General features: G+C 45.4%; 6 protein-coding genes and 1 pseudogene across 6 annotated transcripts; all 7 read right to left on the bottom strand.

Moving 5' to 3' along the window:
- Nucleotides 1-5388: 5388 nt before the first annotated feature.
- On the bottom strand, nucleotides 5389-6342 carry LOC130022265 (olfactory receptor-like protein OLF4). Its single transcript, XM_056113015.1, has one exon. It carries the CDS (start codon nucleotides 6340-6342, stop codon nucleotides 5389-5391), a length of 954 nt encoding a protein of 317 aa, XP_055968990.1.
- Nucleotides 6343-14364: 8022 nt separating this feature from the next.
- LOC130022264 (olfactory receptor-like protein OLF4) lies at nucleotides 14365-15318 on the bottom strand. The gene has a single exon (XM_056113014.1). The coding sequence runs from the start codon at nucleotides 15316-15318 to the stop codon at nucleotides 14365-14367; it is 954 nt and encodes a 317-aa protein (XP_055968989.1).
- Nucleotides 15319-26998: 11680 nt separating this feature from the next.
- On the bottom strand, nucleotides 26999-27952 carry LOC130022263 (olfactory receptor 7A10-like). The gene has a single exon (XM_056113013.1). It carries the CDS (start codon nucleotides 27950-27952, stop codon nucleotides 26999-27001), a length of 954 nt encoding a protein of 317 aa, XP_055968988.1.
- Nucleotides 27953-40189: 12237 nt separating this feature from the next.
- LOC130022262 (olfactory receptor 7A10-like) lies at nucleotides 40190-41128 on the bottom strand. Its single transcript, XM_056113012.1, has one exon. The coding sequence runs from the start codon at nucleotides 41126-41128 to the stop codon at nucleotides 40190-40192; it is 939 nt and encodes a 312-aa protein (XP_055968987.1).
- Nucleotides 41129-47733: 6605 nt separating this feature from the next.
- LOC130022261 (olfactory receptor 7A10-like) lies at nucleotides 47734-48680 on the bottom strand (annotated as a pseudogene).
- Nucleotides 48681-55085: 6405 nt separating this feature from the next.
- Nucleotides 55086-56027, bottom strand: LOC130022260 (olfactory receptor 7A10-like). The gene has a single exon (XM_056113010.1). It carries the CDS (start codon nucleotides 56025-56027, stop codon nucleotides 55086-55088), a length of 942 nt encoding a protein of 313 aa, XP_055968985.1.
- A 10720-nt stretch (nucleotides 56028-66747) lies between these two features.
- LOC130022259 (olfactory receptor-like protein OLF4) lies at nucleotides 66748-67701 on the bottom strand. Its single transcript, XM_056113009.1, has one exon. It carries the CDS (start codon nucleotides 67699-67701, stop codon nucleotides 66748-66750), a length of 954 nt encoding a protein of 317 aa, XP_055968984.1.
- Nucleotides 67702-71471: the final 3770 nt, after the last annotated feature.

Here is a 71471-nt window from a genome sequence, read left to right as displayed (position 1 = left end):
TTTTATTAAATGGTTTTAATTTCCTTGTTTCCATAAGTTAAAATCATAGAGCAATCACAAATTGGATTCTACTGGTTTACTTTCTGATCATTCTATTTGCAAATTCTTTCGTCTCATTGGAGCAAACAGTATAAAGTAAATGTATCAGGTGCCTACAGGGAAAGGTTGGGGTTAGGGGAGAAACTGGGGACATTGGTGGAGGGAAGATCACACTTGTGTTATTGGAACACTTGACTGAAACTAGTGTATTATAAAAAAATATAAATCTTGTTTAAACAAAAATAACTTTATTTTTTGGATGAACATGAACAGTATCCTGCTGAGTGAAATGAATCAGAAGGAATGAACAGACATACAATGACTGTATTTGTTTGGAATATATATATATATATATATATATATATATATATATAGTCACAATCACGATCATCCTGTTATTCGCCGATTGCCTCCAGCAGGTCCCAGTAACATCTCCTTTGTCCTAGCCCTGAGACTTTAAAAAGTGCCATATTCAAGTCTCTTTCAGGGTTAGAACAATGAGACCCATCATTGTTACTGGTATTTGGCATATTGGGTACACCACGGGGAGTTTGCCAGACTCTGCCGTGTGGGCAGGTTACATTCGGTAGCCTGCCACATTGTCCAAAGTAAAAATCAGATTATAAGATGTCGCACTATATATAGTAGAAGAAGAATATCCATTGCCAGGGAAAACAGGGGTTAGGAGGACTGGTCATTGGTTAAAACTATCCATGAGTGTATGTGGGGCTGAGAGCAGATAAGATAGAGAAGAGACCAGCATGAATATAACAACTGGGAATGATCACACTGGACAAAAGCTAAGGGTTAAAAGTAGGTAAGGGATATTCTTGGTAACCTTTAAGTATCACTATTGCAAACCGCAGTGCCCAAAAGGAAGGAGCAAGATAGAGAGAGACAGAGACAGAGAGAGACAGAAAGAGACAGAGAGACAGAAAGAGACAGAAACACAGAGGGGGTGGGGAGAAGGGGAGGGAGGGAGTAGAAAAGAGGCAGGCAGGGGGTGGGAGGTGGGGGGTGATGGGAGGGAACCGGGGGACACTGGTGCTGGGAAATGTACACTGGTGGAGGGATGGGTGTTGGAATACTGTTTGACTATAATCCAATCATGAGCAGCTTTATAAGGGTCTATCTCATGCTGATTCAATAATAAAGTTAAAAAATGAAATAAAATAAAAAATGGAAATATTTAAAATAAATAAATAAAAATAAATTTATTTTTTAAAAGGATTTCCCCAAACTCTAGTGCTGAGGGTCCTGGCTACTGGATTAGGTTCCACGTGTCTGAAAAATAAAGACTCAGTGCTGGAGAGATAGTTCATCAGGTGGGTGCTTCACTTGCATGCAACTGCCCTGACTTCCATCCCTGGGTCGGCTTCAGGAGCTGAGAGTATCTGCCCATCAGGACCCGCTGGCCTATGGCGATGAAATGAAGTTCTTCTAATCTTCCCTTGGCGCTCCATGACTCTCAATCGGCTCTCAATGATCTAACAGTGAATTTTACACTGGAACAAATAAGGTTCCGAGGTCATCTGTCTATTCTGGCTAAGGCAGGGCTGCCGATTTAATTTCCTTTCATAGGGGAAGAACAAGTCATGACTATTGTCCTGGGAAAGCAAATGAAAATTTCATTTTGTACCTTTTTTTTTTTTTGGCTTTTTGGGTCACACCCGGCAATGCACAAAGGTCACTCCTGGCTCTGCACTCAGGAGTTACTCCTGGTGGTGCTCAGGGGACTATATGGGATGCTGGGGATCAAACCCTGGTCGGCCTTGTGCAAGGCAAACGCCCTACCTACTGTCCTATTGCTCCAGCCCCTGCACCTTATTTTTTTTTAATTTTTTTTATTTTTTTATTAGTGAAACATCATGAGGTACAGTTATAGACTTGCAAATTTTTGTGCTTGGGTTTCAGTTATACAATGATCAAGTACCCATCCCTCCCCTTATATTTTAAGAAGAAATAGAAGGCCGATAGAAGGCCAGAGCTATAGGAGAGCAAGGAGGGCGTTTTCCTTGCGTGCAGTCCCCCGGGGCCCACCAGGAGTGATTGCTGAGTACAGCCAAGAGTGACCCCTGAGCATCACCAGTTGTGGCCCCAAAACAAAACAAAAGCTGAATTTGGTCCCTTAAATAAATGAACTTTGTTTAATCCAGTGAGTCTGATGATACAGAGAAATTTCCCAAATTTTCCCATAGAAAATTTCCCAAATTTTCCCATAGGAAATAAAAATAGAATGGAGCTGGTGCTGGAGCATAAGGACAGCAAGGTGGGCACTTGCTTTGCATGCAGCTGACCGGGTCCTGTCTCCAAATAGCTAGAAATTATTACTCTGGACAGGAACTGAGGGTTGCAAGTAGGTTGCAAGTAGGTAAAGGGATGATAACCTTTATTATCTGTATTGCAAAGCATAATGCCCAAAAGGAGGGTGTGTGTGTGTGTGTGTGTGTGTGTGTGTGAGAGAGAGAGAGAGAGAGAGAGACGGAGGGACAGAGAGACAAACAGGCAGAGAAAGAGAGAGGAAAAGTGCCTGTAGTAGAGGCAGGCGGAACTGGATGGGTGAAGGAGGCGAGAGGGAAACTGGGGACATTGGTGGTGGGAAATTACACTGGTGAAGAAAGGTGCTGGACTCATTTGTGGAGCATAAAACAACGTAACAGGAGGCTGACACCTAAGGACAGTAGATACACAGGACAGTAGATTGCTCCATAGCTGGAAGCCTGCCTCATGAGCAAAGGGGAGAAGGCAGCTGGAATAGAGAAGGGATCACTAAGAAAACGATGGCTGGAAGAACCGGTCGCGATAGGAGATGTGTGCAGAAAGTAGATAAAGAACTGAACATGATGGCTTTTCAGTAGCTACATGGCAAAACAGTGCCCAAAAGTAGAGAGAGTGTGGGGAAAATTGTCTGCCAGTGCTGGAACACTGTTTGACTGAAATTCAGTCATGAACAACCCTGTAACTGTGTATCTCACTGTGATTCAATTAAAAATTTAAAAAAAAGTAACTGCCTCCAAATGTGACCTGGACAAGTCGCATCAGGGGTGAATTCTGCTGGATGGTTTTTGTTAACTCTCAACGGTAGGGGCCAGAACGAGAGGACAGCAGGGAGGGTGTTTGCCTTCATGCAGCACACCTGGGTTCGAGCCCTGGCATACCTTAGAGTACCTTGAGCACCGCCAGGAGTGATTCCTGAGTGCAGAGCCAGGAGGAACCCCTGAGTATCACCAGGGGTGACCAAGAAATAAAACAAATGAAAGATCCAACGCAAACAACAGTTTTCAAACTCTCCAATGCATTTCATGAGAACAGAATATTCTTGAGCTCTAAGCCCAAAGCCATCGTATCAACCTGCGAATGTTACCAGCTATGGGCAGTACACAGAAAAGTCAACTAGAAGCCAATATCTGTATGTGTTCAAATGTGCTCGTCGCGTGCCTTCTGTGGTCAGGCCAATTTTCCCACCCCAGATGCTGACAGAGATGGATGAAAGAGGGAGGAAACGGGAGCCAGGCGGGTTGGTGATCAATACAGTTTATTCCAATCTCGCCTTCCTCTTCTTCCTTCCAGTATCACCCACTGCCCACATCCCCTCTTTTTGCCCATTCTGACAGCCAATCATGAAGGGTTGCGAGTAGCAGTTATACATAGGTCAGATAGCACAATCAACAAATAAAAACCCTTCCTTCCGGGGAAGCTTCTTCTAAGACAAACATCTCATCCTGCTAGGAGATCAACAAGACCAAATTTCATCTAAGGGCATATTTCCCCTTTCCTTAAAACATAAACAATCATTTTAAATTTACTTCTTCATAATATTTCCAGTCATTTTGTATGGACACAATAAAAGATAATTAAGATTATAGGGTGACTCTCCTGGGGACATCACACTTATGAATCCCAGACTGCAGTCCTCAGGCCAGGTTAGTCCTTCCTAACCCCAGCAGGGTCCTTGTCCAATCACTTCTCTTTGGTTCGTGACAAAATTTGTCCACAAGAGTTAACAAAACACATCCATTCTCTTAATTTATAAGTTTTATGGTACTTGGCCAGTCCTGTTAAAATGCCAGAGTAACTTACAACTTGATCTGGTTACATCCAGTCCCTCTGTCAGGACCCTGCTCTGGGGGTGCTGGGAATTAAGGGCAACTGAGGCTTAAATCGAGTTAATATGAAATATGGCCAGGAGTAACTATTATTCAGAGTCAATTAACTCCCAACTTGCAAAAGCATAGCATGCACTGTCTTCCTGTGTCTATACAAAAAGTACATTGCTCTAACGTAAACTATGTAAAGGACATAAGCAAAACAGAAAAGCAATATTTCACTTACAAATACAAAATCCAGAGACCTCTGAAGAATCCAACCTTATAGTTCACAGGTTCTGAAAGGGGAAATGAGTGGTCAACAGAGAGAGGAAGCAGAGCACAAAGGAGAAGTGACAGATGAATAGAAGTGCCTCAAAACACTGTGATGGGTGGTAGTACAACTATGCTTAAGAAATGTATGTGTTTGACGATGGCCACTCAATAACTGTATTGCGAACCACAACACCCAAAAGGAGAGAGAGAGCAAAAGGGAATTCACTGCCACAGAGGCGGAATGGAGGGGTGGGGAGGATAGTGGGAGGCATATTGAGATCATTGGTGGTAGACGGATGGTTACCAGATCACGGTATAACATAAACGCAAGCATGAAAGTTTGTAAGTCTACAAGTGTACCTCATGGTATATCACTATTAAAAAAAAAAAGAAGCACTGCAGCACTGTCCTACTGTTGTTCATCGAGCTGCTTGAATGGGTAACAGTAACATCTCACAGCAAACAGAAAAAGAAAAAGAAAAAATTGTATGTGTTTGGGGGGTTAGAGAGATTAGTACAGCAGATTAGGAGCTTCCCTTGCATACAACTAAGCTAAGGTCAATAATCCAAGAAACACCAGGACTGATTCCTCAGAACAGAGCCAGGACTAAGTCCTAAGCAGTATTGGGGGGTGTAGACCAAGTACAAATAAAAAATGAAGTCACAAAAGAATTGGGAATGCCAGGTGGATGACAAATAGATGAAGGGGGAAAATGGTTACAGAAGGAACGGTGACATCAGAGAGACCACAAAACATGGTCCACTTCAACTCTAGCTGATGCAGGTTCAGTGCCCAACTTTTCATGATACTCAGAGCCCTCAAGGATTGTTCCCTGAGCACAGAGACAGGAATCAGCCCTGACCACAACCTGGGGTGGACCCAAACCACAACAACTGAAGAAATATCCAGAAGAAGCACTGGGGATCCCACAATCTGGTCATCATTCCAGAACACGAATCTCTGAAGTTGCAATCAATGATAAATTCCTCAGTCCCGAGCTACTAGACCCTTTGTAGCAGTTCCTTGGAAAAGTCTTCTCAGAGCCCCCATGAGGTCTTTGTTCCTGAGGCTGTAGATGAAGGGGTTCAGCATGGGGGTGACCACCGTGTACATCACCGAGGGGATTGAAATAGAGTGAGAGCCATGGGCGCCAGCAGAGCTCAGGTACACACCTAGGGCTGTGCCATAGAACAAGGAGACCACAGAGAGGTGAGACGCGCAGGTGGAAAAGGCTTTAAACTTCCCCTGGGCTGAGGAGATTTTCCAGATGGAGGAGACGATCTTACAGTAGGAGTAAAGGATGCCAGAGAGAGGACCACCCGCCAATAGCACAGATAAGCTGTAAAGCACCATGTTGTTCACAAGCGTGTCTGAACAAGCCAGCTGCACCATCTGTTTGAGTTCACAGAAAAAGTGGGGGATTTGCAAGTGCGGGCAGAAGGACAGATGTAAGATCATTAAACTCTGTAACAGAGAATGCAGGTGACTGATGACCCAGGACACCAGGACCAGCAACCTACACAACCGGGGATTCATGATGACTGTATAATGCAGGGGGTGGCAGATGGCCACGAAGCGGTCATAGGCCATCACGGCCAGGATGATATCATCCAGGCTTCCGAAGGCGACAAAAAAATATATCTGGGCAATGCAGCCTTCATAGGTGATGGCCTTGCTGTGTGTCTGGATGTTCACCAGCATCTTGGGGACAGTGGTTGAGGTGAAGCAGATGTCCACCAAGGACAGGTTGGACAGGAAGAAGTACATGGGCGTGTGGAGGTGGGGGTCTGAGCTGACGGCCAGGATGATGAGCAGGTTCCCCAGCACGATGATCAGGTACATGGACAGGAAGAGCCCAAAGATGTAGATCTGCAATTCAGGGTCCTCTGATAGTCCCAAGAGGAAAAACTGGGGGAGTCGTGTAAAGTTCTGTGGATCCATGTGTGAGACCAGCGATGGTGGTTTCCAATTCTCTCTCTGCAGCTCTCAGCCATGCTCCGACACTGCCGGCCTTTCATTAAGACATAAAGTAAGGAGTAAATGAAAGGTATCCTGGGGTCTAAAGATTCAATCGTTTTTGTTTTTTATTTTGGGTCATACCAGACAGTAGTCAGGACATACTACTGGTTCTGTGCTCAAGGATATTCCTGTTGGCTCAGGACCACTAAGGCACCTCGGATCAAACCCAGGTCAGCTGCAGAGAAGAAAAGCACCGTATCCGCTGGACTCTGGTCCCCCAGTTCAATATTAAATGGAAAATTGTGGGAAATAAAATAATGCAAGATGAGCTCCATTAAAATGTGTGTGGAAGGGGACTGGAGAGGTAATAGAGCAGGTAAGGTTTTTTTCCCACACGCTCCTAAACTTGGTTTGATCTGTGACTACTCATATACCCTGAGCACAACCTGGAACATTTCTGAGTGCAGAGCCAGGAGTAACACCAAAGCACTGACAGTTCTGGACCTAGAACAGAGGGGGAAAAGATGCGTGGGTCAAATACTCCACAGCCTCTCGATTACCCTCCTATGAGAGTGTATGGCTTTAGCGATACTTCTGGAATCTCATGGTGATGTTTAGTCCAAGGATAAAGATGAAAACCTTCAGAGAATACGTGGATAACATGACGTTTAGCAATAAACTAATCACAAACACTGCAAAGAAACCACTAAGGACTCTAAGACATGAAACATGGAGGGGAAATTTATAGCGCTTGACATGTGCCCTGTCACTTCCTCTCCAGTCCTATTCATTAATTTTTTCACAGAAATACACATAGAAATGGGAACCCAGACATATGGTAAAAATGGGCATGATATGTGCCATGCATTGGACTGAGATGAGTTCAATCCTTGGAACCCCGTATGGTAGTAGAGCCACACACTGAAAGGGATTCCAGAGTGCAGAGCCAGGAGTAAGCCCTGAGGACCACATGCCTCCCCAAAAAGAGAAAAGAGAAATGCAGAGTGAAAGAAAAGACACTGAGATCTTATGAATAAAGGTAAAGGTAAAGGTAAAGGCCCTCCCGTTGATCGTCGATTTGCTCGAGCGGGCCCAGTAACGTCTCCATTGGAGACTTTGTTGTTACTGTGTCTGGCATATCGAATACTCTCAGTAGCTTGCCGAGATCTTATGAATGGAGGTGACAAAATGATATTGGCATCCGGTCATTCATTCTATTTGGAATTTCTAAACATTTTCTTGGAATCTCAAATATTTCAAAAATAAAAAAGAATAAAAATTTAAAAAATCAAAATTTTGTTGGAGTCAGTAATATAAAGTCAATGTGTTATGTGCCTAAAGAGGCAGGTTGGAACTCCTGGGAATACATCCGAGAGCCAAAAATGTATAGTCAAAGTGACATCTGCACCTGTTTGTTCATTGCAGCACTCTTTACAATAGCCAGAATCTGGAAAAAACCTGAGTGCCCAAGAACAGATGACTGGTTAAAGAAACTTTGGTACATCTACACAATGGAGTACTATGTAGCTGTTAGAAAAGATGAAGTCGTGAGTTTTACATACAACTGGTAACACATGAAAAGTATCATGCTAAGCGAAATGAGTCAAAAAGAGAGGGATAGACATAAAAAGATTGCATTCATGTGGGGGACATAAAGTAACAAAATAGGAGATTAATACCCAAGAACAGCCGAGATCAGTACCAGGAGGATTACTCCATGGCTTAGAGGTCAGCCGGGCACTCGAGGGGAAAGGGCAGCTCAGATAGAGAAGGAAGCCCCAAATAAAGGGTGTTTGGAGGATTCTCCCAGAGGGGAGATGCTTGTTGAAAGTAGACCATGGACTGAACATGATTGCCACTCAATGCCTCTTTTGGAAACCACAACACCCAAATGGAGAGCGAGAACAGAGGGGAATGCCCTGCCACAGAGGCAGGGTGGGATGGGGGAGATGGGTGTGGGAAGGATACTGGGATCCGTGGTGGTGGAAAATGGGCACTGGTGGAGGGATGGGTACGTGATCATTGTATAATCAAAACCTAAGCACAAAAATTTGCAAATCTACAACTGTACCTCATGAAAAAAATTAAAAATAAAGAGGCAGGTTGGGATGGAGGAAAAACAGGGGCATTGGTGAGGGATGGACACACTGACAGTGTTGGAACTCCAAATGCCTGAAAAAAAAACTCTATAATGAAAAGCTCTGTGATTCCTGGTGTTTTAATACAAATAAATTATTTTTAAATTTCTATTGGCAATCAGCCTGGCTGGAGTGATAGCACAGTCGTAGGGCGTTTGCCTTGCACACTGCTGGCCAGGTCGACCCGGGTTCGATTCCTCCGCCCCTCTCAGAGAGCCCAGCAAGCTCCGGAGAGTATCTCGCCCACATGGCAAAGCCTGGCAAGCTACCCGTGACGTATTTGATATGCCAAACACAGTAAAAACAAGTCTCACTGTAGAGACGTTACTGGGCCCGCTCGAGCAAATTGGCAATCAACACGCCTGTTTGGGAGCTTTGCCATCAATATACAGCTAAGTACATCTCATTGTCTAAAACAATTTTTCACTCTCATGTCAGCATCCATCCCTCTACTGATTGTTTTCTATACTGCCCACATTCTGTTGGAAACTTTTCATTTTTCTATGACAACCACACAGGCTTCTGGGCACAAAATTTGGCTGTATGGTTCTCACTGGCAATAGCTCTCTGCTTGCGGGCTCCTTGCTTGACGATCAGAGAGTGTCCACTGAGAGGGAAGACTCACCTTGGAGTCCCTGCGAGGCAGAACTTTGTGTCAGAGTGAGCCTGTCACCAGAATTCTGAATTGGGGCTGGGTCTCGGTCCCCACACGAGCCAGCAGGCTGGGGTACAGCATCCTTCCCGGAACCAGAGTCAGGATTCCAGAAGCAGCGAATGTGTCCCGGCGCACATGAGGTGGCTCTGGCCAATGGTCCAGAGCAGGGCAGGTATTCTAGCCCCGGAGTAACTCATTAGCAAGGGCTCCCCCGCCCTGCACAGGATTTCCCTGGGGGAGGATGCTGGCTGGACAGAAATAATGGAAAAATTGCCCAAGCTTCCCTGGAGAGCATCTTGGGAGCGATGCAAAATCTGTGCTTTCCACTTTGTCCCCATCAACTCTCAACTCTCAACTCTCCTGCCTTTCAGAGACCTAAGTTCACAACACTGTCTCACATCCTTGTACATAAGAGTTCTTCAGACTCAGGAGTTGTTCTGTTGTTGTTTTTTTAATCACTCCATTAGCAATGTATTGGTAACAAGTTGTTACCAATATTGGTAATAAAGTGTAGGGGAGATTTACATATTGTAGACTTTATCTATTTCATGTCAGGAACGAGGCTCTTTCTCATAAACATTGTCTTCGTAAGATTCAGCTGTAGTCCTACCTTTCCACACTCACGGTCGAAGTCGGCCAGCATTTGTGCCACTTGGCTAATGTTTGGTGTTATTAAAACAATGTCATCAGCAAAGCGGAGGTGGTGTAGTTGCCGACCATCTATCTTCACTCCCATTCCTTCCCATTCCAGTCGTCACATGATGTTCTCGAGGGTGAAACAGAATAGTTTTGGTGAAATGGTATCACTCTGCAGAACCCCTCTCTTGACATTCCTGATGCCCCATTCGCTCTCAACAGAACGACCATCTCTGAATGCAGCAGCTATGTGTACCTAGGTCCAGAAGTCAACATGACAAATGACCTGGTATCTGAGCTGCGCAGGAGGAAGTGATCGGCTTGGAACGCCTTCAACGGCCTCGAAGAAATAGCTAAGAGGACGAACAACCTCCAGCTCCGGGCACATCTCTTTGATTCCACTGTTATTCCTGCATTAACATAGGCCTCAGAAACCTGGGCCCTACGCAAACAGGATAAGAACGCTATTCGGGTCTCCCAAAGAGGAATTGAAAGAGCTATGCTTGGAATATCATGTTTCACTCAAATGAGAGAAAGAATCCGGAGCTCCGACCTCCGTCGACAATCAAGAATCAGGGACGCTGTCTCGTGTGCCAAGGTGTCAAAAATCAGATGGGCTGGTCACGTAATGAGATTTGAAGACGACCGCTGGACTAGAGCTGTTACCAACTGGATTCCACGGGATGTCAAAAGACCGCGTGGCCGCCCACCTACCAGATGGTCAGACTTCTTCATCAAGATCATGAATGATTGGTTTGAGGCTCTTCATGTTTCCAGAGCGAACAGATGCCATTGGGCTACACTAGTATACGACAGGTACAAGTGAAGACATTACTGGCGCCTGCTCGAGCAAATCAATGATTAACGGGAAGTCAAGTGATCAAGTGATCTATTTCATGTAAACTCCAAAATATATTAGTACAGAAATTTTTTTAAGTTTTATTAATGACAGATAAAGCATGATTATTACCAAAATGAGAGCCAAGCACAAAACAAAATTGAATGCAATATATTTTAAATTCCAGAGCCGAAAACTAAAGTAATTGAAAATCGATATATTTTATTATATTTTATTAAATGGTTTTAATTTCCTTGTTTCCATAAGTTAAAATCATAGAGCAATCACAAATTGGATTTTACTGGTTTATTTTCTGATCATTCTATTTGCAATTTCTTTCATCTTGTTGGAGCAAACAGTATAAAGTAAATGTGTCAGGTGCCTAAGGGGAAAGGTTGGGGTTGGGGGAGAAACTGGGGACATTGGTGGAGGGAAGGTCACACTGGTGGTATTGGAACACTTAATGCCTGAAACTAGAGTATTATGGAAAACTATAAAGCTTGTCGTTTAAACAAAAGTAACTTTATTTTTTTGGATGAACATGGAGAGTATCATGCTGAGGGAAATGAATCAGAAGGAATGGACAGACATAGAATGACTGCATTAATTTGTGGTATATAAACATATATATATATATATATATAAAGAAGAATATCCACTGCCAGGGAAAACAGGGGTTAGGAGGACTGGTCAATGCTTAGAACTAACCACGAGTGTGTGGGGGTCTGAGGGCAGGTAAGATAGAGATGAGACCAGCATGACAATAATAGCTGGGAATGATCACACTGGACAAGAGCTGAGGATTAAAAGTAGGTAAGGGATATTCTTGATAACCTTTCAGTATCAATGTTGCAAACCGCAGTGCCCAAAAAGAGAAAGAGAGAGAGATGGAGAGAGAGAAGGAGAGAGAGAGAAGGAGAGAGAGAGAGAGAGAGAGAAGGATGAGAGAGAAGAAAAGTGCCTGTCATAGAGGCAGGCGGAACTGGATGGGTGAAGGAGGCGAGAGGAAAACTGGGGACACAGGTGGTGGGAAATTACACTGGTGAGGAAAGGTGCTGGACTCATTTGTGGAGCATAAAACAACATAACATGAGGCTGACACCTCAGGACAGTAGATACACGGGACAGGTAGATTGCTCCATAGCTGGAAGCCTGCCTCATGAGCAAAGGGGAGAAGGCAGCTAGAATAGAGAAGGGATCACTAAGAAAACGATGCCTGGAAGAACTGGTCAAGATGGGAGATGTGTGCAGAAAGTAGATAAAGGACCGAACATGATGGCTTCTCAGTAGCTACATGGCAAAACAGTGCCAATAGTAGAATATGAGGAAAATTTTCTGCCTGTGCTGGAACACTGTTTGACTGAAATTCAGTCATGAACAACCTTGTAACTGTGATACAATTAAAAAAGAAAAAGTAACTGTCTCCAAATGTGACCTGGACAGGTCCCATCAGGGGTGAATTCTGCTGGATGGTTTTTGTTGACTCTCAATGATAGGGGCCAGAATTAAAGGACAGAAGGGAGGGTGTTTGCCTTCATGCAGCACACCTGGGTTCGAGCCCTGGCATCCCTTAGAGTATCTCGAGCACTGCCAGGAGTGATTCCTGAGTGTAGAGCCAGGAGGAACCCCTGAGTATCACCAGGGGTGACCAAGAAATAAAACAAATGAAAGATCCAACGCAATCAACAGTTTTCAAACTCTCCAATGCAGTTAATGAGAACAGAATATTCTTGAACTCTAAGCCCAAAGCCATCGTACCATTGTACTAATGTTACTAGCTATGGCCAGTACACAAAAAAGTCAACTAGGGGTCAATATCTGTGTGTGTTCAAATGTGCTCGTCGCATGCGTTCTGTGGTCAGGCCACATTCCCACCCCAGATGCTGACAGAGATGGATGAAAGAAGGAGGAAACGAGAGCCAGGCAGGTTGCTGATCAATGAAGTTTATTCCAAACTCACCTTCCTCTTTTCCTTTCCAGTCTCATCCACTTCTCATATCCCCTCTTTTTGGCCAGTCTGACAGCCAATCATGAAGGATTGTGAGTAGCAGTTAAACATAGATCAGATGTCACAATCAACATAAAAAAACCCTTCCTTCCGGGGAAGTTTCTTCTAAGAAAAAGATCTCACCCTGCCAGGAGATCAACAGGACCAAATTTCATCTAAGGGCATATATCTACTTTCCTTAGTCCATAAAAAATCATTTTAAATTTACTTCTTATTAATCTTTCCAGTCATTTTGTATGGACACAATAAGAGATAATTAAGACTATAGGGTGACTCTCCTGGGGACAACTCGCTTATAAATCCCAGACTACAGTCCTCAGGCCAGGTTAGTCCTTCCTAACCCCAGCAGGGTCCTTGTCCAGTCACTTCTCTTTGGGTCATGACAGAATTTGTCCACAGCCATTCTCTGAATTTATAAGTTTTATGGTACTTGGCCAGTCCCGTATCAATGCCAGAATAGCTTACAGCTTGACCCGGGTGCATCCAGTCCCTCCTTCAGGATCCTGCTTTGACGGTGCTAGGAACCAAGGACAACTGAGGCTTAAGTTGAGTTAATATGAGATATTCTCAGGAGTAACAATTTTTCAGAGTCAATTAACTCCCAACTTACAAAAGCATAGCATGAACTGTCTTCCTCTGTCCTGAGCAAATCTCCTGAGCCAAAAAGACATTGCTCTAAAGTAAACTGTGCAAAGGACATAAGAAAAAGAGAAAGCAATATTTCACTTACAAATACAAAATCCAGAGACTTCTGAAGAATCCGACTTTATAGGTCAGAGGTTCTGAAAGGGGAAATGAGTGGTCAACATATAGGGGAAGATGAGCACAAAGGAGAAGTGACAGATGAAAAGGAGTGTCTTGGGAGCACTGTGATGGGTGTTAGTAAACATATGCTTATGAAATGTCTGTGTTTGACGATGGCTATTCAATACCTCTAATGCGAGCCACAACACCCAAAAGGAGAGAGAGAGCCAAAGGGAATGCCCTGCCACAGAGGCTGGGTGGGGGAATGGAGAGGGTGGTGGGAGGGATATTGGGATCACTAGTGGTGGAGGGATGGTTACCCGATCATTATATAACTGAAATGCAAGCACAAAAGTCTGTAAGTCTACAAGTGTACCTATGGTGTATCACTAATAAAAATAAAGCACTGTAGCACTGTCCTCCCGTTGTTCTTCAATCTGCTTGAGTAGCACCAAAACATCTCCAACAAAAAGAAAAAGAAAAATACATTTTTCTGTGGAGAGATTAGTACAGCAGGTAAGGATCTTGCCTTGCCCACAACTACGCTAGGTTCAATTACCCAAGAACCACCAGGACTGATTCCTCCGAACAAATCCAGGACTAAGCCCTAAGAGTATTTGGGGGTGTGGACCAAGTACAGAGCAAAAAAATAAAGTCACAAAAGAATTGAGAATGCCAGGTGGAGAACAAAGAGATGAAGGAAAGAAAATGGTTGCGGAAGAAATGTTGACATCAGAGAAACCACAAAACGTAGTCAATTTTAACTCTAGCTGATGCAGGTTGAGTGCCCAGCTTTCCATATGATACTCAGAGCCCTCAAGGAGTGGTCCCAGAGAATAGAGCCAGAAATCAAACCTAACCACAACATTGGGAAGACGAAAATCACAACAACTCAAGAACTATCCAGAAAAAACACCGGGAATCCCACAATCTGGTCATCATTCAAGAACCTGAAACTCTGAAGTTGTAATCAAGGACAAATTCCTCAGTCCCAAGCTACTAGACCCTTTGTAGCAGTTCCTTGGAAAAGCCTTCTCAGAGCCCCCATGAGGTCTTTGTTCCTGAGGCTGTAGATGAAGGGGTTCAGCATGGGGGTGACCACCGTGTACATCACCGAGGGGATTGAATTGGAGTGTGAGCCATGGGCGCCAGCAGAGCTCAGGTACACACCTAGGGATGTGACATAGAACAAGGAGACCACAGAGAGGTGAGACGCGCAGGTGGAAAAGGCTTTAAACTTCCCCTGGGCTGAGGAGATTTTCCAGATGGAGGAGACGATCTTACAGTAGGAGTAAAGGATGCCAAAGAGAGGACCACCCGCCAATAGCACAGATAAGCTGTAAAGCACTATGTTGTTCACAAGCGTGTCTGAACAAGCCAGCTGCACCATCTGTTTGAGATCACAGAAAAAGTGGGGGATTTCCAAGTGTGGGCAGAAGGACAGACGTAAGACCATTAAACTCTGTAACAAAGAATGCAGGTGACTGACTACCCAGGACACCAGGACCAGCAGCCCACATAGCCGGAAGTTCATGATGACCGTGTAATGCAGGGGGTGGCAGATAGCCACAAAGCGGTCATAGGCCATCACCGACAGGATGAAATCGTCCAGACTTATGAAGGCGACGAAAAAGTATATCTGGGCAATGCAGCCTTCATAGGTGATGGCCTTGCTGTGTGTCTGGATGTTCACCAGCATCTTGGGGACAGTGGTGGAGCTGAAGCAGATGTCCACAAAGGACAGGTTGGACAGGAAGAAGTACATGGGCGTGTGGAGGTGGGGGTCTGAGCTGACGGCCAGGATGATGAGCAGGTTCCCCAGCACGGTGATCAGGTACATGGACAGGAAGAGCCCAAAGATGTAGATCTGCAATTCAGGGTCCTCTGACAGTCCCAAGAGGAAAAACTCGGGGAGCCGTGTAAGGTTCTGTGGATCCATGTGTGAGACCAGCGATGGTGGTTTCCAATTTTCTCTCTGCAACTCTCAGCCATGCTCAGACACTGCCGGCCTTTCATTAAGACATAAAGTAAGGAGTAAATGAATGATATCCTGGGGTCTACAGATTCAATAGTTTTTGTTTTTTATTTTGGGTCCTACCAGACAATGGTCAGGACATACTCCTGTTTCTGTGCTCAAGGATATTGCTGGTGGATCAGGACCACTATGGCACCTCGGATCAAACTCAGGTCAGCAGCATAGAAGAAAAGCACCCTATCCGCTGGACTCTGGTCCCCCAGTTCAATATTAAATGGAAAATTGTGGGAAATAAAATAAGGCAAGATGAGCTCCATTAAAATGTGTGTGGAAGGGAACTGGAGAGTTAATAGAGCAGGTAAGGTATTAACCCCGCTCATTCCTAAACTTGGTTTGATCATATACCCTGAGCACAACCTGGAGCCTTCTGAGTGCAGAACCAGGAGTAACACCAAAGCACTGACAATTCTAGACCTAGAACAGAGGGGAAAAAATGTGGGTAAAGTAATCCACAGCCTCCGAATGTCCTCTTCTATGAGAGTGTATGGCTTCAGCGATGCCTCTGGAACCTCATGGTGATGTTTAGTACAAGAATAACGATGAAAAGCTTCAGAGAATGTGGGGATAATGCGACTTTTAGCAATGAACCAATGACAAATACTGCAAAGAAACCACCAATGACTCTAACACATGAAACATGGAGGGGAAATTTATAAGGATTGACATGTGCTCTGTCTCTTCCTCTCCAGTCCTATTCATTTATTTTTTTTTCACAGAATTACACATAGAACAGGAGCCCAGGGAGATTGTAACAATGGGCAAGATATGTGCCATGCATTGGGCTGAGATGAGTTCAGTCCTTGGAACTGCGTATGGTCGTAGAACCCCGCACCAAAAGGGATTCCATAGTGCAGAGCCAGGTGTAAACCCTGAGAATCACGTGCACCTCCCCAAAAAGAGAAAAGAGAAATGCAGAGTGAAAGAAAAGACACTGAGATCTTATAAATGGAGGTGACAAAATGATATTGGCCTCCGGTCATTCTGTTTGCCATTTCTAAAAGTTTTGTTGGAGCCAGTAATACAAAATCAATTTTTTGTGTACCTAAAGAGGCAGGTTGGGGATGGAGGAAAAACAGGGGCATTGGTGAGGTAAGGACACACTGACAGTGTTGGAACTCCAAATGCCTGAAAAAACTCTATAATGGAAAGCTCTGTGATTCATGCTGTTTTAATACAAATGAATTTTTTAAAATTGCTATTGGCAATCAACCTGGCTGGAGTGATAGCACAGTGGTAGGGTGTTTGCCTTGCACACTGCTTGCCAGGTCGACCCGGGTTCCATTCCTCCACCCCCCTCGGAGAGCTCAGCAAGCTCAGGAGAGTATCTCGCCCACATGGCAAAGCTCGGAGAGCCCGGCAAGCTACCGAAAGTATTCGATATGCCAAACACAGTAACAACAAAGTCTCCAATGGAGACGTTACTGGGCCTGCTCGAGAGGACCCCTGGCATGCTACTCGTGACGAATTTGATATGCCAAACACAGTAACAACAAGTCTCACAGTGAAGATGTTACTGGGCCCGCTCGGGCAAATTGGCAATCAACACGCCTGTTGGGGAGCTTTGCAATCAACATACAGCTAAGTACATCTCATTGTCTAAAACAATTTTTCACTCTCATGTCAGCATCCATCCCTCTACTGATTGTTTTCTATACTGCCCACATTCTGTTGGAAACTTTTCATTTTTCTATGACAACCACACAGGCTTCTGGGCACAAAATTTGGCTGTATGGTTCTCACTGGCAATAGCTCAATGCTTGCAGGCTCCTTGCTTGACAATCAGAGAGTGTCCACTGAGAGGGAAGACTCACCTTGGAGTCCCTGCGAGGCAGAACTTTGTGTCAGAGTGAGCCTGTCCCCAGAATTCTGAATTGGGGCTGGGTCTCGGTCCCCACACGAGCCAGCAGGCTGGGGTAAAGCATCCTTCCCAGAACCAGAGTCAGGATTCCAGAAGCAGCGAATGTCTCCCGGCACACATGAGGCTGCTCTGGCCAATGGTCCAGATCAGGGCAGGTATTCTAGCCTCGGAGCCACTCATTAGCACGGGCTCCCCCGCCCTGCACTGGATTCCCCTGGGGGAGGATGCTGGCTGGACAGAAATAATGGAAAAATTGCCCAAGCTTCCCTGGAGAGCATCTTGGGAGTGATGCAAAATCTGCGCTTTCCACTTTGTCCCCATCAACTCTCAACTCTCAACTCTCCTGCCTCTCACAACACTGTCTCACGTCCTTGTGCGTAAGAGTTCTCAAACTCAGGAGTTTATTTTTTAATCACTCCATTAGCAATGTATTGGTAAAAAGCTGTCTCTTTTTTCTTTTTTTTTTGCTTTTTTGATCACACCCCGTGATTCTCAGGAATCACTCCTGGCTCTGCACTCAGGAATTACTCCTGGTGGTGCTCACCATATGGGATGGCAGGGATCGAACCCGAATCAGCAGTGTGCAAGTCAAACGCCCTACCCGCTGTATTACCACTCCAGCCAAGTAATAAGCAATCTAAAATAAATTCTCATGGGCCTGCTATGGAAGCAGGCTTGAGGGGTGCTTGGAAAATTGGAGACAATGGTGGAGGGAAGTGACAGTGGTGTGGAATTGATGTTGGGATATTGAATGCCTGTAACAAATCATCATGAATAAAAAATTAAAGAAATAAATAAAAAGTGAAAAAAATCATCATGAACAACTTTGTCAACCTCGGTGTTCATATAAAGTGTAGGGGAGATTTACATATTGTAGACCTTATCTATTTCATGTAAACTCCAAAATATATTAGTACGGAAATTTTTTAAGTTTTATTAATGACAGGTAAAGCATGATTACTCCCATAATGAGAACCAAGCACAAAATAAAATTGAATGCAATATACTTTAAATTCCAGAGCTGAAAGCTTACTTATCTAAATGAGAATGGATATATTTTATTATATTTTATTTCATGGTTTGAATTTCTTTGTATTCATAGGTTAAAATCATAGAGCTATCACAAATTGGATTTTACTGATTTATTTTCAATTTACTTTCAATTTGCAATTTCTTTCATCTCGTAGGAGCAAACAGTATAAAGTAGATGTGTCAGGTGCCTAAGGGATCAGGTTGGCGTTGGGGGAGAAACTGGGGACATTGGTGGATAGAAGGTCACACTGGTCGTATTGGAACACTTAATGCCTGAGACAAATGTATTATGAAAAACTATAAATCATGGTGTTTAAATAAAAATAAATGTATTTTTGGATGAACATGGAGGAGTATCAGGCTGAGTGAAATGAGTCCTCAGGAAAGAGACAGATAGAGAATGACTACATTCATTTGCAGTCTATAAATATATATACATACATATATATCGTAGAAGAAGAAGAATATCCATGACAAAGGAAAACAAGGGTTACTAGGATTGGTCAATGGTTGGAACTAACCAGAAGTGTGTATGGGGCTGAGCATAGGTAAGATAGAGAAGAGACCAGCATGACAATAACAGCTGGAAATGATCACACTGGACAAGAGCTGAGGGTCAAAAGTAGGAAAGGGGGGACTGGAGTAATAGCACAGCGGGTAGGGCGTTTGCCTTGCATGCGGCCGACCTGAGTTCGATTCCCAGCATCCCATATGGTCCCCTGAGCGCCGCCAGGAGTAATTCCTGAGTGCAGAGCCAGGAATGGCCCCTGTGCATTGCAGGGTGTAACCCAAAAAAAAGTAAAAATAGATAAAAATAAATAAATAAATAAAGTAGGAAAGTCGTATTCTTGATAAACTTTCAGTATCAATATTGCAAAACACAGTGCCCAAAAGGGGAGAGAGAGAGAAAGAGAGAGAGAGAGAGAGAGAGAGAGAGAGAGAGAGAGAGAGAGGGGAAAAGTGCCTGTCATAGAGGCAGGCGGAACCGGATGGGTGAAGGAGGTGAGAGGGAAACAGGGGACATTGGTGGTGGGAAATTACTACACAGGTGAAGACAGAGGTGCTGGAACATTGTATGACTGAAATTCAGTCATGAACAACCTTGTAATTGTGTATCTCACTGTGATTCAATTTAAAAAATTGTCTCCAAATGTGACCTGGAGAGGTCGCATCAGGGGTGAGTTCTGCTGGATGTCTTTTGTTAACTCTCAGTGGTGGGGACCAGAACGAGAGGACATTTGTATCGATGCAACCCACCTGGGTTCGAGCCCTGGTATCCCTTAGGTTCTCCTGAGCACCGCCAGGCATGGTTCCTATTTGCAGAGCCAGGATGAACCTCTGAGCATAGCCAGGGGTGGCCAAGAAAATAAAATAAATAAAAGATCAAATGCTAACAACGATCACGATCATTACCATCCTGTTGTTCATCGATTGTCTCCAGCAAGCCCCAGTAACGTCTCCTTCATCCTAGCCCTGAGATTTTTTTAAAAAGTGCCATATTCAAGGCTCTTTCAGGGTTAGGAGAATGAGACCCATCATTGTTACTGATATTTGGCATATTAGGTACGCCACGGGGAGTTTGCCAGACTCTGCCGTGTGGGCAGGTTACATTCAGTAGCCTGCCAGTTTGTCAAAAGTAAGGATGAGATAATAAGATGTCTCGGGGCCGCAAATGCAGCCACGCACGTTCGGGAGCTGGGTATTATAGTCTCTTGGTCTTGGCCGTTGATGGGATTACACGGCGCCAGGGGGTCAGTTGGTGGGTGTGACCCCTGCCTACTGGAATGTGGAGGATCTGGGTAGGGGATGCTCAGCCCCGATCCGAGCAGGCTTGGAGATCTCAGCCCCGGGACTTGCGTGCCTTTGTTCTTCTGCTGGTACCTTCCTGCGTGTAGAGAGTGGTCTCAGCATGGTGGTGGCTGGTTCAGGAGGTCTTCGGCTGCCGGAGCCCTGGTCGGGGCAGGGAGGGAACCCGCTCCCCTCCAAGGGGTCCCGACGAGGACAGCCAGGCACGGAGGCAGGAGACTCTGCTAACAACAGTTCTCATATATAGCAATGTAGTTGATAAGGATGGAACATTCTCCTTTTTTTTTTTTAGCATTTTGGGTCACACCCAGCGATGCTCAAGGGTTACTCCTGGCTCTGCACTCAGGGAATTACTCCTGATGGTACATGGAGGACCTTTTGGGATGCCAGGAATTGAACCTGGGTCGGCAAGCACCCTACCCACTGTACTATCGCTCTGGCCCCAAGGACGGAATATTCTTGAGCTCAAAACACAAAGCCATCATATCATTCTCCTAATGTTACCAGATGAGCATTACACAGAAAAATCAACTAGGGGCCAATATCTGTGTGTGTTCAAAAGAGTGACAAAGTGTGAACAAAGGCATGCGGGTCCTGGGGCTGAGATTTCCAAGGCTACTCGGATCGGGGCTGAGCATCCTCCACCCAGATCCTCCAAATTCCAGTAGGCAGGGGTCACACCTACCACCTGGCCCCCTGGCGCCGTGTAATCCCATCAACGGCCAAGACCAAGAGACTATAAAACCCAGCTCCCGGAACTGCATGGCCGCATTCACGGCCACCCGACATCTTATTATCTCATTCCTACTTTGGACAAACTGGCAGGCTACCGAATGTAACCTCTCCACACGGCAGAGTCTGGAAAACTCCCCGGGGCGTACCCAATATGCCAAATATCAGTAACAATGATGGGTCTCATTCTCCTAACCCTGAAAGAGCCTGGAATATGGCACTTTTTAAAAAATCTCAGGGCTAGGACGAAGGAGACGTTACTGGGGCCTGCTCAAGGCAATCGACGAACAACAGGATGGTCGAGATCGTCGTTCAAAAGTGTGTGAGTCCTTAGGGGAAAAGGCAGCTGTGTGTGTTCAAAAGTGAGTGAGTCGTTAGGGGAAAAAGGAGCACCAAATAAAGGGTGCTGGGAGGATCCTCCCAGGATGGGAGATGCATGCTGAAGGTAGACTACAGACCGAATATGATTGCCACTCAATGCCTCTTTTGCAAACCACAGCACCCAAAAGGAGAGAGAGAACAAAAAGGAATGCCAATGCCTACCACAGAGGCAGAGTATGGGGGTGGGAGGGATAATGGGATCAGTGGTGGTGGAAAATGCACACTGGTGGAGAGATGGGTACTCGATCATTGTATAACTGAAACCCAAGCACAAAAATTTGTAAGTCTACAACTGTACCTCATGGTGTTTCACTAATAAAAATTTTTTAAAAATTCAAAAAAGTGCTCAGTAAAGAGTCATTTATTCCAATCTAGCCTTCCTCTTCTTCCATGCAGTCTCACCCACTGCCCATATCCCCACTTTTTGGCCACTCACAGCCTTAGCTACATAGCCAATCAGGAAAGGTTGGGGTAGCAATTATACATTGGTCAGTTAGCACAATCAACATATAAAAACCCTTCCTTCCGAGGAAGCTTCTTCTAAGACAAAGATCTCATCCTGCTAGGAGAACTTCTCAAGGGCAGAATTTCATCTCAGGCTGTACTTCTCCTTTCTTAGTCCATCAACAATCATCTGAACAGAATGGGAGACTAACACCCAAGGATAAGAGAGATAAGGGCCAGGAGGAGGATCTCTCCATAGCTTAGACGTGGGCCTCACATGCTGGGGGAAAAGGCAGCTGGGATAGAGAAGGGGCCACTAAGTGTATGATGCTTGGAGGGCAAGCTTGGGATGGGAGATGCGTGCTGAAAGTAGACTGTAGACCAAACATGATGGCCACTTACCACCTGCATTGCAAACCATAAAACCCAAAAGAAGAGAGAGAGTAAAAGGGAATGTGCCTGCCACAGAGGCAGGGGGAGGAGAGGCATGGGGTGAGAGTGGCTGGAGGGATATACTGGAAACAATGGTGGAGGAAAATATACACAGGTGGAGGGATGGGTACGCGATCATTTTATTACTGAAACAGAATCATGAAAGTTTGTTGTGTAAACTCAAAGAAACAGCTGCAGTCTATCTCTCCCGCTGCCCACGTTCGGTAGTCTCACGCCGCTTCCCTCACCCAGGGGAAGGTGGATGGCGATGGGCAGGCAAAGGAAGGAAACAAGGGCCAGGCTGGTTGTTCTTAGTTGCAGTTTATTCCATTCCCAATTATATTCTCCTTTGATTCTCCTCCTGCTTCTTCCTCCCCCATGCTACTTCATTCTCCTTCTCAATCCCCCTTCATTCTCCTTCTGGCTCTGGAATCTGGATCTGGATCTCCTTTCTCCTTCTCCTTCTGCAGTCTGGATCCCACAGCCCACTCTTACAGTCTAGTTAAATCACAAAACATGAGGGGTTGGGGCTTACACATAGGTGTGGTCACAATCAATAGGGGTAAAGTTCTTTCCTTCAGGGGGTACTTCTTCGAGGACAGATACTCTCTCAGCAGGACAACCCCCCCCCCCAGAACGGATTCCCCTGGGTGTGTTTCTCCTCTCCTTGTCCAACAAACATATAAGCATTCATAATATTAATCAATTTGTATGGACACAGTAAGAGATACATTAAGCTTATAGAACTGCTCTCCTAGGGCCATCTCGATCTCAGACTACAGTGCTCAGGCCAGATAGTCTTTCCTATCTCTAGCAGGGTCCTAGTCTTGTTATTACTTTTGAATCATGACAGCGTCTGTCCATGATCAAGCTCTTAGCTTAGAGTTAAGAATCGTGGCACTTTGGCCTGGCCCATTTCGATGCCAGATAGCTCACATTTTGCCCTGGGTCCATTCGGTCCCTCGTCGGGACCCGACTTTTGGGGTGCTAGGAACTAAGGGCAACTGAGGCTAAGTCGAGAAAGCAGATGCCCAGGAGTGAATAATATTCAAAGACAATTAAATCCTAAGTTACAAAAGCATAATATTAATTGTCTTCCTGTATCTATACAAAAAGGACATTGCTTTAACGTAAACTCTTCATAAGACATAAGGAGAGGAGAAAGACAATATTTCACTCACGCATATAAAATCATAGATTTCTGAGGAATCTGACCTTACAGGTTAACATAGTCTAATTAGGGGGGAAAGCTGAGTAACTGATTGGGGAGGAGAGCATAGGGAAGAGTTTACAGAAAAACACAATGGAATGGAAGTGCCTCAGGAGCACTTTAACAAACCTGAGTTCCTTGTGGCAAGGGAGGAAGGACACACCAATGTCATCCTACAGTTTGTAAGTCTGTAACTGCACATCAGAGTGATTCATTAAAATTTTTTTTAATTTTTAAGATCTACTTCTTAATAATCTTTCTAATCATTTTGTATGGACACAGTAAGAGATAATTAAGCTGTTACGGAGGGTCTCCTGGGAACATCTCACTATAGAACCCAGACTACAGTCTTCAGGCCAGATTAGTCCTTCCTAACCCCAGCAGGGTCCTTGCTCATCACTTCTCTTTGGGTCATGACAAAATTTGTCCACAGCCGTGCTCTTAATTTATAAGTTTTATGGCACTTGGCCAGTCCCAGTTCCAATGCCAAAGTAGCTTACAGCTTGCCCTGGGTCCATCCAGTCCCTCCATCGGGACCCTGCTTTTGAGATGCTCCGAACTAACGGCATCTGAGGCTTAAGTAGAGTAAATACGACAGATACTGAGGAGCAAATATTATTCAGAGTCAATTAACTCCCAAATTACAAAAGCATAGCATGAGCTGTCTTCCTGTGTCTATACAAAAAGGATATTGCTCTAAAGTAAACTATCTGAGGGACATAAGAAAAACGGAAAAGAAATATTTCACTTACAAATGCAAAATCCAGAGATCTCTGAAGAATCCGATTTTATAGGTCACAGGTTCTGATGAGAGGAAATGAGTGGTTAACAGATAGGGGAAGCAGAGCACAAACGAGAAATTAAAGATGAATGGCAGTGCCTCGGGAGCACTGTGATGAGTGTTACTCAGTAAACCTAAGCTCCTTCCTGTGGAGGAGAAAGGACTGGCCAATGTTATCCAACAAATCTCCATCATCTCAATCTTCATCTCCTGAATGAATATTGTTAGGACACAGTTCTTGATCTCCACAAACGGTGCAAAGAAACTATTCCGAGAATGCAATGGACAAACGAGGTTTATTGTTCTAGGTTCAAGCTCCACCTAGGTCACGCAGGACCAGGATTCCGAGCAAGACCCCGAGTGGTTGATTTTCCACCCTTTTATAGGTCTTTCACTGGCGCTCTCTGCGCCTTGCCCAATCAGTTTACAACACAGCATACATATCTAATCAATGGATTTAAACGATTTCAAAGCCATGCAGTCTCTCAACCCATAGATTCAAAGGTCAGCATTTGCATTTAAGCGGGCAAACAAGTTAAGGCAGTGAAGCATAGGCAATCTCCCCTGACCACCCGTGTCCCATGTCATCAATCATTTGGGACACTTGCATCCGGGGTGCTGGGCCTCAAGGAGAAGAACAAGTCGTTCTAAGAGCATGGGGTTCCGGTAAAAAGGATCTGAGAAAAACGAGTCAAGATCTAAGAAAGAAAAACTAGTTCTTAATCTAGGAAAGGCAAGTTAGTTCCCGTAAGTTGGTCAGCGTTCATCTGGTTCAGGGCCTCGTTCCTCACAAATATAGATGTGAAACAAAATTTGTCGACAAAATAAGTCTGTCCTATGTAAATCCATACATCACATAGAGCGTGTTGATAGAATCAGAGAATAAGTTTGTGGCATCATCCCAAATCAACTCAGAAATCACCTTCACATGAGTTCACGCCTTCTTGTGGCCAAAAATCTTCGCAAATTTGAAATGAAAGAAACACACATGAATATAGAATGGGTCATATTTGGGGCCAGACAGAAGATACAGCACGTAGGGCACTTATCCTACATGCAGTGTACCCAAGGTCCATCCCTGGCACTCCACAGTTTTCCCTAATCCCTGTCAGGAGTAATATCTGATGCAAAGTCAGGAGGAATCCTTCAGCATCTCTGGCATAACCCAAAGAAAACAAAAACCAATATCTTTCTCCAACTTTAAAATGGAGATGAGTCACCAGAAAATTACACATCAATATTCATTCTGGTACCCCAGTTTCTGATGAGAACTGCCTTTCCGTAAAGTTTCTCCTAGTGTTTCCATGGTACATCCTGGTCTGCAGAGCAGCCCTGGGTACCAGGTAGCTCCATGTGGCCGGCAGTAAAGTAGCAAAATGGAGAGAGACCACAGCAGGTAGAGCATTTGCCATGCATGAAGCTGACTGGGTTCCTTTCTAGTACTGCCTATCCTGATGGTCCCCCAACCCCCATCAAGAGAAATATCTGACTTCAGGCCAGGAGGAAATATTCGAGCACCTCCAAGTGTGACCCAAAAGTAAAAACAAAGAACAAAATGGGTGGGCTGTGTTTGACCAACCACAGAAACAGGAAGCTCATGAAATAAAAGTAGCTAAATACAGCATCAGCACATATAGGCACGAGCGCATGCGCGCGCGCACACACACACACACACACACACACACACACACGCACATGCACACACACACAGCCCTCCAGATGAACATGAAGCCATATACTTCCACATAATAACATTGAGAAGAACAGTTGTGTGATATATGAAGCAAGGAAGGACATAAAAGTGACAATAATCTCAAATCTTCCTCTGTTCTCAACATACAAATATTTCTTGCTCCCAAAAGCAATGTGCTTCCTATTAGTAGTAAACTCATGACTGCTAGTGAAAAATGAAACTAGAGAGACAGTACAGCAGGGAGGGTGCTTACCTTGTGCATGACTGACGAACTCCCATCCCCAGCCCCCCATAGGGTCCCGTAGACCTAAAGTTATCCTTGAGTGCAAAGCCAGAAGTAGCCCCAGAGCTAATCCAGTTGTGCGCCCCTCCCCCCAAAAAATAACTAATAGCATGGTCTCACATATCATTCAAGATAAATCATTTTCCTCCTCCTCCTCCTCCTCCTCCTCCTCCTCCTCCTCCTTTTCCTTTTCCTTCTCCTCCTCCTCCTCTTTCTTCTTCTTTGATTTATTTTATTTTGTTTTGTTTCTGGGCCACACTCAGTGATTCTCAGGACTTATTCCTAGCTTACACAAAAGAATTATTCCCGGCAAGACTCAGGGGTGCATATGCTGTATCATGGGTCAAACCCAGGTTGGCTGCATGCTAGGCAAGCACCCTACCCTCTGTATCACTCCAGTGCTTTAAGAGAAATTGTTCTTAAGAAATGCTTGCGGTTGGAGGGTTAGTGTGATTAGTACAGCAGGTAAGAAGCTTACCTTGCATACAGCTAAGCTAGGTTCAATCACAGGCATCCCATATCACCCAGGAACCACCAGGAGTGATTCCTCACAGCAGAGCCAGACTAAGCCCTAAGCATTATTAGGGGATGTGACCCAAACACAAAAACAAAAAATGAAGTCACATAAGAATTGAGAATGCCAGGAGAGCAAATTGATGAAAGAAGGAAAATGATTACAGAAGGAACATGGACATCAGAGAGATCACAAAACACGGTCCAGTTCAACTCTAGCTGATACAGGTTCATATGGTCCCCAGAGCCCTCAAGGAGTGCTCTCTGAGCACAGAGCCAGGAGTCAGCCCTAGCACAACCTGGGGTAGGCCAAAACCACAACAACTAAAGAGCTACCCAGAAGAAGGGCGTGGGGATACCACAATCTGGTCATCATTCCAGAACCCGAAACTCTGAAGTTACAATCAAAGACAAATTCTTCAGTCCTGAACCACTAGACCCTTTGTAGCAGTTCTGTGAAAAAGTCTTTTCAGAGCCCCCATGAGGTCTTTGTTCCGGAGACTGTAGATGAACGGGTTCAGCATGGGGGTGACCACCGTGTACATCACCGAGGGGATGGCACTGGACTGAGAGCTCTGGGTCACAGCAGAGCTCAGGTACACGCCGAGGAGCGTAAAATAAAACAAGGAAACCACGGAGAGGTGAGACGCACAGGTGGAAAAGGCTTTAAACTTGCCCTGAGCCGAGGAGATTCTGCGGACGGAGGAGACGATCTTAGAGTAGGAGTAAAGGATGCCACCCAGGGGTCCACCCACCAGCATCACAGCCACAGAGTACATCACCAGGTTATTCAGAAAAGTGTCTGAACGGGCCAACTGCACTATTTGTTTGAGTTCACAGAAAAAGTGGGGGATTTCTAAGTGCATGTAGAAAGACAGACGCAAGACCATTAAGATTTCTAACAAAGAATGCAGGTGACTGATGACCCAAGACACCAGGACCAGCAGCCCACACAGCCGGGGGTTCATGATGACCGGGTAGTGCAGGGGATGGCAGATGGCCACAAAGCGGTCATAGGCCATCACGGCCAGGATGAAATCATCCAGACCCGTGAAGAGGATAAAAAAGTACATCTGGGTGAGGCAGCCTGCGTAGCTGATGGCCTTGCTGTGTGTCTGGATGTTCTGCAGCATCTTGGGGACGGTGGTGGAGGTGAAGCAGATGTCCACCAAGGACAGGTTGGACAGGAAGAAGTACATGGGCGTGTGGAGGTGGGGGTCTGAGCTGACGGCCAGGATGATGAGCAGGTTCCCCAGCACGGTGATCAGGTACATGGACAGGAAGAGCCCGAATATGTAGATCTGCAATTCAGGGTCCTCTGACAGTCCCAGAAGGAAAAACTCAGGGTGTCGTGTAAGGTTCTGTGGATCCATGCTGTGAGATGGGCTGTGAGGAGAGAGAAAATACAGCGATGGTGGTTTCCAATCCTCTCTCTGCAGCTCTCAGTCAAGCTCCGTCACTGCCAGCATTTCATTGAGATATAAAATAGGAGGAAATGAATGATCTCCTGGGGTACTCCGATTCAATATATTTTGTTTGTTTTTTTATTTTGGACCACACCAGGCACTGCTCAGGAAATATTCCTGGCTCTGTGCTCACAGATAATTCCTAGCTATCTCAGGACCACTGGAGCACCTCAGATCAAACCAGAGTCAACTACACACAAGGAAAGTACCCTACCCACTGGACTCCAATCCCCCGGTTCAATATTAAATGGAAAACTGTGGGAAGTAAAATAAGACTAGATGAGTCCCATTAAAATGTGTGTGGACGGGACAGATAGATTGCTCCATAGCTGGAAGCCTGCCTCATGAGCAAAGGGGACAAGGCAGCTGGAATAGAGAAAGAATCACAAAGAAAAAGATGGCTGGAAGAATCAGGGATGGAAGATGTGTGCCGAAAGTAGATAATGGACCAAACATGATGACCTCTCAGGGTCTGTATTGCAAACCATAATGCCCAAAAGTAGAGAGTGATTATGGGGAATCATGGGTGCCATGGAGGCAAGGGGAGGGTGGGAAAGGGGGGGTTTCCAGGGATATTGGTGGTGAGGATGTGCACTGGTGGAGGGATGGGTGTTGGATCGTTGTGTGATTGTAACCCAAACATGAAAGCTTGTAACTATCTCACGTGATTCAATAAAATTAAAAAATAATTTAAAAATAAAAAATACATAAAATGTGTGTGGAAGGGGAATTGAGAGAGAGTACAGCAGGTAAGGCATTTGCACTGCATGCTCCTAAACTTGGTTTGATCCATGGCTACTCATATGGTACCCTGAGCACAGCCCAGAGCATTTCTGAGTGGCGAGCCAGGAGTAACACAGACATATTGCCAGATCTGGCCCTAGAACAAAGGAAAAAAGATTGTGGGTCAAGTAATCCACAGCCTCTGATTGCCCTTGTATGAAAGTGTAGGGCTTTAGCGAAGTCTTTGAACCTCAAGGTGATGTTTAGTCCAAGGATATCGGTGAAAACCTTAAGAGAATGGGTGGCTAATGCAACTTTTCGCAATAAACTAATCACAAACACTGCAAAGAAACCCCCAATGACTCTAAGACATGGAAATGTGGAGGGGAAATAGATAAGGATTCACATATGCTCTGTCTTTTTCGCTCCAGTCCTATTCTTTTTTTTTTTCCACAGAAATACACATCAAAATGGGAGCCCAGAGAGATGGTAACAATGGGCAGGCCATGTGTCATGCATTGGGCTGAACTGAGTTCAATCCGTGGAAACCGGTATGGTTACAGAGCCCACCACAAAAAGAGATTGCAGAGTGCAGAGCCAGGAGTAAGCCCCGAGGACCATATGTACCCCAAAAAAAAGAAGAAATGCAGAGTGAAAGAAAAGACACTGAGATCTTATGAATGGAGGTGACAAAATGATATTGGATTCCAATCATTCTATTTGCCATTTCTAAAAGTTTTGTTGGAGCCAGTAATATAAAGTCAATTTGTTGTGTGCCTAAAGAGGCAGGTTGGGGATGGAGGAAAAACGGGGGCATTGGTGAGGGAAGGACCCACTGACGGTGTTGGAACACCGAATGCCTGAAACCATTGTATAATGAACAGCCTTGTGAATCATGGTGTTTTATTAAAAATAAATTTTTAAAAAATTTTATTGGTGGGGCTGTAGCAATAGCACAGTGGGTAGGGCCGACCCGGGTTTGATTCCCAGCATCCCATATGGTACCCTGAGCACCGCCAGGAGTAATTCCTGTGTGCATGAGCCAGGTATAACTCCTGTGCAATACCGGGCGTGACCCAAAAAAAATGATATTGGCATTCAAAACCCATGGTTAGGAGCTTTTCCGTCTATATAGAAAGTGAAGTAAGTATGTTTCATTGTCGAAAACAATTTTTCACTCTCATGTCAGCATTCATCCCTCCGTGGATTGTTTTCTCTACACCCCACATTCTGCGAGGAAGCTGTAATTTTTCTGTCACAACCACACAGGGTTCTGGGCACAAAATTCGGCTGTATGATTCTCACTGGCAATAGCTCGATGCTTGTGGCATCCTGGCTTGACCATCAGAGAGTGTCCACTGGGCAGGAGGACTCACCTGGGGTCCGTGCGTGCAGGATCCATGTCAGAGTCAGGCTGTCCCCTGGATGCTGATGGGGGGGCTGCGTCTTAGTCCCCACACAAGATTGCGGGCTGTATGCAGCATCAGTCCTGGGACCAGAGTCAAGATTCCAGAAGCAACAAGTGTTTCCTGGCACGCGTGAGGTTGAACTGACCTGTGACCTAGAGCAGGGCAGCTATTCAAGTTTCCCATTGCTGCTCATTACCACGGGGCTCTCCATTCCCTGTACAGAATTTCCCTGTGGGGACAGATGGACAGAAATAATGGGACATTACCCAACAGATGCCCCTTCCAGCGGGAATGGCTTAGAAAGAAGCTCTGTGAATTGTGTGATTTCCGCTTACGTCCAATCAACTCTCCTGCCATTCAGAGGTCTAAGTTTACCACTTTCTCAGATCCTTGAACATAAAGTTTCTCCAAACTCTAGCTCTGAGGGTCCTGGCTGGATTAGGTCCCATAAGTCCTAAAAATACTGAACTCAGTGCTGGAGAGATAGTAGAGTGGGGACGGCACTTTTCTTGCACTCAGCTGACCAAAGTTCAATCCCTGGCATCCCATACTGTATCCCGAGCATCACCAGGAGTAATTAGTAGATTACTTAGGGCTTACGGTTGCACTCAAGAATTTTCTTAGAGTAGTGCACCATATTTGATGAAGTTTAAAGTATAAGGCAACCAATCTTAGAGAGAAATATATTTTAACACACATATATAGGGATGTATATATATATACACACATATATATGTATATAGAGTAAATATATATATTTCCACTAAAGAAACTTTTTTGAATCATTTTCAGCAGTTTATTCATAACAAACAATATAAAATAAATATTTTCGGTCTGCTTTGGAGAAGGGGCTGGGGTTCAGGATGGAAATATTCAAAATATGGTGGTGGGAAGGTGGAATGATGGTGGGATTGGTGTTCAAATATTAAATGTAATCAAATATTGTGAAAAGAAGGAAAGAAAGAAAGAAAGAAAGAAAGAAAGAAAGAAAGAAAGAAAGAAAGGAAGGAAGGAAGGAAGAAAGAAAGAAAGAAAGAAAGAACTTTCTCAGAGTAACTCCTAAGTATAATCGAGTGTGACCTAAATACAAACCTAAAAATAGTAAACTCATGGCAATACAAAGTCCCCGAAACCCCCAGTAGAAGTGTTTTACCCTCTTCGTGATGCTGCTTCATTGAGAAATCATTCTTCACAGACACCCAGGAGGGTTGTCTGATTGTTCACATAACTCCATTCTCTGAGCTACAAGTATTGTGAGCTCTGTTCCCTATTGAAGATTTGTCTGAATTTCTGTAGAGATCTTGCCCAAGGTATCAGCTGAGAGGAGGGGACAGTGTGGTGTCTCCATTCCATTAGTCCCGTCAGTCTTCATGCCCTGCAACGTACTTCTCACCTGGGGTTATTGCCCGAGCTAACTATTTGACCATGTTGGATGAGGTGTTTATGATACCTGCAGGAGAGCACCCTCAAAATAAGAACTCAGCCCCAAAGAGCTACTGTGAGGAAAAAAAAAACATTCCTCAAACACCCTTCTCCCATTTCAATATGGAGATGAATCACCAGGAATTTAGAAGTCAATGGCCATCTGGTTCCCTGGTTCCTGATGAGAAGTGTCTTTTCCAGAAGCTTCTCCTAGTGTTTCCATCCTACATCCTGGGATGCAGCACAGCGTTTGAGTACCAAGCAGTTCCACGTGACTCGCCGTAAAGTAGCCAAGAGGGGACTGGAAATAGAGTATAGTGAGTAGGGGGTGTTTGATTTGAACAAAGCTGACCCCGTTTCAATCCCCTGCACCATATATCCAGACAGTCCCCCAATACCCACCGGGAGTAGTTCCTGAGAGCAGAGCCGGGAGGAAGGCCTGAGATACCCAGGTGGGAATCAAAACAAAGAACAAAACGAGATGCCCTGTATTGACCGACCACAGCAATCACTGTATTGGACCAACCCCAGAAACAGGAGGTTCATGAAATTAAAAAAAAAAAAGTAGAACACAACATCAGCACTTATAGGCACACATGCACACACACACACACACACACACACACAGTCTTAGAGATGAACATGAAGCCTTTTTCCTTCCATCTAACAACATTGGGAAGAACAGTTGGTTGATACACAAAGCAAGGACACAAAAATGATAATAACCTTACTTTTCAACTTTATTCAACATACTAATATTCCTTGTAACCAAAGACAATGTGTTTGTTGTTAGTAAATTTAAGAGGATTTTTTTTCCATTTTTAATTTGAGATAGTACAGTAGGTAGACTGTTTACCTGGATTTCAGCTGATGGGTTCCATCAGCAAGAGTAGTGTAAGAGCTAATCTGTTTGTGACATACCCCTATCCCCACAAAAAAAAATTATAACCCGGTCTCATATATAATTCAAGAGAATTCATTCTTAAGAAATGCATGAAAGGGCTGGAGCAATAGCACAGCAGGTAAGGCATTTGCTTTGCACACGGCCAACCCGGGTTCAATTCCCAGCATCCCATATGGTCCCCCGAGCACTGCCAGGAATGATTCCTGAGTGCATGAGCCAGGAGTAACCCCTGTGCATCACAGGGTATGACCCAAAAAGGAAAAAAAAAAAGAAATGCATGACGCTGATGGTCAGAGAGCACATCAGGTAAAATGCTCAACTTGCACAAAGCAAGGATCACTCGCCAGCACCCCAGAGGGTACCCTGAGCCCCAACAGGAGGAATCCCTGTTGAAAACAGAGCCAGGAGTCAGTCCAGAGCAGTGCTGCAAGTGATCCAAAAAACAAAACAGAACAAAACTGCAGATGATGAGAATGCAAAATTGAGAATTCAGGAAGCAGAATTGAGAATGACAACAATTTCTGATTTCAGATTGAGAATATATTGATGAACAAAGAAAATAATAAGAGGCAACTGTGATGTCAGAGAGAGCACAAAACATGGTCAGTTTCAACCTTATATGAAAATTGGACAGGGGCCACTGGACAGAGAGTCCAACGGGTAGGACACTGGCCTTGCACACAGCTGGCCCGAGTTCAATCCCTGGCATCCTCTAGGGTCTCCAAGCCTCACCAGGAGAGACCAATCCCTGAGTGTAGAGCTGGAAGTAAGCCCTGAGCACCTCCAAGAGTGACCCACAAACAAAATAATAGGAGAAATAAAATTTGCAGGAAAGCCCGAAACCTCCCATTTCTTAATCAGATCCAAACTGAATATTACTTGTTCCACCGCTTTGAAGCACACGATCACAATCATTACTTCAGTTCCAGAAGGTAAATCCTTGTTAGCAGCTCAGCCAAAGACACTTTTTACAGCCCCCTTTAGGTCTTGGTTCCTGAGACTGTAGATGAAGGGGCTCATCATGGGGGTGACCACTGCGTACAGCACCGAGGGGATGGAATTAGAGTGTGGGCACCAGCAGAGCTTACATACACACCTAGGGCTGTGCCATAGAACAAGGAGACCACGGAGAGCTGAGAGGCACAAGTGGAAAAGGCTTTAAACTTCCCCTGAGCCGAGGAGATTCTGTGGATAGAGGAGACGATCTTACAGTAAGAGTAAAGGATGCCAGAGAGACCACCTGCCAATAGCACAGCTAAGCTATGTTAGGTCACTATGTTATTCAGAAATGTATCCGAACAGGCCTGTTACACCAGCTCCTTGAGGTCACAGAAAAAGTGGGGGATTTCCAAGTTCAAGGGGAAGGACAGATGCAAGACCATTATAGCCTGTAACAAAAAATTTAGGTTGCAGATGACTCAGGACACCAGGACCAGCAGCCCACAGAGCCGGGGGTTCATCATGATTGGGTAGTGAAAGGGTGGCAGATGGCCACAAAGCGGTCATAGGCCATCACGGCTAAGATGGAATCATCCAGGCCTGTGAAGAGGATGAAAAAGTACATCTGAGTAAGTCAACCAAGTGTAGCTGATGGCTTTGCTGTGTGTCTGGATGTTCTACAGCATCTTGGGGACGAGGTGGAGGTGACGCAGATGTCCACAAGGGACAGGTAGGACAGGAAGAAGGACATGGGCGTGTGGAGGTGGAGGTCTGAGCTGATGGCCAGGATGATGAGCAGGTTCCCCAGCCTGGTGATCAGGTTCATGGACAGGAAGAGCCCATTCGAATATGTAGATCTGCAGTTCAGGGTCCTCTGACGGTCCCAAGAGGAAAAACTAGGGGCATCTTGTAAGGTTCTGTGGATCCATGTGTGAGGCCAGCTGTGAGGGGAGAGAAAATACAGCGATGGTGGTTTCCAATCCTGTCTCTGCAGCTCTCAATCATGCTCATTACTGCCAGTCTTTCATTAAGACCTAAAATAAGGAGTAAATGAACGATATCCTATATGAGGTGCCTCGGATAGAACCTGGATCCCGTGCATAAAAGGCAAATGTTCTCATCGCTGTACTATCATTCTGAACACCTGTTCAATAATTAGTGGACAATAATGGAAAATAATATAAGGCAAGAAGAATCCTATTAAGATGTATTCGGAAAGGGACTAGAGACATAGTTCCACGGGTAAGGCACTTGCATTATATACTCCTGATACGGAGTATATAATGTTCCACAGCTATTCATATGGTTCCCAGCACACCGCCAGGAGAATTTCTATGTGCAGAGCCAGGAGTAACTCCTGAGCATCTCTGAGTGTGGCCCTAAAACAGACCAAAAAACAAAAACAAAAGATGATTGTGGAAAGTAATCCATCACCCCTAGATTGCCCTGCTGTGTGTGCATATGGCTTTAGCAATGCCTCTGGAACATCAAGGTGATGTTTTGTCCAAGGATAAAGATGATAACCGGGACTGGGGTGATAGTACAGCATGTAGGGTGTTTGCCTTGCACGCGAACAACCCAGGTTCAATTCCCAGCATCCCATATGGTCCCCCAAGCACCACCAGGAGTAATTCTTGAGTGCAGAGCCAGGAGTAACCCCTGCGCCAGATGTGACCAAAAAAGAAAAAAAAAAAAGAGATGAAAACCTCAAGAGACTCGTCCTTCACACCCTACCGAGGTCAGGAGTTGCCCCCCATGAGTGGCTCTCCAGCACGGCCCTGGCTCCAGAGGCAAAAGGACTTAATCCAGAGCCCGGCAGCTTGCGGCAGAAAAGTGAATGGACTATGCATTAAACTACGGCTCCATGCCTCCCCCGGAGGGAAAGGGTGTTGCTCCCTTCCGCCTTTCTCCCCCCCCCCTCCCTCCCCAGCAGCAAGGTGGCCACCACCTCAGAGCTATAGGAAAGCCAGGTATGAGCCGGTGGTGACAGGGCAACTGCAGTCTCATAGGAAAGGGGCCAGTACCAGCTCGTCTTTCACGCCCTACCGAGGTCATGAGTTGCCCCCCACAAGTGGCTCTCCGGCACAGCCATAACACTAGACGCACAGAAAACAATCTCGTAATTATCTGACTCTTTGCAGAAATCCAAGATCATTATATGATTCTCATAACCAGCGATAGAAAACAAAGCATTTCACAATGCCTTTTTAGCAATTCTGGTTGTTGGGGGGGGGGATTCTAAACAACAATGGTGCATCTTTTGTCAAAATAATGAATCTAATCAATGTAGAGAAGAGTTCAGTAGAAATCATCTGCCTCACAGGCATTAGGAGGGGTGGGACAGGGGTATATTGGGGTTCTTGGTGGTGAAAAATGAGTACTGATGAAGGTGTTTGATCATTGTATGACCAAGACTTAAGCCTCAAAGCTTAGTAACTTTTCCCACAATGATTCAATAAATAAATATTAGAAGAATAAAATAAATAAATAAATAAATGAAATTATGAAAAAAAAGTAAGGTAGAGTTCGTGCCCAATTCAATCAGCTAATCAGTGGCTGAATAAATAGCAGTACTCCTACATAAAAAAAAAACTCAAGATAGACAATGTTGTGACTCATGCAACTTTAAGCAATAAACTAATCACAAACACTGCCAAGAAACCACCAACAACTTGAAGATATGGAAACGTGTCAGGGGGAAAACGTCTGAAGATTGATATGTGCTCCATCAGCTTCTGCCAGTCCTCTTAATTATTTTTTTTCACAGAAATACAGATCAAAATGAAGGGGCCAGAGAGAGAGAACAATGGGGAAGGTCTTTGTCTTGCATAATGCTGACCGGAGTTCAATCCCTGAAACCTCCTATGGTTCTACAGCCCACCAACAAGAGTGATCCCCCGATCATGCTAAGCGAAATGAGTAAGAATGACAGAGACAGACACAGACTGCATTCATTTGTGAATGCACTGGAGCACTGGGGCATTGTCATCCCACGGTTCATCCATTTGCTCGAGCGGGCACCAGTAATTTCTCCATTGTGAGACTTGTTACTGTTTTTGGCATATCATATATGACACGGGTAGCTTGCCAGGCTTTGCTGTGCAGGCGGGATACTCTCAGTAGCTTGCTGGGCTCTCCAAAAGGGGCAGAGGAATCGAACCTGGGTCTTTCCGGGTCGGCCACATGCAAGGCAAATGCCCTAACTGCTGTGCTATCGCTCCAGCCCTGTGGAATATCAAATAACATAATACGAGACTGACACCTAAGACCAGTAGACACAAGGGCCAGGAATATCACCCCATAGTTGGAAGCCTGTCTCATGAACTGGGGGAGAAGGCAACTGGAATAGAGAAGGGATCGCCAAGAAGTAATGGTTGGAGGAATCGTTCGGGATGGGAGATGTGTGCTGAAAGCAGATAAAGGACCAAACGTGATAACTTCTCACTATCTGTATTACAAACCAGAATGCCCAAAAATAGAGAGAGAGCATGGGGGAAATTGTCTGCCATGGAGGCAGGGGGAGGGTTAAGATTGGGGTGGGGGAGACATTAGTGGTGGAGAATGTGCACTGGTGGAGGGATGAGTGTTTTATCGTTGTATGATTGAAACTCAAACATGAAAGCTTGTAAGTGTGTCCCACAGTGATTCAATAATAAAAAAAAAAAATAAATTAAAAATAAAAAATAAGTTAAAAAAAAAAAGGAAACTCAAACATGAAAGCGATTCCCCGAATATGGATGCTTAGACAGGACTAAGCACTGAGCACCACAGCATGTCCCTGACACACACACACACACACACACACACACACACACACACCAGGAAAAAAAGAGGAAACAAAGAAATACAGAGTGCAAAAAAAAAAACACTGAGATCTCAAGAATGGTGGAGATAAAATGATGCTGGCCGTTAACACCCATGGTTGAGAGTATTGCTGTCAATATGGAAAGTGAATCAAGTAAGTATTATTGTCCAAAACAATTCTTCACTCACACGTCAACGTCCATCCCAGGAGTAACCCCTGAGCCTCACTAGATGTGACCCAAAAAGCAAAAAATAATAAAATAAGAACACAGCTCCAAATGCCCACCATGAAGAAAAATCACATGGCCAAAACACCTTTCTCCAATTTCTATATGAAGATGAATTACCAGGAATTTAGACATCAATGTCCAGTCCAGTTTCCTGGTCCTGATGGGAAGGCCCTTTCCCACAAGCTTCTCCTGGGGTTTTCACTCTACATCCTGGTCTGCAGAACAGCCATGGAGACCAGATGGTGCCATGTGGCAGCAGTGAAGTGGCAAAGTGGGGACTGGAGAGAGAGAACAGCGGGTGAAGTATTTGCCTTGCACCAAGCTGACCTGGGTTCAATCCCCTGCTACATATATCCCGATGGTCTCCCACAATCCCCAGCAGAAGGAATTCCTGAGAGTGAGCAGGAGGAAGGCCTGAGCACCCCCAGCTGTGACACAAAAATAAAAACAAAGGGGCTGGAGTGATAGTACAGCAGGTAGGGCATTTGCCTTCAAGCGGGGGACCAGTTCAATCCCTGGCATCCCATATGGTTCTCCAGGCACTGCCAGAAGTAATTCCTGACTACCAGGAGCACCAGGAGTAACCCCTGAGCATCACGGAGTGTCACCCAAAAGGAGCAAAAACAATAATCACTATATCACTGTCATCCCGTTGTTCTTCGATTTGTTCGAGCGGGCACCAGTAATGTCTCCATTCATCCCTGTTGCGTGCTAGTGTAGCCTGATGGCATATTGGGGGCTCTTTTAGGGTCAAGGGAATGAGAACCGCCATTGTTACTGTTTTTGGTATATCGAGTACACCACGGGTTGCTTGCCAGACTCTGCCGTGCAAATAATAATAATAATAATACTGTCAAACACTGTCCAAACACTGTCCTCCCATTGAACATCGATTTGCTTGAGCGGGCCCAGTAACGTCTCCATTTTGAGACTTGTTGTTACTGTGTTTGGTATATTGAATACGTCACGAATAGCTTGCCAGGCTTTGCCATGCAGGCAAGATGATAATAATAATAATAAAATTTTTAAAATAAATAAAAACAAAGAACAAAATGGTATCAGCCGTATTTGACCAGCCACAGAAATCACTAAAAGTCATCACACAGAAACATGAAATAAAAGCAGCTCATGAAATAAAAATAGCTAAACACAGCATCAGCCTTTAGAACCACACGTAGAGAGATGAACATATGAGGCTTCTTTAATTTCACATTAGAACATGGGAAGAACAGTTGGGTGACATACAAAGAAAGAAAGGACACAAAAATGACAATGACGTCCAATTTTCCTCTGATCTCAACATACAAATATTCTTGTACCCAAAGCCAGCATGTTTCCGTATTAGTAGTGAATTCATGAGAGGTTTTAGAGTATGGGCCAAAGAGATAGCACGTTACATAGGGTGCTTACACTGGCACGACTCACTCACATTCTATCCCCGGTATCCCATGAACCCGGGGCCAGGAGGGATCCTTCAGTACAAAGCCAGGAGTAGCTCCAGAGCTAATTCTGTTCACCCCTCAATAAAAACCGATAACCTGCTCTCACATACCATTCAACTGAATTCATTCTTGCCTTTTTTTTGTCGGTCACACCCAGCGATGCACAGAGGTTACTTCTGGCTCATGCACTCAGGAATTATTCCTGGTGGTGATCGGGGGACCATATGGGATGCTGGGAATCGAACCCGGGTTGGCAGCGTACAAGGCAAACGCCCTACCTGCTATGCTACCACTCCAGCCCCTGAGTTCACTCTTAAGAAATGTTGCAGTTGATGCACAGTGAGATAGTACAGCAGGTAAGACACTTGCTTTGCAGGCAGCCAACTGGGCTTCAATTCCCAGCACCCCATATGATTCCATAAAATTCACCAGGATGACCCCTGAATTAGAAGCCAGTAGTAAGCCCTGAGCACTGCTCAAAAACAAAAATGAAAGCGTAGTCACTGAGAATGCCAAATGGAAAATGCAGAACGCGGAATTGAGAATGGCAATCTTTTCTGATCCCAGATTAAGAATACATTTATCGGGACCTGGAGCAATAGCACAGTGAGCAGGGCGTTTGCCTTTGATTCTCAGCATCTCATATGGTCCCCCGAGCACCGCCAAGAGTAATTCCTGAGTGCATGAACCAGGAGTAAATCCTGTGTATCGCTAGTGTGACTCAAAAAGCAAAAAAAAAAAAAAAACACATTTATCAGGCCAGAGCGATACACCAGGGAGGGCATTTGCCTTGTAAGCAGCCAAATGGGTTCAATCTCTTGCATCCCATATGGTCCCCCAAGCACCACCAGGAGTAACTCCTAAGTGCAGAGCCTGGAGTAATCCCTGAGCATCGCTGGGTGGGACTCAAAAAGCTAAAAAAAAAAAAACACATTTATCAAAGGTGGAAAATGATGATAGAGGAAACTATTAGGTAGGGCACAAACATGATCAGTTTAAACTCATATACAAATTGAATATGAGGGGTTGGAGAGATAGGACAGGGGCCTTAATTCAATCCTAAGCATCCCATGTTGTCCCTTGAACCCCGCCAGACCCAAGAGTAAGTCCTGAGCACGACAGCTGTGGGCCAAAAAAAAAAAAAATAGTAGAAAAATAGGATTCACAGAAACCAAAAAAATCCTTATTCTTGACCTCACCCAAACTGAACATTTTATGTTCCACTGCTTTGACTCCTCCAAAATATCATTTCTATGGTACCAGGAAATTAATTAGTCCTTATCACTGGCTCTTCCAAAGATTTTATTCAGAGCCCCCTTTAAGTCTTTGTTCCTGAGACTATAGATGAAGGGGTTCAACATGGGGATGACCACTGTGTACATCACCGAGGGGGCGGCATTAGACTGTGAGCTGTGGGTCACAGCAGAGCCCAGATACACACCTAGGGCTGTGCCATAAAACAAGGAGACCATGGAGAGATGGGACGCACAGGTGGAAAAGGCTTTAAACTTCCCCTGAGCTGAAGAGATTCTGCGGATGGAGGAGACAATCTTATAGTAGGAATAAAGGATGCCAGCGAGGGGTCCGCACCCCAATAGTACGGATGAAATATATATTACCAGGTCATTCAGACGTGTGTCCGAACAGGCCAGCTGCACCATCAGCTTGAGGTCACAGAAAAAGTAGGGGATTTCCAAGTTCATGGGGAAGGACAGATACAAGAGCAATAAGCTCTGCAACAAAGAATGCAAGGTACTGATGACCCAGCACACCAGGACCAGCAGCCCACATAGCCGGAAGTTCATGATGACCGTGTAATGCAGGGGGTGGCAGATAGCCACAAAGCGGTCATAGGCCATCACCGTCAGGATGAAATTGTCCAGGCCGACAAAGGCGATGAAAAAGTATATCTGGGTGAGGCAGCCTTCATAGCTGATGGCCTTGCTGTGTGTCTGGATGTTCACCAGCATCTTGGGGACGGTGGTGGAGGTGAAGCAGATGTCCACGAAGGACAGGTTGGCCAGGAAGAAGTACATGGGCGTGTGGAGGTGGGGGTCTGAGCTGACGGCCAGGATGATGAGCAGGTTCCCCAGCACGGTGATCAGGTACATGGACAGGAAGAGCCCAAAGATGTAGATCTGCAGTTCAGGGTCCTCTGACAGTCCCAAGAGGAAAATCTTGGGGTGTCGTGTAAGGTTCCGAGGATCCATATGTGAGACCAGCTGCGAGGGGAGAGAAAATACAGCGATGGTGGTTTCCAATCCACCCTCGGCTGTTCCCAGTTATGCTTCGTCACATTCACCTTTCATTAAGACATAAACTTAGGAGCTAACAATATCCATGGGATACACCGATTCAGTATTTCTTTATTTTTTCTTTTTTTTTATTAGCGAAACACCATGAGGTACAGTTATAGGCTTACAAATTTTGTGCTTGGGTTTCAGTTATACAATGATCAAGTGCCCATCCCTCCACCAGTTCCCGTCATCCATCACCACTGGTCCCAGCATCCACCCCCACCCCCCATCCCCCGCCCCGTCCCATCCTGCCTCTGTGGCAGGGTATTCCCCCTTGTTCTCTCTCTCTTCTTTTGGGTAATGTGTTTTGCAAGAGAGGCTTTGAGTGGCAATCATGTTTGGTCTATAGACTACTTTTAGCATGCTTCTCCCACCCTGGGAGGGTCCTCACAACACCCTTCATTTGGTGCTCTCTTCTCTATCTGAGCTTCTTTTCACCTAGAACGTGTGGCTGGCCTTCCATTCATGGAGCAAAATTCCTGGTACTAATCTCAGCCATTCCTGGGTGTTAATCTCCCTTTTTGTTGCTTTATGTTCCCCAGATGAATGCAATCTTTCTGTGTCTATCCCGCTCTTTCTGACTCATTTTGCTTAACATGATACTTTCCATGTAGTACCACTTTTATGTAAATTTCATAGCTTCTGCACCTCAAAAGAAACAGTGACCAAAATACAAAGACAGCCTACAGAATGGGAAAGGATATTCACCAAGTACACATCCGACAAGGGGTTGATATCAAGGATATACAAGGTACTGGTTAAACTCCACAAGAAGAAATCACCCAACCCCATCAAAAAATGGGGTAAGGAAATGAACAGAAACTTTCGCAAAGAAGAAATTCGAATGGCAAAAAGGCACATGAGAAAATGCTCTACATCACTAATCATCAGAGAGATGCAGATCAAAACCACAATGAGATATCATTTCACACCACAGAGACTGGCCCACATCCACAAGAACAAAAGCAACCGGTGCTGGCGCGGATGTGGCGAGAAAGGGACCCTCCTTCACTGCTGGTGGGAATGCCGGCTGGTCCAACCCTTTTGGAAAACAGTATGGACGACTCTCAAAAAATTAGAATTTGATCTGCCATTTGACCCAGCTATAGCACTCCTGGGAATATATCCCAGAGAGGCAAAAAGGTATAGTCCAAGTGACATCTGCAATTGTTTGTTCATTGCAGCACTCTTTACAATAGCCAGAATCTGGAAAAAACCTGAGTGCCCAAGAACAGATGACTGGTTAAAGAAACTTTGGTACATTTACACAATGGAGCACTATGTAGCTGTTAGTATTTCTTTATTTTTTTATTTCAGGCCACACCAGGCAGTGCATAGGACTTACTCCTGGCTCTGTGCTCAGGGATCATTCCTCGCCAACTCAAGACCATGTAAGAGATACAGAACAAACCCAGACCAACTGCATGCAAAATGAGCACCTACCCTTTGACTGCCAATTCAATATAAAATGTCAAACTGTGGGAAGTAACAGAAGGCAGGAAGAGCTCTAGTAAGATGTCTTTGGGTGTTGGAATGATAGTACAGCAGGTAGGGTGTTTGCCTTGCACAAAGCTGCTGCCCCTGGTTCGATTTCCGCATCCCATAGAGTTCCCTATGACCAGGAATAATTTCTGAGTTCAGAGCCACAAGCAACCCCTGAGCTTTGCTGGGTGTGACCCAAAAAAGCAAAAAACAAAACAAAAAGATGTCTTTGGAAGGGAACTGGAGAGATAGTACTGTAGGCAGGGAAGGCTCTTCCATTGCATGCTCCTGAACTTGGTGTAATCAGCCACTATTCATATGATCCCCAAAGCACAGCCAGGAGAAATTCTGAGTGCACAGCTAGGAGTAACTCCTAAGCATCACCAGGTCTGACCCCAACACACACACACACACACACACACACACACACACGTGTGTGTGTGTGTAGGTGGAAAGTTTCACACTCTCTACAGAAACATCACAGTGATACTTTGTCCAAGGAAAAAGATGATAACTTTGGGGTTGGAGCAATAGCACAGCAGGTAGGGTATTTGCCTTGCACACGGCCAACCCGGGTTTGAGCCCCAGCATCTCATATGGTCTCCCGAGCACCGCCAGGAGTAATTCCTGAGTGCATGAGCCAGGAGTAACCCCTGTACATCGCTGGTGTGACCCAAAAATCAAAAAAGAAAAAATTGATAACCTTGAGAGAATATATTGGCTGATGCAACTTTTAAAAATAAATCTGTTCACACACACTACAAAGAAACCACCCATAGCTGTAAGACATGGGAACATGTACAGGGCCTGTCTGAAGATTACCATGTGCTCTGTCTGCTTCTCTATCATTTTACTAATTTTGTACATAAGTGCACATGAAAATTGGAGGTCAAGAGGTACATCTGCCTTGGGGAGGGCATCTAACATGCATATGATTTCAATCCCTGAATCCCAACCAACATCCTTGGTTAGGAGCTTGCCATCATTACAAAAAATGAATCAAATATGTATCATTATCCTGCACAATTCTTCACTCACAAGTAAGAATCCATCTCTCCATATCAATTGTTTTTGTATTCCCAGCAGCCCGTGGGTAAATTTTCATTTAACAGCGACGACCACGTGGACATCTGGGCACAAAGTTGGGCTGTGCGGTTTGCACTGGCCCTACATAGTACAATATTTGTGCCTGGCTAAGTCCACTGGGCAGGAGGACTCACCTTGGGGCCCCTGCAAGAAAGGACTCAGTGTCAGAATCAGCCTGTTTCCAGGAAGCCTGGTGGGGGGCTGGGTCTCTGTCCCCACATGAGATGGCAGGCTGGATGCTTCATCAGACCTGGGGCCAGAGTCAGAACTCCAGAGCGGCGAGTGTGTTCCGGCACACATAAGGTTACACTGGCCGGTGGCCCAGAATAGTATTCGGGCTTCTTATGACTGCTCATTAGCTCAGGGCTCTCCTTCCCTGCACAGGATTTTCCCAGGAGGACGGATGTTGGGCTGGACAGAAATAATGGAAAATTACCCAACAGATGCCCTCCCAGAGGAAGGACACAGAGAAAAGGAAAGTCTGTGCTTTCCAGTTGGTGCCAATCCACTCTTCAGGGTGATGCTCAAAACACTTTCTCACACCTAGCATAACATTTCTCCAACCCGAATGCCCTGCCACAGAGGCAGGGTAGGATGGGGGGAGTGGGGGGTGGGAGGGATAATGGGATCAGTGGGTGTGGTAAATGGGCACTGATGGAGGGATGCGTATTTGATCATTGTATAATTGAAACCCCAAGCACAAAAATTTATATAAGTCTACAACTGTACCTCATGGCGTCTCACTAATAAAAATTAAATTAAAAATAAAGAGATAATAAAAACTCAGGGGGCGGGGAAAGTGTACAGCAGGTAGGGCATTTGCCTTGCTGTGGCACACCTGGGTTTGTTCCCCAGCATCCCATAGGGTCCCCGGAGCACTGCCAGGAGTGATTCCTGAGTATAGAGTCAGGAGTAACCCCTGAGCATTGCCAGCTGTGACTCAAAAAGCAAAAATTAATTAATTAATTAATTAATAAAAATAAATTAAATTAAAATTTATGAGAATACAGACACCACCTCTGCCCAAATCCCCATTAATGGTGCTTCCCTGGGCTGGAGCAATAACACAGTGAGTAGGGCATTTGCCTTACACGCAGCCAACCTGTGTTTGATTCCCAGCATCCTATATGGTCTCCCAAGCACTGCCAGGAGTAATTCCTGAGTGCACACCCAGGAGTAACCCCTGTACATCGCCGGGTGTGACCTAAAAAGCAAAAATAAATAAATAAATAAATAAATAAATAAATAAATAAAATAGAGGTGCTTCCTCCTCTCCTTAATGCTGGTTCATTGGGAAATCATTATTCACGGACACCCCTGAGGGTTGTGTGATTCAGTGTTCACACAACTCCATTCTCTGAGCTACAAATATTGTGAGCTCCGTTCTCCATTGAAGATATGTTTGCCATCGTTTAGGAATCCTGCACAAGATATTGTTGAGGGGGACCGGGAGAGTGTGGGGGCTCCATTGCTGTGAGTCCACACTCCTGCAACAGCGATCCTCGCAGTTGTGATTCCATGTGCCAGATAGTTAACGATGATGGCAGAGTTGTTATCGATACCTGCAGAGGTCCACGCTCAAAGGAAGAACATGGATGAAGTATCCACTGTGAGGAAAAATTACATGCCCCTAACACTCTTCTCCAACTCCAAGATGAAGATGAATCACCAGGAATTTAGGCATCAGGGTTCATTCTGGTTTTCCCGTACCTGACAGGAACTGCCTTTCCCAGAAGCTTCTCCCCGTGTTTCCACTCTACACCCTGGTCTGCAGAGCTGCCCTGGGACCAGGTAATGACATGTCGCCAGAAGTAAAGTAGCAAAGTGGGGAATTCATAGAGAATATAGTGGGAAAAGCATTTGTCTTGCACCAAGTAGACCAGATCCAATCCCCTACAATGAACATCCAAATGGTCCCCCCAAATCCCACCAGAAATAATTCCTGAGAGACAGCAGAAGGAAGCCCTGAGCATCCCCAGGGATGACAAGAGAAATAAAGACAAAGCATATTGGCATGGGCTGTATTTGATCAATCGCAGAAATGACTGAAAGTCATCACACAGACACAGAAATAAAATACAGAAATAAAATACATCAACATAGCAACATCCCTTAGAGATACACATCTGCAGAGGAAATGAAGCCATTTTCCTTTCACGTGATGACATTGGGAAGAGCATTTTAGTGACACACAAAGAAAGGGAGGACAGTGACTGGGGTTGGAGTGATAGCACAGCGGGTAGGGCATTTGCTTTGCACGTGGCCGACCTGGGTTCAATTCCCAGCATCCCATATGGTTCCCTGAGCACCATTAGGAGTAATCCCTGAGTGTAGAACCAGGAGTAACCCATGCAATGCTGGGTGTGACCCAAAAAGAAAAAAAAAAAGAATAATCTCCAATTTTCCTCTCATCTCAACATACAAATGTTACTTGTACCCAAACACAGTGTGTGTCCCGTTTAGTAGTAAATTCAAGAGAGCTTTTAGAGAATGAGTGACCAACACATCATAGCAGTAGGCACTTACCTTCTGCGCAACTGACCCAGGTTCTGTCGCCGTACCCCATAATATTTCGGAGCCTGGATGATCCTTGAGAGCAGAGCAAGGAATGTCCCCAGAGTTGAACAAGTGTGACTCCCCAACAAAAACTAATAACCTGCTCTCACATAAGCACTGTAGCACTGTCCTCCCATTGTTCATCGATATGCTTGAGTGGGCCCAGTTATGTCTCCGTTGTGAGACTTGCTGTTACTGTGTTTGGCATATCAAATACGTCACGGGTAGCTTGCCAGGATTTGCTGTGCGGGCGAGATACTCTCGGTAGCTTGCCAGGCTCTCCGAGAGGGGTGGAGGAATTGAATTCAGGTCGGTCAAGTTGGCCGTGTGCAAGGTAAACGCCTACCACTGTGCTAGCTTTCACATGTGATTCAAGTAAATCTTTTTTTGCTTTTTTTTTCTTTTTTTGCTTTTTTGGGTCACACCAGCAATACTCAGGGGTTATTCCTGGCTCTGCTCTCAGGAATAACTCCTGTGGTGCTTGGGGATCCATATGGGATGCCAGGAACTGAATCTGGATAGTCTCATGCAAGACCAATGACCTCCCCATAATACTATTGCTGCAGCCCCTCAAGTGAATTTATTTCTTTTTTTTCTTTCTTTCTTTTGGGGGGGCTTTTTGGGTCACACCCAGCATTGCACAGGAGTTACTCCTGACTTTACACTCAGAAATTACTCCTGGCAGTGCTCAGGGGGCCATATGGAATGCTGAGGATCAAACCCCAGTCGGCTGCATGCAAGGCAAACCCTACCTACTGTGCTATCACTCCAGCCCTGAATTCTTTCTTAAGAAACATAAGAAGAGGGCTGGAGCAATGGCACAATGAGGAGGGTGTTTGCCTTGCAAGCGCCCAACCTGGGTTCAATCCCCAGCATCCCATCTGGTCCCCCCAAGCACCGCCAGGAGTAATCCCTAAGTACCGAGCTAGGAGTAACCCTTGAGCATCGCTGGGTGTGGCCCATAAAGCAAGAAAAAAAAAGAAAAGAAAAGAAGTTGATGGCCAGTGAGAGAGTACAGTGGGAAGGTGCTTGATTTGCATGCGGCCAACTTTCATTCCATTCCCAGCACCCCATACAAGAGCGTCACCAGAAGTAACCCCTGAGCTCAGAGCCAAGAGTCAGTCTGAGCACTGCGGAGAGTGGCACAAAAACAAAAACGAAGGTGCAGTCCTGCAGAATGCCAAATGGAAAAAGCAGAATGCAGAATTAAGAATGGCAACCTTTTCTGATCCCAGATTGAGAATACATTTATCAAGTAGAAATATGATGACAGAGGAAATTGGATCACAGGTAGCTCACTAAACATGGTCAGTCTCAACTCTATATAAAATTTGAATATGAGGGCCTAGACAGTGTGACCCACAACAAAGAAAAATTTCGTAGGAGAATCAAATTCACAGAAAACCAAAACCGCCGATTCCTCTCTCTCTCATCCAATCTGAACATATAGCGGCTTTCACTGCTTTGATCCGCGTCAGAGCATCACTTCGATGGTTCCAGAAAATTCGTTTATAACTGGCCCCTCCAAAGATTTTTTTCAGAGCCCCCTTTAAGTCTTTGTTCCTGAGGCTATAGATGAAGGGGTTCAGCATGGGGGTGACCACCGTGTACATCACCGAGAGGATTGCTTTACACTGTGTGTTCTCACTCACGTAGAGCTCAGGTACACACCAATGACTGTGCCATAAAACAAGGAGTCCACGGAGAGGTGAGATGTGCAGGTGGAAAAGGCTTTAAACTTGCCCTAAGCCGAGGAGATCCTACAGATGGAGGAGACGATCTTAGAGTAGGAATAAATGATGCCAGCCACGGGACCGCCCACAAATGGCAAAGCTAAAATATATATCACCAGGTCATTCAGGAGTGTGTCCGAACAGGCCAGCTGCAACAACTGCTTGAGTTCACAGCAAAAGTGGGGTATTTCCAAGTCCACAGGGAAGGACAGACTTAAGACTATTAAACTCTGAAATAAAGAATTCAGGTGGCAGAAGACCCAGCACACCAGGACCAACAGTCCACAGACCCTGGGATTCATGATGACCGTGTAATGCAGGGGGTGGCAGATGGCCACAAAGCGGTCATAGGCCATCACCGTCAGGATGAAATTGTCCAGGCCGACAAAGGCGATGAAAAAGTATATCTGGGTGAGGCAGCCTTCATAGCTGATGGCCTTGCTGTGTGTCTGGATGTTCACCAGCATCTTGGGGACGGTGGTGGAGGTGAAGCAGATGTCCACGAAGGACAGGTTGGCCAGGAAGAAGTACATGGGCGTGTGGAGGTGGGGGTCTGAGCTGACGGCCAGGATGATGAGCAGGTTCCCCAGCACGGTGATCAGGTACATGGACAGGAAGAGCCCAAAGATGTAGATCTGCAGTTCAGGGTCTTCTGACAGTCCCAAGAGGGAAATCTTGGGGTGTCATGTAAGGTTCTGAGGATCCATGTGCAAAACAGGCTGTGAGGGGAGAGAAAACACAGCGACAGTGGTTTCCAATCCTCCCTCTGCAGCTCTCAGTCAAGCTCTGTCACTACCAGCCTTTCATTAAGATAGAAAATAGGAGTAAATGAATGATATCAGTGTAGTAAACAAATTTAATACGTTTATGAAGCTACACCCAACAGTGCTCAGGGCTTTCTCCAATCTCTGTGCTCAAGGACCATTTGGCAGGAACAGGGAACAATCCGCGATTCCTAGAATCAAACCCAAGATGACTGCTTGCAAGGCAAGTGCCATACTGCTCGAACTATTATTCAGCCCCCATAACTCTCACCGTCATTTCAATATTCGGTGGGAAACAATTAGAAGTAAACTAAGCAAGATGAATCCTATTAAGATGGGTGGGCAGGGGATAGACAGAGAGTACAGTAAGGCAGGCGCTTGCAGTACTCACTCCTGACTGGGTTTGATCCCTGGCACCCATATGCTCTTTGCTCCCCTGGTATAACTAGGAGGTGAGTGCTCTGAGCGCAGAGCCAGGAGTAACTCCTGAGCATCACTCGGTGTGGCCCCAAATGATTAAAGATGAAAACCAGGGCCAGAGTGATAGTACAGCAGGTAGAGCATGCACCTGACCCAGGGTTCAATCCCCGGCATCCCATATGGTGCCCCGAGCACTGCTAGGAGTAATTCCTGAGTGCAGAGCCAGGAGTAACCCCTGAGCATCACTGGGTGTTACCCAAAAAGTAAAAAAAAAAAAAGGATGGAAAGAAGTTCAAATGTCATTTCCTCTTATGAGAAATGTATGGCTTTAGCGATGCCTCTCGAACATCAAGCTAATGTTTTGTCTGAGGATAAAGATCAGAACCTCAAAAGAATGTTGTGGCTAATGCAAATGTTAGCAATAAATCTAATCATGAATACCATAAAAAAAAAAACAACCAATGACGCGAAAGTAAATCAGAGCAAATGAATGAGGATTGCTATGTGCTCTCTCTGCATCACTCTGGTCTCATTTATTTTTTTCACAGAACTACAGACTGACTGATAAGCATAGAAAAGTCAGGGTGGCATTTGCCTCGCATACATCTGAGCCGGGTTTGTTCCCCGGGTCCAGGATTTACTGTGAGGTTCTTTCTCACTGGCCACAGTACAATGCTTGGGGCTGACTTGGCTTGACCAATCAGAGTGTTCACTGCGCTGTACTCACTTTCGTGTCTTTGCGAGGCACAACTTCGTGTCAGAGTCAGTCAGCTCCCCGGGATGCCTAATGAAGGGCTTGGTCTCAGTCCCTACACGAGACGGCAGGTTGGAGGCAGCATCAGTCCCGGGACCAGAGTCAGGACTCCAGAAGCAGCGAGTGTGCCCTGCCCCAAATGGTGCACTGCCTGGTGGCCCAGAGGAGGACAGGTGTTCAAGCCTCACAGCTGCTCATTAGCACAGACTCATCTCCCCACCCCCCATACCTCCCCCTCCACCCGGAATAGGATTCCCCTAGGGGAAGACGCTGGGCTGGGTGTAAATAACGGAAAATTACCAAAGCTTCCCTGGAGAACAGCTCAGAAGCAATGCAACGTCTGTGCTTTCCACTTTGTCCCCATCAATTCCCTGACTTTCAGAGATCAAAATGCAAAATACGTTCCCCCAACCAAGAATATGAGATTTCTCCAAACTCGGCACCAAGAGTCCTGGCTGGATTAGGTGCCAGGTGTTCTAAAAATAGTGAACTCGGGGCTGGAGAGAGAGTACAGTGTGGAGGGTGTTTGCCTGGCTGCAGTTGACCTGGATACGGACCCTGCATCCACTGAGCACCGCCAAAAGTTATTCCTGAGTGCAGAGCCAGAAGTATCCCCTAAGTATAACCAGGTTTGACCCCCCCTCAAAAAATTACTAAAATAGTGAACTCGACCCATATCCCACCACCACTGCCATGGAAACTCATCAAACGGCTTTCTTACGGAAACTTATAAATAAATCTCAAAAGAGATCAACTTGCTGGAAAAATTTCTCAGCTACCTAGTTTGGGCTTAAACTAAGAGCCATGTCGGGGAGGAATGGGACAAGTTCCTGCCCTGCCAAAATCTGGTAGCTGCACTCACACCCCAACAGCTGCTTCCGTGCCTCCAGTCAGTTGCCCAGCTAAATACTTCGGATTTTCTGGAATGATATCTCCAAACTCTCCATGACTGGGGCTGGAGCAATAGCACAGATGGTAGGATGTTTGCCTTGCACACAGATGACCCGGGTTCGATTCCCAGCATCCCATATGGTCCCCCGAGCACTGCCAGCAGTAATTCCTGAGTGCAGATCCAGGAGTAACAGCTGAACATCGCCTGGTGTGACCCCCCCCCAAAAAAAACTCTACATGACTGATATCCCAGTAGAAGCGCACTAGATTGGACAGGAATGTAATGTGGAAACCAACTCATCTTGACTAACGAAGATGTTAACACAGATGACTAAACTTGCAACAACAGCTCAGTAAATCCTCAGATAAGGACTTCATGTCCCCATGGAGAGATATAACAATTTCACAAGTTTTCTTTCACTGAAATGTTTTTGATCATTTCATTAGCCACTGATGTTTTAAATTTATTCATTTCTTGACTCATCAATAATTATTTATGTCTATCATTTTTTTGTTGTTACTGTGTTTAGCATATCAAATACATACTGGGCCCGCTCAAGCAAATCGATGAATAATGGGAGGACAGTGCTACAGTGCTATCATTTTATTGAATCACCATGAATTACAAAGCTACTTGGTATTCAGTTACAGGTGTACAACGTTCCAACAATAATCTCTACACCAGTGTCCACTTTCCTCCACTAATGTCCCAATCTTCCTCCCATCCCCAGCTTTCCTCTGTAGCAGCCTTTAGCCACTTATTGGTCACAAGAAATATAAAATAAATTCTTCTGAACCTGCAATGCAGGCAGACATGAAGGGTGTGGTTGGGAATATGGAAACAATGGTGGAGGAAGGTGACCGTGGTGGTGGAATTGGTGTTGGAATACTGAATGCCTGTAACAAGTCATCATGGAAAATTTTGTAAACCACTGGGTATAAATAAAGTGGGAAAAAATAAAGATACTCTTTTATTCAGGTGGGAATGCAAACTCCCATTATTCCCAGTAAGGGTGCTTCGGCTCTTCGTGATGCTGACCCATTGGGAAATCATTGTTCATGGACACCCCTGAGGGATGTCTGATTGGGCGTTCACACAACTCCATTCTCTGAGCTACAAGGATTGTGAGCTCTGTTTTCTATTGAAGATATCTCTGCATCCCTTAGTGATCCTGCCCAAGTTATTGGCTGAGTAATTAGGGGACAGCGATGGTGGCTCTATTCCATTGCTCACCCTTGCAAAGGTGGTTCTCACCAGGGGGTCTTGCCCGTGTAGGATATTCAACCATGATGGCTGAGGTGTTTAGAGATACCCACAGTAGAGCACCCTACACAAAGAGAACACAGGTCCTAATGTACACAGTGGGGAGAAATTATGTTTCCCAGTCACCCTTTTCCAACTTCAACAGGAACAGGATTCACCAGGAATTTAGAAGTCAACGTCCATTCTGGTTCCCTGAATCCTGATGGGAACTGCCTTTCAAAAAAGCTTCTCCTGGTCTTCCTACTCTACATCCTGGTCTGTGGCACAGTCTTTGGGTACCAGGCAGTGCCATGTGGGTAGAAGTTGGGGAGCAAATTGGGAATGAGAAAGAGTACAGTGGTGGGGCTGGAGCCATAGCACAGCAGGTAAGGCGTTTTCCTTGCATTCAGCCAACCCAGGTTCAATTCCCAGCATCCCATATGGTCCCCCGAGCACCACCAGGCATAATTCCACAGTGCAGAGCCAGGAGTAACCCCTGTGCACTGCCGGGTGTAATCCAAAAAGAAAAAAAAAAGAGTACAGCAGGCAGGGTGTTTGACTTGCAGAAAGACAATCCAGTTTCAGTCCCCTGCTGCTCAGATCCAGGTGGTAACCCCATCCCCACCAGGAGTAATTCCTTGAGATTAGAGCCAGGAGGAAACCCAGAGCATCCCCAGGTGTCACCCAAAAAAATGAAAACCAAGAACAAAATGGGATGGACTGTGTTGGACCATCCACAGAAATCACTGAAAGTCATCCCACAGAAACGCATGAAATAAAAATAGCTAAACACAGCATTAGCACTTAATAGCAACACACACAGAGATGGTCTTTGAGATAAACATGGGGCCTTTTTAATTCTATATAATAACAAATAACATTGGGCAAAACAGTCTTGGGATATACAAAGAAAGGAAGGACAGAAAAATGACAATGATCTCACTTTCCATGGTATTCAATATACAAATACTCCCTGTACCCAAAGTCAAAATGTTTCTCTATTAGTAATAAATTCGTGCTGCTTTTAATAAATGGCGCCAGAGCATTTAGGACACTTACCTTGTGTGTCATTGACCAGGTTCTGTCCCTAGGACGCCCTAGGGTCCCCCAGGTCAGGAGTTATCCTTCAGGGCAGACTCAGAATAGCCCCAGACTAATCCACTTGTGACCACCACCACCCCCCAAAAAAGAAAAAAATAAAAAGCAGAACCTGGTCTAATTGTCTAACTATCACTCAGAGAATTTATTCTTTTTTTTTTTTTTGCTTTTTTTTGGGGGGAGGGGGTCACACCTGGCGGTGCACAGGGGTTACTCCTGGCTCTGCACTCAGGAATTACTCCGGAAGGTACTCAAGAGACCATATAGGATGCTGGAAATCGTATCCGGGTTGGCCGTGTGCAAGGCAAACGCCCTACCTGCTGTGCTATTGCTCCAGCCCCCAGAGAATTTATTCTTAAGAAATGCATGCCACTCAGCACATGCTGGGGGAAAAGGCAGCTCAGATAGAGAAGGGAACACCAAGTAAAGAATGATTGGAGGACTCGCTCGGGATGTGAGTTGCATACTGAAAGTAGACTATAGACCGAACACAATGGCCATTCAATACCTCTATTGCAAACTACAACACACTGAAGGAAAGAGTGAGCAAAAGGGAATGCCCTGCCACAGAGGAAGGGCAGGGAGGGGGAGCAGGGAGAATGGGGTGTGGGGATGGGAGGGCTACTAGGATCATTGGTGGTGGAGAATGGACACTGGTGGAGGGATGAGTACTCCGTCATTGTATAACTGAAACCCAAGCACGAAAGTTTGTAAGTCTACAACTCTACCTCATGGTGTTTCACTAATAAAAAATTTAAAAAATTAAAACAAAAAAGGGGGCTGGAGCGATAGCGCAGTGGGTAGGGCATTTGCCTTGCACGAGTTCGATTCCCAGAATCCCATATGGTCCCCTGAGCACCTCCAGGAGTAATTCCTGAGTGCAGAGCCAGGAGTTACCCCTGTGCATAGCCGCGTGTGACTCAAAAAGCAAAAAAAAATTTAAAAAAAAAAGAAATGCATGCCACCAATGGCCAGTGAGACAGTACAGCAGGTACTTGTCTTGCATGCAACCAACTCAAGTTCAATCCCGGGCATCCCAAGCAGTGCTCTGTGCCCCACTAGGAGTGACCCTTGAGTTCAGAGCCAGGAGAAAGCCCTGAGTACTGCTGGGTGTGAGCAACCCTGGGTGTGACCCAAAAAAGCAAAAAAAAAATTTTATTCATTGTGAATGCCAAACTAAAACTTTAGAATACAGAATTGAGAATTTTTTGAATCCAGAACGGGAAACATCTATTGGGGTAAAAAACTGAGTGACAGGGGGAATTTTTTTTTGGGGGGGGTTAATTTTTTAGAAGAGTTTGTTTATTTTCTTTTTTGCTTTTTGGGTCTCACCCGGTGATGCACAGGGGTTACTCCTGGCTCTGCACTCAGGAATTACTCTTGGTGGTACTCGGGGACCATAAGGGATGCTGGGAATCAAGCCCAGGTTGGCCGCGTGCAAGGCAAATGTCCTACCTGCTATGTTATTGCTCCAACCTCAACAGAGGAAATTTTGAGAGCAGGTAGAGCCCCAAACATGCTCAATTCTATATAAGATTTGAATAGGAAGGCCTGAACAGATAGGACAGTGCAGAGGGAGCTTTGCTTGACCAAGCAACCCAGGTTCAATTTCTGACACCCCAGAGGGTTCCCCCCAAACACTGGCAGGAGTGATTCCTGAGTGCAAAGCCAGGAGTATGCCCAGAGCACTGTCAGGAGTGGCCCCCAAACAAAAACTTAGTAGGAAATTAGAATTCACAGGAAAATGAAAAATCTCCCATTCCTTGATATCATCCAATCTGGACATTTCCGTTCCCACCACTTTGAACCCCCACGATCACGTCAGTTCTTCAATTCCAGGAGATTAATCCTTGTCGGCGGCTCGGCCAAAGACTCTTTTCACAGCTCCCTTTAAGTCTTGGTTCCTGAGACTGTAGATGAAGGGGTTCAGCATGGGGGTGACCACTGTGTACATCACCGAGGGGATGGCATTAGAGTGTGAGCTGTGGGCACCAGCAGAGCTTACATACACACCTAGGGCTGTGATATAGAACAAGGAGACCACAGAGAGGTGAGAGGCACAAGTGGAAAAGGCTTTAAACTTCCCCTGAGCCGAGGAGATTCTGCGGATGGAGGAGATGATCTTAGAGTAGGAGTAAAGGATGCCAACCATGGGCCCACCCCACAAGAGCGTAGCAAAAATATATATCAACATGTCATTCAGAAGCGTGTCCGAACAAGCCAGTTGTATCAGTATTTTAAGGTCACAGAAAAAGTGGGGGATTTCAACGACGTCCTTGCAGAAGGACAGACGCAAGAACATTAGACTCTGTAACAAAGAATGCAGGTGACTGATGACCCAGCACACCAGGACCAGTAGTCTACACAGCCGGGGGTTCAAGATGACTGTATAATGCAGGGGGTGGCAGATGGCCACAAAGCGGTCATAGGCCATCACCGTCAGGATGAAATCATCCAGGCCTATGAACAGCATGAAAAAGTACATCTGGGTGAGGCAGCCCTCATAGCTGATAGCTTTGTTCTGCATCTGGATGTTCAGCAGCATCTTGGGGACCGTGGTGGAGGTGAAGCAGATGTCCACAAGGGACAGGTTGGACAGGAAGAAGTACATGGGCGTGTGGAGGTGGGGTTCTGAGCTGACGGCCAGGATGATGAGCAGGTTCCCCAGCACAGTGATCAGGTACATGGACAGGAAGAGCCCAAAGACGTAGATCTGCAATTCGGGATCCTCTGATAGTCCCAAGAGGAAAAACTCAGACAGTCTTGTAAGGTTCCCTGGGTCCATGTGCTGGGCTCAACTACCAGGAGAGGGAAATAGACTGTGATTATGGTTTCCTTTTTTTTTTTTAATTGGTGAAACACCATGAGATACAGTTGTAGTCTTACAACTTCCATGCTTGGGTATCAGTTATACAATGATCGAGTACCCATCCCTCCACCAGCGCCCATTCTCCACCACCAATGAACCCAGTAGCCCTCCCACCGACCCCAACCCCCCACCCCCACCCCACCTCTGTGGCAGGGCATTCCCTTTTGCTCTCTCTTTCCTTTAGGGTGTTGTGGTTGGCAATAGAGGTATTGAGTGGCCATTGTGTTCGGTCTGTAGTCTACTTTCAGCACACATCTCGCATCCCAAGCTAATCCTCCAAACACCTTTTACTTGGTGGTCCCTTCTCCATCTGAGCTGCCCTTTCCCCCAGCATGTGCTGCTGGCTTCCAAGCCGTGGAGCAGACCTCCTGGTGTTTATGTGATTATGGTTTCTGAATTTTCCTGCTGCCAAAGCTCACGCCTGGCTTCACCTGACTCCCCCCCACCTCCGCGTCCTTCCCACAAGGCATTTGTCTCACCCTAGAAACAGAAGTGGAGGAGTCAGAGAGAAAAGGCATAAAAGGAGTGTCTGTGATCTCTCACTCCCTTTCAGATTTTCACCAATATCTTAAAATGGATTTTTGTTGTTGTTGCTGTGTTGTTTTTGTTTGGGGGCCTCACCTAGGCACTATTCAGGGGTTACCCCTGGTTCTGCACTCAGGAATCCCTCCTGGCAGTGCTCAGGGGACCCTAGGGGATGTGGAGGTTCGAACCTAGGTCTGCAGCATGGAAAACAGGCACCTTAACGGCAGGACTAGTGCTCTGACCCCCAAGCGTGGATTTTAAGATGAATGTTCAAAGACTGAGACACTCAGGCCCAACACTACAGGATGAAAACAATAGGAGGGGCAAGGACATAGGTGTGATTGGAGGGGCTGGAGGGATAGTCCCGAGAGCAGGGCATTGCCTTGCTTGCTGCTGACCTGGGTTCCAATCCCCAACATCCCTTAGAGCCCCTGAGCACTGCCAAGAGTCGTCCCTGAGTGCAGAGCTAGGAGTAAGCCCTGAGCTCTGGTGGGTGTGACCCAGAAACAAAACCAAAAATAAAACAAATTTAATTGAGGCTGGAGAAAAAGTCTGGGGTGCTCACTCGTATGAGCCTACCGCACGCCATTTACTTAATGAATACTGCGAAGAGTGATCTCTGAGCACAGAGCAAGGAGTCGGCTCTGAACAACACAGGTTGTGAGCCAAAAACAAACAACAACAACAATAAATGAGTTGGAGAAGCAGTAAGACAGCAGGGAAGGCGTTTGTCTTACACAAAGATGACTCCGTTTTGATCCCTGGCATCCTATCTGGTTCCCTGAGCACCGCCAGGAGTAATTCCTGAATGCAGAGCCAGAAGTCAGCCCTGAGCATCTCTGGGTGTGGACCCAAAACAATCAAAAAGTTAAAAGATGTTATTGGTCTTATCTCACTATGAACAGGGTCCCATAAGCACCGGTGGTTAGCAGTGACGCAGAGCCTCTAAAACCAAATCCCTTTTTCTTTTGTGACTTTTAAGTCCGATGCCTCTTGATTCAGACAAGTTGATCTTAATTCCCTGCCACAGGGGAAGGTGCGTCCACCAGAAAAGTGAAGACCCTGCAGAGATAATATCAGGCTGGCATTGTCCTGAGGATAAAGCCTCAAGGCCATGTTTAGACATTCACGCTAAGGTCACACAAACACACACACACACACACACACACACAGTCGCCAAAAGGAGCAATCCCAGACTGACACAGCATCAGAAATAAAATGTCATCACTGGCATTACAGATCACTCCTTTTCTGAAGAATTCCCCTGGTTGGATCTCAACCCTAAGAGTTCTAGGCTTCACCTATAAATTGCCCCTTTCTTTCCTCATCCCAGAGAAGCTTCCCTTGCTAGCATTCCTTGCTAGCATCCCTGATTTGGTTAAAGTCTGTCTTCAACCTTTCCTTTGTGTTGGATATTGCCTTCATCAGTTAATTGAATTCCTTTCTTCCTCTCAGAGAAGCTTAATATGATCTTGCTAGCATTCCTTATTTGGTTAAAATTTATCCTTAACCTTTCCTTGTATTTTACCTCTCTTTGTCACAGTTCCCCAAGACAGTCTTGATTGCTTATAAGCCAAAACTTTCTAGTAATTCTGAACTTGTCTTTGTACTGCTTTGTATTTGAAGTGCTGAATATTTGTACCTGATTTTCTATCTCCCCTATAACCTCTTTAGAGTTTACTATAGAGCAATGTCCTTTGGTTAAACACAGAAAGACCATTAATGCTATGCTCCTAATGTTTGGCAGTTGATTGACTCTGAGATATATCAGCTCCTGGGCATAATTACTTCGTCATAATTACTTGACTCAGGCTTCAGTTGCTGTCCTTCCTAACACCCCAAAAGGGAGGTCCTGCCGTGGGACTGGGATGGACCCGGGGTGAGTGGCAAAGCGACCCGGCATCAAAATGGCACATTCTATAAAGCACACACGCGTGGTCTTCTTACAAGCTGTGCAACCTAAGAGATAGGGCCGCAGTGGGAAAGGACAAGCTGAACTGGCCTGACGACTTAGTCTGGGATTTACGGTAAAAGCCTTGCTTGCTCTCAGAGCCCAGAGAACTAAGTGTTGGGATCTTTGTCTCTTGCTGTGTTCATCCAAACAATTGCAAGAATTGATAACTTATACAACTAGAGGGAAAGATAAAAGCAATATAGATGTCCCTGGGAGACAGAGTGTCTTCTTGAGTTGATCTCCTCAAGAAAATTTCCTCTGCCAAATGTTTATCTCTGTAAATGACCAATCACACCTATGTCCTTACCTCAACCCCCCTTCAGATGTTCTAGAAGTATGCTAGCAACTCTGCATTAAACGGACCATTTTTACCATCGACTGTGGTCCCCCATCTCCCCATGTCTCTATCTCTACTATTGGGGAGCCCTGGGGGGTGGGGAGTCAGGGAGGCAGCTCTGAGCCACTGAATGCACAAACATGTCGCAGCTGCAGCCCCCGTGATTTACTTTGTGAACTCACACACTTGGGTTTGGTAAAATGTCTGGTATCCACTAACAAATCCATACATACATGTCACAAATGAAGAAAGCATCTGCAAGGCAAAAGTCTGCCACCTGACCATTTGAATTTGTTCATTTGTTTGGTGTTTTGTTTTTGGAGGGAGGTACAATCCTTGGAGGTGTCTCCTGTCTATGCTTATCATGCGGTGCTGAGGAGTGGAATCCAGACCTCCCTCTATAATGCCGGCATTCATCCCATTGAGCAATTTTTCCCATCGTATTAGTTTTTCACAGAAATACAGCAGAGAGTGTGCTCGCCTTGCATGAGGCCAGACGGTGCCAACGAGCTCCTCTAGGAGGGATTCCAGAAGTGCAGAGCCAGGAGTAACCTCTGAGCATCTCCGGGTGCGGCCCAAAACCAGAAAGAAATATAGAGCCAAAGGAAACGCTGTTGTGATTTGGTATTTGCAATCATTATCCTTGCCTAGACTTTTTGAACATCATAATAGAAATGAAGAGCAAGAGGTCTATCTGGTCCACAGGAGGAAGCTCTCCACTGAGGGGCATGGGTGAGGTCAGGGAAGGGCCCACTAGGGCAATGAGAGAGGGCAGTGAACACTATGGACAAGGACTGAGTGCTGAAAGGGAGTGCTACCCTATAAGGGACAGTATTTAAACCACAGTACAAGAGATGCAAGAGCTGAAGCTATATCACAGCGGGTAGGGCATTTGCCTTGTTCCCGGCCAACCTGGGTTCGTTCGATTCCCAGCATCCCATATGATTCCCCGAGCAACAACAGGAGTAATTGCTGAGTGCAGAGCCAGGACTTACCCCTGTGCTAACCCCTGTGCATCGCTGGGTGTGACCCAAAATGCAAAAAAAAAAAAAAGGAAAGAAAGAAAGGAAGAAAGGAAGGAAAAGAAAAGAAAAGTAAGTCAAAGGTGACTCGCTGATAAAGAACAATTTGCACATCCCTCCACATTGGTGATTTTTGGTACTCCTAAAACACTGAGAGTTTTCATTTTTCTGTGACAATCACAGGGGAATCAGGCCCATATCTGGCTGGGCAGTTCTCACTGGCCATAGAACAATGCTTGCGCCCAGCTTGGCTCGACCATCGGAGAGTGCCCACTGGGCAGGAGAACTTACCCTGAGGTCCCTGAGAGGCAGGACTCCGTGTCAGAGTCAGCCTGTCCCCGGGATGACTGATGATGGGGAGCTGGGTCTCAGTCCCCACACGAGACGGCAGGCTGGGGTACAGCATCGGTCCCGGGACCAGAATCAGGATTCCAGAAGCAGCAAATGAGTGCCGGCACACATGAGGTTGCTCTGGTCAGAAACCCAGAGCAGAGCAAGTATTCAAGCCTTGGAGCCGCTCATTAGCACGGGCTCCTCCCGCCGTGCACGAGATTCCCTTGGGGGTGGACATGAGACTGGACAGAAATAATGAAAAAATAACCCAAACTTCCCTGGAGAGCAACTTAGGAGCAATGCAAAATCTGCACTTTCCACTTTGTCCCCATCAACTCTCCTGCCTTTCAGAGTCCTAAACTCACAACACCGACTCACATCCTTGTGCATAATAGTTCTTCAAACTCAGGAGTTGTTTTTGTTTTTGTTTTTACATCACTGCATTAGCCATGTATTGGTAACAGGCAATATTTTTTTTTTTTTGGCTTTTTGGGTCACACCCAGTGATGCTCAGAAATTACTCCTGGTGGTGCTCAAGGGACCATATGGGATGGCAAGGATCGAACCAGGCTCAGCCATTTGCAAGGCAAATGCCCTACCCGCTGTACTATGACTCTGGCCAAGTAACAAGCAATCTAAAATAAATTTTCGGGGGGCTGCTACAGAGGCAGGCTTGAGGGGTGCTTGGAAAATTGGAGACAATGGTGGAGGGAAGTGACAGTGGTGTGGAATTGATGTTGGCATATTCAATGCCTGTAACAAATCATCATGAATAAAAAATTAAATAAATAAAAAGAAAAAAATCATCATGAACAACTTTGTCAACCACGGTGTTCATATAAAGTGTAGGCGAGATTTACATGTTGTACACCTTATCTATTTCATGTAAACTCCAAAATATATTAGTAGAGAAATTTTTTAAATTTTATTAATGACAGGTAAAATATGATTATTACCATAATGAGAGCCAAGCACAAAATAAATTTGAATGCCATATATTTTAAATTCCAGAGCTGAAAACTAATGTAATTGAAAATCGATATTTTTTATTGTATTTTATTAAATGGTTTTAATTTCCTTGTTTCCATAAGTTAAAGTCACAGAGCAATCACAAATTGGATTCTACTGGTTTACTTTCTGATCATTCTATTTGCAAATTCTTTCGTCTCATTGGAGCAAACAGTATAAAGTAAATGTATCAGGTGCCTACGGGGAAAGGTTGGGGTTAGGGGAGAAACTGGGGACATTGGTGGAGGGAAGATCAGACTGGTGGTATTGGAACACTTGCCTGAAACTAGTGTATTATGAAAAAATATGAATCTTGTTGTTTAAACAAAAATAACTTTATTTTTTGGATGAACATGGACAGTATCCTGCTGAGTGAAATGAATCAGAAGGAATGAACAGACATACAATGACTGCATTCGTTTGGAGTATATAAATATATATATATATATATATATATATATATATATAGTCACAATCACGATCATCCTGTTATTCGCTGATTGCCTCCAGCAGGTCCCAGTAACATCTCCTTTGTCCTAGCCCTGAGACTTTAAAAAGTGCCATATTCAAGTCTCTTTCAGGGTTAGAACAATGAGACCCATCATTGTTACTGGTATTTGGCATATTGGGTACACCATGGGGAGTTTACCAGATTCTGCCGTGTGGGCAGGTTACATTCGGTAGCCTGCCACATTGTCCAAAGTAAAAATCAGATAATAAGATGTCGCACTATATATAGTAGAAGAAGAATATCCATTGCCAGGGAAAACAGGGGTTAGGAGGACTGGTCATTGGTTAAAACTATCCATGAGTGTATGTGGGGCTGAGAGCAGATAAGATAGAGAAGAGACCAGCATGAAAATAACAGCTGGGAATGATCACACTGGACAAAAGCTAAGGGTTAAAAGTAGGTAAGGGATATTCTTGGTAAACTTTAAGTATCACTATTGCAAACCGCAGTGCCCAAAAGGAAGGAGCAAGAGAGAGAGAGACAGAGACAGAGAGAGATAGAAAGAGACAGAGAGACAGAGAGAGACAGAAACACAGAGAGAGGGGGGGAGAAAGGGAGGGAGAGAGTAGCAAAGAGGCAGGCAGGGGGTGGCAGGTGGGGGGTGATGGGAGGGAACCGGGGGACACTGGTGCTGGGAAATGTACACTGGTGGAGGGATGGGTGTTGGAATATTGTTTGACTATAATCCAATCATGAGCAGCTTTATAAGGGTCTATCTCATGGTGATTCAATAATAAAGTTAAAAAAATGAAATAAAATAAAAAATGGAAATATTTAAAATAAATAAATAAAAATAAATTTATTTTTTAAAAGGATTTCCCCAAACTCTAGTGCTGAGGGTCCTGGCTACTGGATTAGGTTCCACGTGTCTGAAAAATAAAGACTCAGTGCTGGAGAGATAGTTCATCAGGTGGGTGCTTCACTTGCATGCAACTGCCCTGACTTCCATCCCTGGGTCGGCTTCAGGAGCTGAGAGTATCTGCCCATCAGGACCCGCTGGCCTATGGCGATGAAATGAAGTTCTTCTAATCTTCCCTTGGCGCTCCATGACTCTCAATCGGCTCTCAATGATCTAACAGTGAATTTTACACTGGAACAAATAAGGTTCCGAGGTCATCTGTCTATTCTGGCTAAGGCAGGGCTGCCGATTTAATTTCCTTTCATAGGGGAAGAACAAGTCATGACTATTGTCCTGGGAAAGCAAATGAAAATTTCATTTTGTACCTTTTTTTTTTTTTTGGCTTTTTGGGTCACACCCGGCAATGCACAAAGGTCACTCCTGGCTCTGCACTCAGGAGTTACTCCTGGTGGTGCTCAGGGGACTATATGGGATGCTGGGGATCAAACCCTGGTCGGCCTTGTGCAAGGCAAACGCCCTACCTACTGTCCTATTGCTCCAGCCCCTGCACCTTATTTTTTTTTAATTTTTTTTATTTTTTTATTAGTGAAACATCATGAGGTACAGTTATAGACTTGCAAATTTTTGTGCTTGGGTTTCAGTTATACAATGATCAAGTACCCATCCCTCCCCTTATATTTTAAGAAGAAATAGAAGGCCGATAGAAGGCCAGAGCTATAGGAGAGCAAGGAGGGCGTTTTCCTTGCGTGCAGTCCCCCGGGGCCCACCAGGAGTGATTGCTGAGTACAGCCAAGAGTGACCCCTGAGCATCACCAGTTGTGGCCCCAAAACAAAACAAAAGCTGAATTTGGTCCCTTAAATAAATGAACTTTGTTTAATCCAGTGAGTCTGATGATACAGAGAAATTTCCCAAATTTTCCCATAGAAAATTTCCCAAATTTTCCCATAGGAAATAAAAATAGAATGGAGCTGGTGCTGGAGCATAAGGACAGCAAGGTGGGCACTTGCTTTGCATGCAGCTGACCGGGTCCTGTCTCCAAATAGCTAGAAATTATTACTCTGGACAGGAACTGAGGGTTGCAAGTAGGTTGCAAGTAGGTAAAGGGATGATAACCTTTATTATCTGTATTGCAAAGCATAATGCCCAAAAGGAGGGTGTGTGTGTGTGTGTGTGTGTGTGTGAGAGAGAGAGAGAGAGAGAGAGAGAGAGAGAGAGAGACGGAGGGACAGAGAGACAAACAGGCAGAGAAAGAGAGAGGAAAAGTGCCTGTAGTAGAGGCAGGCGGAACTGGATGGGTGAAGGAGGCGAGAGGGAAACTGGGGACATTAGTGGTGGGAAATTACACTGGTGAAGAAAGGTGCTGGACTCATTTGTGGAGCATAAAACAACGTAACAGGAGGCTGACACCTAAGGACAGTAGATACACAGGACAGTAGATTGCTCCATAGCTGGAAGCCTGCCTCATGAGCAAAGGGGAGAAGGCAGCTGGAATAGAGAAGGGATCACTAAGAAAACGATGGCTGGAAGAACCGGTCGCGATAGGAGATGTGTGCAGAAAGTAGATAAAGAACTGAACATGATGGCTTTTCAGTAGCTACATGGCAAAACAGTGCCCAAAAGTAGAGAGAGTGTGGGGAAAATTGTCTGCCAGTGCTGGAACACTGTTTGACTGAAATTCAGTCATGAACAACCCTGTAACTGTGTATCTCACTGTGATTCAATTAAAAATTTAAAAAAAAGTAACTGCCTCCAAATGTGACCTGGACAAGTCGCATCAGGGGTGAATTCTGCTGGATGGTTTTTGTTAACTCTCAACGGTAGGGGCCAGAACGAGAGGACAGCAGGGAGGGTGTTTGCCTTCATGCAGCACACCTGGGTTCGAGCCCTGGCATACCTTAGAGTACCTTGAGCACCGCCAGGAGTGATTCCTGAGTGCAGAGCCAGGAGGAACCCCTGAGTATCACCAGGGGTGACCAAGAAATAAAACAAATGAAAGATCCAACGCAAACAACAGTTTTCAAACTCTCCAATGCATTTCATGAGAACAGAATATTCTTGAGCTCTAAGCCCAAAGCCATCGTATCAACCTGCGAATGTTACCAGCTATGGGCAGTACACAGAAAAGTCAACTAGAAGCCAATATCTGTATGTGTTCAAATGTGCTCGTCGCGTGCCTTCTGTGGTCAGGCCAATTTTCCCACCCCAGATGCTGACAGAGATGGATGAAAGAGGGAGGAAACGGGAGCCAGGCGGGTTGGTGATCAATACAGTTTATTCCAATCTCGCCTTCCTCTTCTTCCTTCCAGTATCACCCACTGCCCACATCCCCTCTTTTTGCCCATTCTGACAGCCAATCATGAAGGGTTGCGAGTAGCAGTTATACATAGGTCAGATAGCACAATCAACAAATAAAAACCCTTCCTTCCGGGGAAGCTTCTTCTAAGACAAACATCTCATCCTGCTAGGAGATCAACAAGACCAAATTTCATCTAAGGGCATATTTCCCCTTTCCTTAAAACATAAACAATCATTTTAAATTTACTTCTTCATAATATTTCCAGTCATTTTGTATGGACACAATAAAAGATAATTAAGATTATAGGGTGACTCTCCTGGGGACATCACACTTATGAATCCCAGACTGCAGTCCTCAGGCCAGGTTAGTCCTTCCTAACCCCAGCAGGGTCCTTGTCCAATCACTTCTCTTTGGTTCGTGACAAAATTTGTCCACAAGAGTTAACAAAACACATCCATTCTCTTAATTTATAAGTTTTATGGTACTTGGCCAGTCCTGTTAAAATGCCAGAGTAACTTACAACTTGATCTGGTTACATCCAGTCCCTCTGTCAGGACCCTGCTCTGGGGGTGCTGGGAATTAAGGGCAACTGAGGCTTAAATCGAGTTAATATGAAATATGGCCAGGAGTAACTATTATTCAGAGTCAATTAACTCCCAACTTGCAAAAGCATAGCATGCACTGTCTTCCTGTGTCTATACAAAAAGTACATTGCTCTAACGTAAACTATGTAAAGGACATAAGCAAAACAGAAAAGCAATATTTCACTTACAAATACAAAATCCAGAGACCTCTGAAGAATCCAACCTTATAGTTCACAGGTTCTGAAAGGGGAAATGAGTGGTCAACAGAGAGAGGAAGCAGAGCACAAAGGAGAAGTGACAGATGAATAGAAGTGCCTCAAAACACTGTGATGGGTGGTAGTACAACTATGCTTAAGAAATGTATGTGTTTGACGATGGCCACTCAATAACTGTATTGCGAACCACAACACCCAAAAGGAGAGAGAGAGCAAAAGGGAATTCACTGCCACAGAGGCGGAATGGAGGGGTGGGGAGGATAGTGGGAGGCATATTGAGATCATTGGTGGTAGACGGATGGTTACCAGATCACGGTATAACATAAACGCAAGCATGAAAGTTTGTAAGTCTACAAGTGTACCTCATGGTATATCACTATTAAAAAAAAAAAAGAAGCACTGCAGCACTGTCCTACTGTTGTTCATCGAGCTGCTTGAATGGGTAACAGTAACATCTCACAGCAAACAGAAAAAGAAAAAGAAAAAAATGTATGTGTTTGGGGGGTTAGAGAGATTAGTACAGCAGATTAGGAGCTTCCCTTGCATACAACTAAGCTAAGGTCAATAATCCAAGAAACACCAGGACTGATTCCTCAGAACAGAGCCAGGACTAAGTCCTAAGCAGTATTGGGGGGTGTAGACCAAGTACAAATAAAAAATGAAGTCACAAAAGAATTGAGAATGCCAGGTGGATGACAAATAGATGAAGGGGGAAAATGGTTACAGAAGGAACGGTGACATCAGAGAGACCACAAAACATGGTCCACTTCAACTCTAGCTGATGCAGGTTCAGTGCCCAACTTTTCATGATACTCAGAGCCCTCAAGGATTGTTCCCTGAGCACAGAGACAGGAATCAGCCCTGACCACAACCTGGGGTGGACCCAAACCACAACAACTGAAGAAATATCCAGAAGAAGCACTGGGGATCCCACAATCTGGTCATCATTCCAGAACACGAATCTCTGAAGTTGCAATCAATGATAAATTCCTCAGTCCCGAGCTACTAGACCCTTTGTAGCAGTTCCTTGGAAAAGTCTTCTCAGAGCCCCCATGAGGTCTTTGTTCCTGAGGCTGTAGATGAAGGGGTTCAGCATGGGGGTGACCACCGTGTACATCACCGAGGGGATTGAAATAGAGTGAGAGCCATGGGCGCCAGCAGAGCTCAGGTACACACCTAGGGCTGTGCCATAGAACAAGGAGACCACAGAGAGGTGAGACGCGCAGGTGGAAAAGGCTTTAAACTTCCCCTGGGCTGAGGAGATTTTCCAGATGGAGGAGACGATCTTACAGTAGGAGTAAAGGATGCCAGAGAGAGGACCACCCGCCAATAGCACAGATAAGCTGTAAAGCACCATGTTGTTCACAAGCGTGTCTGAACAAGCCAGCTGCACCATCTGTTTGAGTTCACAGAAAAAGTGGGGGATTTGCAAGTGCGGGCAGAAGGACAGATGTAAGATCATTAAACTCTGTAACAGAGAATGCAGGTGACTGATGACCCAGGACACCAGGACCAGCAACCTACACAACCGGGGATTCATGATGACTGTATAATGCAGGGGGTGGCAGATGGCCACGAAGCGGTCATAGGCCATCACGGCCAGGATGATATCATCCAGGCTTCCGAAGGCGACAAAAAAATATATCTGGGCAATGCAGCCTTCATAGGTGATGGCCTTGCTGTGTGTCTGGATGTTCACCAGCATCTTGGGGACAGTGGTTGAGGTGAAGCAGATGTCCACCAAGGACAGGTTGGACAGGAAGAAGTACATGGGCGTGTGGAGGTGGGGGTCTGAGCTGACGGCCAGGATGATGAGCAGGTTCCCCAGCACGATGATCAGGTACATGGACAGGAAGAGCCCAAAGATGTAGATCTGCAGTTCAGGGTCCTCTGACAGTCCCAAGAGGAAAAACTCGGGGAGCCGTGTAAGGTTCTGTGGATCCATGTGTGAGACCAGCAATGGTGGCTTCCAATTCCCTCTCCGCAGCGCTCAGCCATGCTCCGACACTGCCGGCCTTTCATTAAGACATAAAGTAAGGAGTAAATGAAAGGTATCCTGGGGTCTAAAGATTCAATAGTTTTTGTTTTTTATTTTGGGTCATACCAGACAGTAGTCAGGACATACTCCTGGTTCTGTGCTCAAGGATATTCCTGTTGGCTCAGGACCACTAAGGCACCTCGGATCAAACCCAGGTCAGCTGCAGAGAAGAAAAGCACCGTATCCGCTGGACTCTGGTCCCCCAGTTCAATATTAAATGGAAAATTGTGGGAAATAAAATAATGCAAGATGAGCTCCATTAAAATGTGTGTGGAAGGGGACTGGAGAGGTAATAGAGCAGGTAAGGTTTTTTTCCCACACGCTCCTAAACTTGGTTTGATCTGTGACTACTCATATACCCTGAGCACAACCTGGAACATTTCTGAGTGCAGAGCCAGGAGTAACACCAAAGCACTGACAGTTCTGGACCTAGAACAGAGGGGGAAAAGATGCGTGGGTCAAATACTCCACAGCCTCTCGATTACCCTCCTATGAGAGTGTATGGCTTTAGCGATACTTCTGGAATCTCATGGTGATGTTTAGTCCAAGGATAAAGATGAAAACCTTCAGAGAATACGTGGATAACATGACGTTTAGCAATAAACTAATCACAAACACTGCAAAGAAACCACTAATGACTCTAAGACATGAAACATGGAGGGGAAATTTATAGCGATTGACATGTGCCCTGTCACTTCCTCTCCAGTCCTATTCATTAATTTTTTCACAGAAATACACATAGAAATGGGAACCCAGACATATGGTAAAAATGGGCATGATATGTGCCATGCATTGGACTGAGATGAGTTCAATCCTTGGAACCCCGTATGGTAGTAGAGCCACACACTGAAAGGGATTCCAGAGTGCAGAGCCAGGAGTAAGCCCTGAGGACCACATGCCTCCCCAAAAAGAGAAAAGAGAAATGCAGAGTGAAAGAAAAGACACTGAGATCTTATGAATAAAGGTAAAGGTAAAGGTAAAGGCCCTCCCGTTGATCGTCGATTTGCTCGAGCGGGCCCAGTAACGTCTCCATTGGAGACTTTGTTGTTACTGTGTCTGGCATATCGAATACTCTCAGTAGCTTGCCGAGATCTTATGAATGGAGGTGACAAAATGATATTGGCATCCGGTCATTCATTCTATTTGGAATTTCTAAACATTTTCTTGGAATCTCAAATATTTCAAAAATAAAAAAGAATAAAAATTTAAAAAATCAAAATTTTGTTGGAGTCAGTAATATAAAGTCAATGTGTTATGTGCCTAAAGAGGCAGGTTGGAACTCCTGGGAATACATCCGAGAGCCAAAAATGTATAGTCAAAGTGACATCTGCACCTGTTTGTTCATTGCAGCACTCTTTACAATAGCCAGAATCTGGAAAAAACCTGAGTGCCCAAGAACAGATGACTGGTTAAAGAAACTTTGGTACATCTACACAATGGAGTACTATGTAGCTGTTAGAAAAGATGAAGTCGTGAGTTTTACATACAACTGGTAACACATGAAAAGTATCATGCTAAGCGAAATGAGTCAAAAAGAGAGGGATAGACATAAAAAGATTGCATTCATGTGGGGGACATAAAGTAACAAAATAGGAGATTAATACCCAAGAACAGCCGAGATCAGTACCAGGAGGATTACTCCATGGCTTAGAGGTCAGCCGGGCACTCGAGGGGAAAGGGCAGCTCAGATAGAGAAGGAAGCCCCAAATAAAGGGTGTTTGGAGGATTCTCCCAGAGGGGAGATGCTTGTTGAAAGTAGACCATGGACTGAACATGATTGCCACTCAATGCCTCTTTTGGAAACCACAACACCCAAATGGAGAGCGAGAACAGAGGGGAATGCCCTGCCACAGAGGCAGGGTGGGATGGGGGAGATGGGTGTGGGAAGGATACTGGGATCCGTGGTGGTGGAAAATGGGCACTGGTGGAGGGATGGGTACGTGATCATTGTATAATCAAAACCTAAGCACAAAAATTTGCAAATCTACAACTGTACCTCATGAAAAAAATTAAAAATAAAGAGGCAGGTTGGGATGGAGGAAAAACAGGGGCATTGGTGAGGGATGGACACACTGACAGTGTTGGAACTCCAAATGCCTGAAAAAAAAACTCTATAATGAAAAGCTCTGTGATTCCTGGTGTTTTAATACAAATAAATTATTTTTAAATTTCTATTGGCAATCAGCCTGGCTGGAGTGATAGCACAGTCGTAGGGCGTTTGCCTTGCACACTGCTGGCCAGGTCGACCCGGGTTCGATTCCTCCGCCCCTCTCAGAGAGCCCAGCAAGCTCCGGAGAGTATCTCGCCCACATGGCAAAGCCTGGCAAGCTACCCGTGACGTATTTGATATGCCAAACACAGTAAAAACAAGTCTCACTGTAGAGACGTTACTGGGCCCGCTCGAGCAAATTGGCAATCAACACGCCTGTTTGGGAGCTTTGCCATCAATATACAGCTAAGTACATCTCATTGTCTAAAACAATTTTTCACTCTCATGTCAGCATCCATCCCTCTACTGATTGTTTTCTATACTGCCCACATTCTGTTGGAAACTTTTCATTTTTCTATGACAACCACACAGGCTTCTGGGCACAAAATTTGGCTGTATGGTTCTCACTGGCAATAGCTCTCTGCTTGCGGGCTCCTTGCTTGACGATCAGAGAGTGTCCACTGAGAGGGAAGACTCACCTTGGAGTCCCTGCGAGGCAGAACTTTGTGTCAGAGTGAGCCTGTCACCAGAATTCTGAATTGGGGCTGGGTCTCGGTCCCCACACGAGCCAGCAGGCTGGGGTACAGCATCCTTCCCGGAACCAGAGTCAGGATTCCAGAAGCAGCGAATGTGTCCCGGCGCACATGAGGTGGCTCTGGCCAATGGTCCAGAGCAGGGCAGGTATTCTAGCCCCGGAGTAACTCATTAGCAAGGGCTCCCCCGCCCTGCACAGGATTTCCCTGGGGGAGGATGCTGGCTGGACAGAAATAATGGAAAAATTGCCCAAGCTTCCCTGGAGAGCATCTTGGGAGCGATGCAAAATCTGTGCTTTCCACTTTGTCCCCATCAACTCTCAACTCTCAACTCTCCTGCCTTTCAGAGACCTAAGTTCACAACACTGTCTCACATCCTTGTACATAAGAGTTCTTCAGACTCAGGAGTTGTTCTGTTGTTGTTTTTTTAATCACTCCATTAGCAATGTATTGGTAACAAGTTGTTACCAATATTGGTAATAAAGTGTAGGGGAGATTTACATATTGTAGACTTTATCTATTTCATGTCAGGAACGAGGCTCTTTCTCATAAACATTGTCTTCGTAAGATTCAGCTGTAGTCCTACCTTTCCACACTCACGGTCGAAGTCGGCCAGCATTTGTGCCACTTGGCTAATGTTTGGTGTTATTAAAACAATGTCATCAGCAAAGCGGAGGTGGTGTAGTTGCCGACCATCTATCTTCACTCCCATTCCTTCCCATTCCAGTCGTCACATGATGTTCTCGAGGGTGAAACAGAATAGTTTTGGTGAAATGGTATCACTCTGCAGAACCCCTCTCTTGACATTCCTGATGCCCCATTCGCTCTCAACAGAACGACCATCTCTGAATGCAGCAGCTATGTGTACCTAGGTCCAGAAGTCAACATGACAAATGACCTGGTATCTGAGCTGCGCAGGAGGAAGTGATCGGCTT

Source organism: Sorex fumeus, unplaced genomic scaffold (genome assembly GCF_029834395.1).
Source record: "Sorex fumeus unplaced genomic scaffold, SorFum_2.1 ptg000019l, whole genome shotgun sequence".
Lineage (NCBI taxonomy): Eukaryota > Metazoa > Chordata > Mammalia > Eulipotyphla > Soricidae > Sorex > Sorex fumeus.
Note: the sequence above shows the minus strand (reverse complement) of the source record. Positions and strands in the feature narration are given on the sequence as shown.

What these genes read in the sequence shown, in the direction of transcription:
- LOC130022265 (XM_056113015.1), bottom strand. Translation starts at nt 6,342, where the DNA reads ATGGATCCACAGAACTTTACACGACTCCCCCAGTTTTTCCTCTTGGGA.
- LOC130022263 (XM_056113013.1), bottom strand. Translation starts at nt 27,952, where the DNA reads ATGGATCCACAGAACCTTACACGACACCCTGAGTTTTTCCTTCTGGGA.
- LOC130022264 (XM_056113014.1), bottom strand. Translation starts at nt 15,318, where the DNA reads ATGGATCCACAGAACCTTACACGGCTCCCCGAGTTTTTCCTCTTGGGA.
- LOC130022262 (XM_056113012.1), bottom strand. Translation starts at nt 41,128, where the DNA reads ATGGATCCTCGGAACCTTACACGACACCCCAAGATTTTCCTCTTGGGA.
- LOC130022259 (XM_056113009.1), bottom strand. Translation starts at nt 67,701, where the DNA reads ATGGATCCACAGAACCTTACACGGCTCCCCGAGTTTTTCCTCTTGGGA.
- LOC130022260 (XM_056113010.1), bottom strand. Translation starts at nt 56,027, where the DNA reads ATGGACCCAGGGAACCTTACAAGACTGTCTGAGTTTTTCCTCTTGGGA.